This window comes from Rhipicephalus microplus, chromosome 2 (genome assembly GCF_043290135.1).
Source record: "Rhipicephalus microplus isolate Deutch F79 chromosome 2, USDA_Rmic, whole genome shotgun sequence".
Taxonomy (NCBI): Eukaryota; Metazoa; Arthropoda; class Arachnida; order Ixodida; family Ixodidae; genus Rhipicephalus; species Rhipicephalus microplus.
In genome coordinates, this window is record NC_134701.1 from 198,887,670 (window position 1) to 198,959,758 (window position 72,089).

The following is a 72,089-nucleotide window of genomic DNA, read 5'->3' on the forward strand; positions in this document are numbered from 1 at the left end:
GTCGCGTATGTCATTAAACTATTCTCGCCAGACAGTGGCATATACCCACGGGCGGGTATGTGTCGCTGGTATGCGGGTATGTGGCACAGGTGGTGGACACTTAGTATCTACCCAGGAACGAGGAGAACATACAAGGGCAATTTTAACGCGCGAGCATTAAGAAATACCAGGCATCGGTAGCACCAGCCCGACGAATGCAAAGAATAAATGTCTGGGTCTTAGCTGGAATCGAACCCAAGCATTTTGCTAGGCAACGAAGCATTCTACCACAGAGCTACGCTAGGTCTCAGAACTACTTTTCAAATAGACATAATTTTCGTGAAACGTCAACAGTGATTTTCGTGAAACGTCAACATTTATACATTTATTTAGCGTCATTTCATGACGCATCGCTCAATAAAAGAAATTGCAACACGGTCACCTTCCCGTTGCATGCTTCGCATAACGTCGATTCTTAAGTACGTGGGATCTGCCTCATTTTTTTTAGTTTCCTGGCTATAGCCAGTACTTTATCCGTGAAATGGTCAGGATGCACAACCCGCTAAAATAATTAGGATCGGCACACTACCCACTTTCCGTTGCGTAAAGATAAGGGAATCAATTCTCTTGAAAAAAGACGACAGGAATTGGGCATATCGGGTGAACAAAAAAAAGAGAGAGGGTAGGGGATGATTAAAGGGCCACTTGCTAGCCTACATGCACCACCTCTCTCTCTTTTTCCTTCTCCCTCAAGCGCGCGCAAAGACCCTATCTGCGAAGACGTCGCTTTCGCTCCACGTATCAGCTTACCGTCGCTTTCCCCCCTTCCCTGTTTTCTTGGTGTCCGCCCCCCGGCGTCGCTACTTCCGTTTCCGTTCCCCCCCCCCCCCCCCCCCCCCCCGCGCTCTGCGCCATCGGGGCGTGCCGCACGCACTCGCACGCGGATAAGCTGCAGGGCCGCGGAACGCGCGGGAAGCATCCTGCGCCGGGGCGCGCTGTTGCAAGTCGCCCGTGCGGTGTGTTTACCTAGCGCGCCGGCTGCTCCCGCCACCACGTTATATACCGCGGAGCTCTCGCCTCGCTCAGCCGTGCTGCTGGAATTCGAGAGTCAGCTGCGTGCTCCTATCAAGAAGTTTTAGCCGTGCCGTTGTCCAGATGGGAGGAGACGCGGCGCCCGGAGGCACTTTGTCCCCGAGTACCATTCCCCGGTGATGTACTGCGTTTGTCAGAGCGCGAGCCGATGTGAATGTTGGCGAAGGAACGGGCACCCTGTTTTTCCTAAATGACCCAGGCGAACCCAGCACTAATCTACTCATCGAACCATCATCATCCATACGTCTGTCCCGGCACGACCTCCCTCCCATGGTTGTGTAAAAGGGAAGATTTGTTTCATCGTACTTGAAGTGTGTCCACGACGTGTTGTGAGACCCGGGCAGCAGAGACTGGACCGATAGCGCCTGCAGTGAATTGGACAAAAGTGCCGCAAGAGGATATTCATCGTGCTGCTACTTCGCAGAAAATTTCGATTGCTGCCGTTTTCCAGACCATCGAAGCGAGCGTTTCAGTTAGACCGATTTGGATATGCACTCGCGGCAGCGTCTCCATTCAGTGCTGTTCACGTGGAAGACCAGGTATTTAGACTTTCAAATCGGTGTCTGGTCCATTTGGATAAACGAGGACCTTAAGTAGACTGGCAGGATCGACTCGATATATTTGGGATGCTGGAGTCACAAGCGGCAGCTAACCCCCATCACCAGCGAAATACATCTGAATGTTCAAATGCGCGACAAGCGACTTCAACGCCAACTTTTCCGTAAGAAGAGTGATCTCCAAACTGATTCCGGATGGTTTCGGTAAAGGACAGAGTACTGAGTGTTGCACGACCACTTTCACGCACCTGGAGTATCTCGGGGTGAATCCGTCTTGTGTGTTTGCTTATTCATCAGCTGAAGACTTGTTTGTGTCCATCCTCACCAAAAGCTTACCAAGAGTTTATTGCACACACAGCGGCGAACTCCTGAACACGTGCTACCGAGAACGAACGCCGGCTCACAGAACGTGCTAAACGATATACAAATCTTTTGCACAGTCTCGATGAAACTTCGGATGTGACTGCCATTGTTAACATATTCTCGTCTTTGCATTTTTGCGCTGGGCACCTGTTGCTGTGGGCGTTATGTACGCCACACGTAATTCGACGCAGTCACTCTGTTGAACTAAACGAGTACACCGAAGAGGAGCGTCACAGTGATACGTGTCATCTGCGATATACGGGATTACGCCTGGATATCTCGCTTATCTGCAGGCTCTGACCGGAAGGCCTCCTCCAGTGGCGGACATCGGAATGTGAAATACGCAAGCGGATCTGGAGCACGGCTTTGTGCACTACACCGGCGGAAATGGCTGAGAAACCCCGTTAAACGAGGTAAGCTTGTTTTAGTGCTGATAGCGCTCGCGTGTGGGAGTTATCGTGTGGCTATCTTTCCCGCCTGTCTTCACCTTAACCACACCTCTGTACTTTTCCCTTCTGTTCTTTTGTTTTTCACGCCATCTTCCATGTACACTGCCGTTGAGCTGACCTCTGCGCGATACAATTATGCAACGGTGCACATTTTTTTATCTCTATAAAGTATCTCGCTAGAAGCAAGGGAAATGTTACATGAGTGGGCAGGAAAGGCACATAGTTACCTAACCACGGAGATGCAAACAAGACCGGCTGCCTGATTTTAAGCATCAGGCACCTAATTCACAGAACTTTATCTTCCTAAGCGCTATTCGTTGCCGGGCCGGCCTCGCTAATAATATGTCCAGCACATGGATAGGCAGAAACTTTTTTCAGCTTGGCTCTCACAACTAGTGCGCCAATACTCCCGGCGTCGCACCCAATAACTCGGATGGAAAAACGAACGAGACCGAAAAGAGAGACACAAATAGATAGAAATAAGGGAAGTAACAACATGAAAATATAGAGAGACATGGAAAGAAAGACAGACGGGGGAAAACCGTCAAAAAAGATATAAAAATACAAAGAGCAAAACATGTATCGAGAAATATAGAGAAAAAAAGAACAATAGGGAAAAAAACTGATAGAGAGAAAGACAATAGAAAAAAGACAGAAAGAGTGAGAAAAAATTATGGCGAGGAGAAAGAAAGAAATGAACGAAAAAAAAAATAGAATAAACGTATAGAAATTTTTAAAAAATAAGAGGAAGAAGAACAAAGGTGAATAGAAACATGAAAGGCCACCCAGATCTGATATGATTGGCAACAGCCACACCACCATTGTGAAGCCGCATTATTTCTTTGAAACTCATGGCATTTTTTAACGAACTTCAGCGACTTTGAGCGTATCTATCTATCTATCTATCTATCTATCTATCTATCTATCTATCTATCTATCTATCTATCTATCTATCTATCTATCTATCTATCTATCTATCTATCTATCTATCTGTCTATCTATCTGTCTGTCTGTCTGTCTGTCTGTCTGTCTGTCTGTCTGTCTGTCTGTCTGTCTGTCTGTCTGTCTGTCTGTCTGTCTGTCTGTCTGTCTGTCTGTCTATCTATCTATCTATCTATCTATCTATCTATCTATCTATCTATCTATCTATCTATCTATCTATCTATCTATCTATCTATCTATCTATCTATCTATCTATCTATATAGCCGCTTACATTTGGGTGCTCTCATGATCACCCCCTTAGCTTGGCATGAACCAAAATTGGCATGGGAGGGTAAGATGGTTCGACGAATATGACGCGCTGGTCAAGGCATGAATAATGTCACAATCCCGTCGCGTTCGTCGTCAAACACTTACCGCCATACCATGGCACATGCCTACGGGCGGTTATGTGCCTCTGGTATGGGGGAATGTGTCACAGGTGATTGACACTTAGTATCTATCCAGGAACGACGAGAACACATATGGGCATTTTTAACACGTGAGCATTAAGCAATATCCCACATCGGTAGCGTCAACCAAACAAAGGCATAAAATAAATGTCAGTGTTAAGAAAAACCTCACATAGGACCCCCCGACGAATGCAAATAATAAATATCAAGGTCCCAGAAGGAAGCATTCTGTGTGGCAGTACAAACATTTTATCACCAGGTTTCGGAGCTACTTTTCAAACAGACGCTAATCTTCGTAAAACGTCAATAGTGGTTCCAGTGCTCCCCACCCATAATTGATATGTGGAGTTTAACGTCCCAAAAGCACCATATGATTATGAAAGACGCCGTAGTGGAGGACTCCGGAAATTCCGACCACCTGAGGTTCTTTAATGTGCACCCAAATCTGAGCACACGGGCCTACAACATTTACGCGTCGATCGTAAATGCAGCTGCCGCAGCCGGCATTCGATCCCGCGACCTGCGGGTCAGCAGCCGAGTACCTTAGCCACTAGACCATCGCGGCGGGGCGTGCTACCTACCCAATTTTATATGCATTACATATGTACGTCTTTGATACAGCCGTCACGACGGGTTAACGTCAATTGTGATTAGGTGCCATGCGGTGAAGTTGATTTATGCAGAAGTGTCCAGGGCCAGCATCGTCGCGACCATCAGCGCTTCATATCAGCTTTTGCTGTTGCTAATACACATGTTCTAGTTGACATCATTGCGCAAGTGTTAACAACTGGTTATGTAAACGTCTGCATCTCTTCAACATATGTCTGTGCGTGCAACATTTGTACATATATTTAGCATCATTTCATGACGTGCGCTCATTAAAAAATGCAACACGGTCACCTTCCCTCCGCATGCTTCGCATAACGTTCATTCCCAGGTGCATGGGATCTGCCGAATTTCTTCAGCACAAAGCCTCTTTGTCAATAGCAGCCCACCTTTGAACAGACGATCAGTGCGAGCAAATGAAATCAATATCTAGTCCTTTATTTAACCCACAAGTGCGCTACCCTCAGCTGCATATTCAACATACTGGTCGCTCCCGTCACGCTTCAGGCGGAGACGAGGTAGTATAGTTGCACGTACGTGCTAGGACATGTCTGTTATGCACGCTTACGACACGACAGCCGAGTCAAAAGTAAAGTGTGCTTCGCCACGCTGTTTTCGGTGACTAGCCCGATTAACTACGCTCTAACTACATGCACACGTCACGACGCGTAAGCGCGAAACGTCTCGACTCGGCGACGCGCCTACTCCACATGTAAACAGAGAACGCGTTGTAACGCGTGCGTTTGGGTCCCTAGCTTCTTTCCACGTTTCTCCCATTTCCCTTCCCCGCAGGCACTGCGCCGTGCTCCCTACCGGGCTGCAGAAATTGGGTGCCTTTTTCCTCTTCTAACCACTACCACCACCACCAGGTCCCTAGTTGGACAAACTGCATAGCAGTAAAGCCAGCTTTACAATAACGAAAAGCACGCGAGAACAGCACGTTCGCACTGAGCGATTTTTTACACAATGTTTTGAACGTGGTTTTTGCTAAAGGGAAAGATTTATGTTGAACTAACCCCCGAAGTAGACATCGAGGCTTCGACATTTTTTTTTTTATGTCCCATTTCTATGAAGGAAAATCTGGCTATAAGGTTAACGCACCTAGCCTCTTACCAACAGTGACGATGGCAACGGTGTTCACCGAACCGAATTTGTGATCTTATAAATGCTATCTCTCAATAGGACTCAGGTATGTAACAGCTGCACCTTACCGGTACTTACCCACGGAGCAAAAACCTGGAGGCTTACAAAGAGGGTTCAGTGTAAGTTGAGGACGACGCAGCAAATTAATGGAAATGAAAATTATAGGTGCAACCTGAAAAGACAGGAAGAGAGCAGAGTGGGTCAGGGAACAAACCGGGGTTAAGGATATATTATTGTTCAAATCAAGAAGAAAATAGGCATGGGCCGGCCACGTAGCACGTAGGCAGGATAATTGTTGGTCATTTTGCTGAATTGGTTCCAAGAGAAGGCAAGCGAGTGAAGGAGGGACAGAAATTTATAGGTGGGCAGATGAGATTAGGAAGTTTGCGGGTATAAAATGGCAGCAACAAGCACAGGACCGGGTTAACTGGCGGGACATGGGAGAGGCCTTTGTCCTGCAGTGGGCGTAGTCAGGATTATTATTATTATTATTATTATTATTATTATTATTATTATTATTATTATTATTATTATTATTATTATTATTATTATTATTATTATTATTGTGATGATGAAATACCAGTAATAAGCAGCGGCGGAGTAGGAGGCAGACTTCGCTTCGTCACACGTTTACTGTACCGCTTGCCTTGCCTGAAACTGCGACTTCTTTTGGCAGCATCGAGCTGGTGAAGTACACATAAGTTCTGCGTGCTGACTCAACCAGGATTACCTACCTGCCCTTGTTTAAACTCTGAAGCGAGCCTCACAGGCATCCCTTCATCACACGATCCGTGCCCTCGACTCATTCAAGGTTTTTTCATGCAAATTTCTCGCAAATTATTAGACGTCCGAACCTGTACACCGCTTTGAGTACCGTTCTTGACATCTTCGTAAGGACGACGCTGCTGCGTATGACGATACTTATTTTGATCAAAACTGCCCCGGTGCACTTGCGCCTATAAACCGGGTATGTATACCCTCAAATCACTTGCTAAAAATGTTCGATATAACAAACTGTACGTAATAATAATATCCGGTGTTGTTTTTTCTTTTCATGTCAAAACAACGACATTATGAAGCACGCTGTATAGTGGAACACTTTGAAACTTTGCACCGTCTGAGCGTTCGTTACCGTGCTCTGATATCGCACAGTACGCGGGTTCACACGGGCGGTGCTGGTGAAGAGCGTTCAGCAAAAAGAGGTGTGGGACCTCTTTAGATGTCCCTACAGACTATTAGTCTATAGGCACCCGGCAATGCAGTTTACGAGATCTGATGGTAGCGCCAATACACACAGCATAGCGAGTAGGCGCAGCAAAACCGAGTCTTCCAATGCGTAGCCTAGCGAGTAGACGCAGCAAAACCAAACTTGTACGTGCGTATCATTTTTTTAATTGTAAGCAAGGGGGTCATTACTGATTATGTAAGCGCCCAGGAAGCGTTCTTTGAAAACGCGCCAAAAAATTGCACTGACACTTCGGCGTGTCACTGCGTTCAGTGAGCGTTCCATTCTCTTAGTATCCCTGGCGGTTGGTACCAACAATGCTGAGGCTGCCCAAACAGCTTCGTCACGCCCTCTAGTCCACTGTCGGGTGCCTATTCCATTGGTTGAAGGCGCCGCCGCACCTCTCTGTACCAAGGCCTTTTGCGCATGATGTTCTGAACAACCGACCTGGACCGCCCCCAACCCTCTCATGCATAGGGTTTGGGTGCACGAGAAACAAGGGCTGCATTGTTTTGACAGGTCCACAGCGGGGCGAAAGAGATATCGAATGAGTTTCGTCGACACGAGGTTTTTTTTACAGCGCGCGCATAAATCTAAGCAAAGGCGTGCGTAGGGTTTCCCTTCATGGGAGGAGGCTGAAGTTTGTCGCATGCGCCCCCCTCCCTACTGAGTCTATGTATGGGGCAGACTTTGTGTCCCCCCCCCCCTTATAGGTGCCTAGAGAGGGGAGGGGGGCGCCCCCCTCCCTGCCACTCTCGTGCGCATGCATGCCTATGAATATAGGTGCACGGGTGTTCTCACATTTCGCCGGTGTCAAAATGCGGCAGCCATTGCTGGGAATGGAAACCACGCACTCGAGCTAAGCATAGCGACACCTTAGTTGCTACCCTGCAACGGTGGATACTGAAACATGAAAGAGCCGATAAGGGGAGAGCGGCGTGACGTCGCACGCAATACCGCCTGTGTATATATACACGTCCAACGTCCGCTGGAAATGGAATCACGTTTCGTTTACGCTACACCGTCAACGCGCAAAACGTACAGAAGCCCACTGCGGCAGGATGCGAAGTCGTTTACGTGCGCAGTTCCCCGACATAAACGAATATGAACGCGAACATCGTCTTTATACATTCAGGATGTGGGTGCTTCTGTGCGTCACTTGCGTATAGAGAAGCGACGCAAGCCACGTCCATGTGTTCGCAGACAAACTAGCAAACAAAAGCTCGTAGCTATATTAACGTGAGCCAGAAAACAAAACAAAACAAGATGAACTTGTATAGCAGCCACAACATATATGCACACAGCAAATCTATCTAAATGCAAATGTAAAACGTCGCGTCGCATTTACACTGCAACGTTCCTCCTCTCTCCCTCCATTTTCTCTCTCTCTCTCACCTTTAGCGTCTTGACGAAACAATGGATACGCGTAGTCTGAACAGCAATCGCAAAACTAAATACGCGTTTCGTCATAAAGGTTTGGGAATTCATAAATAAAAGCTACCCCCTTCCACATTTTCCTTTCCTTTTTTTTTTTGTTCTTTTACGCAACGCCAAGACACTCCGACATTAAACTTGCAGGACGAAAACCTGTTTATACAAATTCAGCAGGCAAGCGTCGGCATCGTGTAAACCAGCAAACATTTCTGGCGGTGATTGATTGATTGATTGATATGTGAGGTTTAACGTCCCAAAACCACCATATGATTATGAGAGACGCCGTAGTGGAGGGCTCCAGAAATTTCCACCACCTGGGGTTTTTTAACGTGCACCCAAGTCTGAGCACACGGGCCTACGACGTTTCCGCCACCATCGGAAATGCAGCCGCCGCAGCCGGGATTCGATCCCGCGACCTGCGGGGTCATTTCTGGTGGCGTAAGCTGTTCCTCCCGCAAGTGATTGCTGCGTCCGTACTTTTTTGTCTAACGTTCTCCTTCGACTACGTTCCATTCACTCTTCGTTCGCTCGTGTTCCTTTATGCAACTCTGTTTAGGGTGGGATGTTCGCTTTCATAAACTTCACTCTCAGAGTGAAAAATTCAGCCAATCTTATCCGAGGACCGGTAGCGTTAATTACTGGCGACGTAATTTCGTTTTACTTCGATGAGATGACCTTGACTCGTTGTTGGCTCAGACGACATTCGCTATTGCCTGTAAAACATCGCAGTGAATGCTGTTGTCAACCACCACAGTGATCTAGCGGTTATGCTGCTTTACATGCCTAGCGCTTGTGGAATTCGTTCCCAGCCGTGCCGGCCGCATTTTCTATGGAGGCAAAAAGCTGGAGGCCCATGTGCTTCGATTTAGGCGCACACAAGAACGCCCCTGGTGGTCGAAATTTCCGTAACCCTGCAATATGGCGCCATTCATAATCGTATCGTTATTTTGGTACGCACATATAACAACAGCCCAAAAATTATTATAATGTCGTGCTATCGCACTAAATGCAAAGCACTTCAACTCGCCCTTGTAGTTGCGTGCAGCAAACTGGTTGATCCTCTCAAAACGTGCCCAAAATAAGCTGCACGGCTGGCATGAAAGAGTCGCTTGACTAAAATTTTACCCGATGCAGGTGCCAATGACCCCGGTTTACGCAGTCCACTGCATGTATATCCGTCATTTCTTCCTTCGATAACAACACAAACTTCTTGAGCCCTTTACCCTGCAGACTGAGCACGACTCCGTGAGGTCAAGATGATGTAGCACTTGGACGCCAAAAGCTCCTGTATTGTTTAACTTTCTCAGACTCAGTATTGTTTCTAATCGTGTGATACTGTTATCATTATTTACTTTTATTATCACTATGCAGAAAGGCGCTGTAGAGCAGTCGCCACATTTCAGGCGACGAAAAGCGCTTGCTCTACTAATCGCTCCCTCCAGTGTCAGAGTAACGTAAAAAGAAAGAAAAGGAAATGAACTTGTGGCACTACAGCGCCAGAGTCGTGACTAGAGGGGTGTCTGCATGCGCGCACTGTGCACGCGACGGCTGTGAAAAGTACGCCGATTCCGTAAACGGGACTCACGGCCAGCTGTTCATCACGGGCGCTACGTGATGTCGGGTACTGTGTTATTGTTTATTTTTGTTTTATTCGGGGATACTGCTTCGTTAACTAGCAGTGAAGTGATGCCGCAGTGAATACGACACCTAGATGCGCTGCAAAAGGTACCCTCAGTACTTAGGTATCAGCATGTCCCAGGGGAGAGGTGATTCTTAAGAGAGAAAGGAAGAGAAAAGTGAGCCCCGTAACTGTCTGCTTCAGTGAGCGACACCTCAACAGTAGCTCACAAGGGATGGGGGTGAGGAGGGATAAAAGGGGTAGGAGTAAAGGTGTAGAAAAGAGGAAGAGACGTGAGGTGGTAAGCCATAAGGAGCGACAACAAACTGAGGGGATAAGAGAGACAGGAAAGATGGAAACACGGTCACAGGAGTCCGAGCACGGGGCACCACTTGCGAGAGCTCTTGTCGGCGTCAGTAGATGGCGTAGAGCAAGCCCAGTCGGTCAGAGCTGCACTGTCGTTGAAGGTCATCGGCGTCAGGGGATGACGTAGGGCGAGCCCAGTCGGCCAGAACTACGCTGACGCCGGAGATCGCGAGGGCACAACCGGTCGGCACGGAATCCAGCAAGCGAGTCCAGGGGGACATGGGTGGTGTTTATGGTTCTGTCAGCGGCGTAGTATTATGCCGTGACGAGTGTTTTTGATGTCTGGTTCTCAGCTGTGCTCGTAGCCACGCATACACGATGTCGACTAATCAATCGATAAATTGCTTGATCAGTCGACCGAAACATTTATCTAGCGCTCGTATCTTTTCTAACGGCTATACTTGATATTGAAAACGCACGCTAACACAGGAAAACGAGGACATCCTATCGTTCCCCCCCCCCTTTTTTTTTGTAGATGGAATACCACAGCAGATATGCAAGACTAAATAAAGCCCAAACTTTTGTTCTTCTTACCTGTTCTTACGGACGGATCCTTTCATTTTATTTAGAGAACAATTGCGCAGCTTGCAGAATAGTGGGGCAAGGCTAGAAACTTCCCTGATGCATTTTTCTTTCCCTCCGTTTTTTTCTGTGGTGTTCCTGTTTCTTTCTATTTCTTCCTTCCTCTCACTATGCGTCACCTTGTCTTTCTTTTTTCTTTATTCTCTCTCTCTCTCTCTCTCTCTATTTCTTGCTTCCTCTTTCTTCTAATGCTCTGTTTCTTTGTTTATGCTTATGAATTGCTATCCATTTTTCCCACCTTTGTTCCGCGTCTGTTTCTTTATGTCACTGTCTCGTTGTTTCTCTGTCTTCGTACATATTTCTTTCGTCCATTTTCTCTCTATTTCGTTCTTTGTTTTTCTTTCTATCTATTTCTAACTGATTGATAGATACGTGGGGTCTAACGTCCCAAAATAACCATATGATTATGAGAGACGCCGTATAGTGGAGGAGTACGGAAATTTCGACCACCGGGGGTTCTTTAACGCGCACCCAAATCTGAGAACGCGGGCCTACAGAATTTTCGCCCTTATCGAAAATGCAGCCGCCGCAGCCGGGATTCGATCCCGCGACCTGCGGGTCAGCAGCCGAGTACCTTAGCCACTAGGCCACCGCGGCGGGGCCTCTCTTTCTTACTCTCTCACTTTCTGTTTACTGGTTCTCTTGCCCACTCTAATTATTGAATACCACGCCGGACAAATCGACGCAGTGGGAGAGCAATCCCCCATGAACACGCAGCGAATAACTACGAAACGGAAGCGGATGAAGGCCACCCCCGTCACGTGCGACTCTTCATTGGGGAATGATATATCCGAGGTATGTTCTTAATACCATGGTGATAAGGGTTGCAGCGCAAGCACGAAGGTGCTAGAAGAAACGTGAACCGAAAGACGAGGCAAGGAAAGCAAAGAGGACAACCCTTATTACCGTGGAATTTAACCAACTAGCCGAAATAGCCGTTCTTCTTCAATGTATGTTCTTAAGTTTTCCGTTGCCTCTACACCGCACAACACTCATTGAGGAACCAGCAGTATAATCTAGCAGCGAGTGTTTCCGTAGTGTATACGCCGGCCGACTCAACTCATTCTTTGGGAAATCATAAGCCCCTTCGCCGCCTCTGGGTATTCCTCCTTCTCCATGGTCTACCAATTACGCGGCGGCGAAGCCATTGGTTTATCGCCGAGAGGGGTAAGGACATCCACACACTGGCGATAACGGCAACCGTTTCCTTATCAGCCCGCATTGTCTGTCACGCACTCCCTCGATCGTTGCTGCCGGTCCGTCCGCTTCGTAGAGGCGGCGAGGCGATGACTGTATCCGCACGACTGCGGTGAGCCCCCGGATACGTACAGGGACGCGCAGATGCTGGCGTCGCAACGTAGCACCTTTCGCGGCATGCGGTGCGAAAGCGCAGGAGAGCGCTTAGGGCTCGCATTATAGGCTGCAGTGTCGACCAACGGGCAAGCATGACACGACGCAACGGTAAGCTTCGTGTGTCCTTGTCGTTTTAATACGTGGTGGACCCGGTTATTTGCCCGCTCAGCCGGGATAACGCTAAGCCACTTGCGCCGAGCGTTATGTATATATGTTCGTTGCGCTAACAGCGTTAAGTGTTGTTGAAGCTATGGCATACCACCTCCGGTTAATATGAGCTGCTCGTACTATAAGCTGTTAGCGATTGTATGTGGCGTGGCTGTTGAACTGGATGCTTGCGTCATCACCGGTGACCGCACAAAATGTCAGCCAATAGCAAACCACTTTTCGCGTGCGGCCTAGATTAAAATTGGGCGCTTTTAATGAGATACGCACTGACTTTAATACAGCTGTACTGTTTTTTTAATAGTATTAGTGTGCCGAGGACATGACGACGCGCGAATCACGAGTTGCTCATGGTTTATACACTTGTTTTGTAACTTTACTGTACTAATGTCCATATCTACAATTCCCCTGAGAACCTATTGCTTGCGCGTGTCTTGGCTGTTACTTAGCAGCTATATAGTGCCGCCAATTGCAATGAGACCAAGCCATGGTCTTTCCCGCCTATTTATTCGCAACATGCAGGGCAGGGGTGTCATTCAATACACTAGGAAAAAAGAAAAACGAACAAACACATTATTTTGTGCTTGTGTGCTAGGAGTTGGATCAACGCGAAGCAGTCGGCAAACGTACAAATTACAAGCATGAAGGAGCGATCAGCCGCAGTTCACTCAACTTCGTGGTATCGCAATCGTCACATTGAAGCCGCGTACGGCTTCACGACGCTGTCCCCTCAAGTGCTTGATGATCTCGCTGCAGCGGCGACAAGAGCAACAAAGACGTACCTTTCCTGTTGCTACAAATATATACTCTTCTGAAAACTGCTTATTTGTGCACGGAATTTCAGCGGGACATCCGTATAGTACGTAATGGGTGGCGTTTATTTGCAGAAAATTAATAGACGCACAAAGCGTGGACCCTGCGAGAAACCTGGCATTGTGTTGCTATAACACGTTTTTACGCTAAGATAAGAAGGAGATATTAAAAGGCCTTTCGATCCAACGTCTTCAAAACATGTCTAGTCGCTGGGCTGTAAAATAAATTATATATATATATATATATATATATATATATATATATATATATATATATATATATATATATATATATATATATATATATATATATATATATATATATATATATATATATATATATATATATATATATATATATATATATATATAAAGCCACTTCGTTTTTTTAATAAATTGAACTCAGAAATTCGCACCAGCGAAAGCGGGCTATCGGCACGCGTCACGAACATGTAGTCTTGTCACAGCACAACGTTGTTTGGCTACAAATGTGGCTCCATCCTAACGCTTACAGTTTCAATTATTGTTTATATTTTCTTTTCGTTTTCCTATTTCGTTTCCACAGACTTGCATATATACGTATTTAACAGCAAACCAACAAATACGTCACTCAAATCACGTAACCAAACTCGGTGACGGTAGAATGACAGCTGTGAAAGTCCCTTGTATAGTTCCAGCGGCAGAAACTGCTCGGTGGTTCATCGAAATGAAATGGAAATGCTAACCCGAGCAACGGGGGAGAGTCAAAATGAACAGCCGTTTAACTTCAGCGCAGAGGGGATGCACTAGCGACCTGGCGATTTCCGTTCGTTGACAGTTATACACAGTATCACTGTGCAGACTTGGCACCAATGGCTACACAGGCGGCGCTGGTTAACATACTAAAGTTTACGTTCACAGAAATAACCGATAAAGCGGACGGTAGGACGACCACCGGCACAGCTCAATCAGTGCATTATACAAATGTTGCAGGTTCGGTACCTGCATGAGGCAAGCAATTGTTTCGTCAGCTTCAATTTTGGTATACAACTATATCACAATTACTATGCCAAAGTTAAATAAATAATGTTCGAAATGCTCTCCTTGCTCCTTGCTTAGTTGCTTTCTTTTGTGTGTTGGTTTTATTAGGCTGCTGGGACCTGTGACGAACAGAAAAATGAAGGCATGTTTTTTACTATATATATATATATATATATATATATAAAGGGAGAGAGAGAGAGAGGAGGGAGAGAAGAGAGTAAAAAACATGACACCTTTATTAAAGAGACCAAGCTTAAATAATTTTAAACGATCACAGTGAAAGACAGCACAGTCAGACAGTTCGGGTCCAATGTGAAGTTCGCGTGTCTCCAGTCTAGATCTAATGGGTGCAGCGACCTGTCCTTATCTTGGGCTCCGATCACAGCGGGCGTGACGGCCGCGGTGTTGTTGAAGGCGTTGATGTATACGCTCGCTCTTCATTGTTCACCCGGAAACTTTGGGGTGTTCTTGCCTTTGCACGTCAACCGCTACATACTTGGCGAACGTGTGCCACTAATCTCGTTCTATCGCTTTCCCTTTCAACATCCGCATTACACCCAACACTCATCTCCGTGCTACCCTTTTATAACTGGGCTTTAGACCCGTCTGTAAATAAGGCCACTAATCGTCGAGCCTCTGACTACGTATGACCTTACGCCCAGACTATACGACCTTAGTAGCCCCGCGGCGGTGGTCTAGTGGCTAAGGTACTCTCGGCTGCTGACCCGCAGGTCGCGGGACCGAATCCCGGCTGCGGCGGCTGCATTTTTTATGGAGTCGAAAATGCTGTAGGTCGTTTGCTCAGATTTGGGTGCACGTTAAAGAACCCCAGGTGGTCAAAATTTCCTCCACTATACGGCATCTCTCATGATCATATGGTGATTTTGGGACGTTAATCCCCACATATCAATCATTATATGAGCTTAGTATCTACAGCCAGCAAGGAAACGCAGACGTTACCACATTTTTTGTGTGTTTTAATCTAATGGCTTTTGTAATCCAATTATAGGAATGTACCGATCAAGCACACGCCTTCACGCTCAGTTTGCGTCAGTGTACCTCGGACATTGTCTAGTTGTCATTAAAGTGATGAGACACTTGCTTCGAATTTGAAAACATCTTTTACAGATAACGTAGTTTCGTATTCTAAGATATTGCACACGTACTGTATTGTAAACGCGTATTACTTTCCCAGTTCAGCATGTTTTTAAGTTTGGATATCATTAGCTGTAAATATATAGTAAATTATATCGAATATGACGGGGTTTGCGCAGGTGATTTAATTACTTTCATTTTTTTTCGTATTTCTTTCTTCTCAACGATTGGTGTGGCGTTTTTTCCTTGTTATCATAAGCCTACGAGTTGCGAGTGATATCATATCAAAGTAAGACCGCCTAAGAAACGCTTGAAAAGCTTCATATCTGCGTGGTTCACTGAAACCGATATATACACCCACTTTCTTCACATTACATTTCGATCTAATAACTTCCCCTATACTTTCCTTGGTATTATTGTCTGTTAGATGTCTATAATTCTATAATATTGTCAAAACACGGAAAAACGAGCCCTTAAAAATACACTCCTTTCCCTATATATATATATATATATATATATATATATATATATATATATATATATGTATATATATATATATGTGTATGTATGTATGTGTGTGCGTGTGCGTGTGCGCGCGCGTGTGTGTGTGTGTGTGTGTGTGTGTGTGTGTGTGTGTGTGTGTGTGTGTGTGTGTGTGTGTGTGTGTGTGTGTGTGTGTGTGTGTGTGTGTGTGTGTGTGTGTGTGTGTGTGTGTGTGTGTGTGTGTGTGTGTGTGTGTGTGTGTGTGTGTGTGTGTGTGTGTGTGTGTGTGTGTGTGTGTGTGTGTGTGTGTGTGTGTGTGTGTGTGTGTGTGTGTGTGTGTGTGTGTGTGTGTGTGTGTGTGTGTGTGTGTGTGTGTGTGTGTGTGTGTGTGTGTGTGTGTGTGTGTGTGTGTGTGTGTGACGCTATGATGAATGGGAGACGTGGCCTGGCTCATACCCCATGTTTATTCTGTTCTGACTTCTTCTTCATCGGCTTCTACCAACAATCGCTTCATACGTCATACGATTCCCCCTCCCCCCGAAAGAAGACATGGATTACGAACAAGAAAAAGCAAACAAGGAGAGGATAAAAAGTCACAAACGTCAAAATTCAGAATTGGTCCTATGCTCCGGGGTAGTTCCGTAAACTTTCAATGACTTCAGGGGAGAGTGCAGCAGTCCGGTTAACACAGGAGTTCTGGTGGGCGAGGCTGGTGGTTGCGTCCTGGATAACACAAAAATGCTTTGGACGTGGAGATAGGGGTAATCACAGCTGGTATTCTTGTGAAGAACGAATGAGGCTTGAACATCTTGCAGAATCGACAGTTCCGATATTGTAGGCATCGAATTCCTCGTCGTGGGTGATACACAGGCCATGCAGGCAGTTTGCGTTCGCGTTGATCGAGCTTGATTGGGCGCTGCCTGTGTTCCTGCCGAGTACAAGGGGTGCTTTTGTGGCTTTTGGAAAACTTTCCATAGCGATGTCGCAGATGTTTTGATCGAAGGCCCATTTTTGATCTCCGGTGGAGAATGTATCCACGACGATGGGCCTTTTCGCTATGTTTTTTGAGCCTTAAGAGTGGTTTACATGAAGTTTTCTTTCGTCGTTGACAGTGTTGAAGCGTACGTTGACGTTGTAGTTTCTTGCTTTCGTCGACTTGCTTGGGGTGTGACATTGATCGTGGTGTGCCAGGATTCTTAGCGATTCCTTTGTAGGCTTCTACGACGCCAACCAATGCAGCTGTTTTTGGTGCAAGACAATGAGGGGGGTTTCGCGCACTTGAATCTTCTGTATTCATAAACTGCTCATTGTTGGTGGTTGCCTGAAGAGTACTTGTGTCATCCGAAGTAGCACCTGGGCTTTTGTTTTCATCATTGGCAGTGAGGTTGTATACTAGATTCACGTCGCTTTGATCTTTTGATTGATGAATACCAGACACTTCTGCAAAAGACTTTTCTTCACAAGATGCTGATTGTGAATGCTTCTGTCTTTGTTGAGCTGCTGAGCTGAATACTTTGACCGAATAAGATTTCTGTGAACATTCGTTGTCTGGTTTGGTTTCGCGCGGATTTACTAACTCATCATGCGTAAATGCGTAAATGCGACGTTCTTATGAGGTGCTTCCTCAGGTTTATGAGTAATGTTGATGACAGGCGATACCAAGTTAGTTTGCAAGGTACGCATGCCGCACGAAGTATTAAATGCACCTGGGTCATAAATAGTGGATTCAAATCTTTTATGCAGCGAAGAGTTAAGCATTGGCGATATTTGCGCTGATGAGGAACCAGGTGGAAGGTTGTGAAAACGATCGCGTGGTCTTTCCGTTAGCACGTGGCTAGCTTCACCTGACGGGAATTGTAAATCCATGATCCCTGGTCGAATGCGTGAAGGCTGCTTATGACTGCGATGACGGAGTTCGAATGCATTGAGAGTGCGTGTTTTAATCGAATCTTCATTATAGTCTTGAAACCAGATGATCATTTCTTCTTTTATCTTTAGCCAAGACTCGTCGTTGTCGAATATGTGGGTGAGGTAAAATTTAAATGCCTCACCGGTGACGTAGTCGCTGAAGTTCGTAACCATCTCCCGTTCCGACCATGATGCAGCGGCAGCGTGGAGCTCGAACAGGTTGAACCAGTCCTGTACAGGTCCATCGTCCGCTGCTCCGGTGTACTTGGGAATGGGAAGGTCAGTCGATGGTGCTGTCACGATGCTGGTCATGGTGTATGCACTTGTGTGGTTCCCATTAAGTCACTGCGTCTGACTGAGGTGTTCGATGATGATGGCCGGTTGATGAAGTGGCTACCAGGTCTTCATCCTGCCGACTCGTGTGACGCTATGATGAATGAGAGACGTGGCCTGGTTGTTGTTGTTGTTGTTTTCCTGTGCAAATGGCTCGTACCCAAAGAAGGGGATTGGCCGATTATAAGGTGAATTTGCCCTAAACTTTCAGCACTGCGTCATTCCTACAATTTTTTTTGTAACTTAATTTTGATTTGAAATACCGATATCAAGTTTGCAGAAAAAAAAATAAGAAAAATAGTGAGACAGCAATTTAGCAAGAAAATCGTTTAGTCGCAGTGATGTATTCTTGAACGGCGAATAAAACATCCCTGTGGCTGAAACCCAGTGTAGAGGCTCCAAATGAAAGAAGATCAGGTTGTGATAGTTGCAAGCCCAGTCTTTGAAGAGGTCTGGTTCATACCCCATGTTTATTCTGTTCTGACTTCTTCTTCATCGGCTTCTACCAACAATCGCTTCATACGTCATATATATATATATATATATATATATATATATATATATATATATATATATATATAGAGAGAGAGAGAGAGAGAGAGAGAGAGAGAGAGCTTTTGGTACAAAGTCAAAGGTAAGAGGTACGTTGTAAAAGGTCATGCTCATCTGGGTTTTCAGCACCTCGCGACATCGCCACTAGTATGACGTACACAGAGGCCCCCTGTGACGTTCCACAAGTGAAGCGAGTATTGTCGACGTTGCAGAACATTCACGGGACTAACACGAAACCACGACTGGCACCTAACGAGGGCTATTGTTCCTCGCGCCCATCTCGCTCTCTTGTCGGGCAGCTCTAACAGTGGTTTTTGGTTGCTTACGCCAGGAATGCTTCTTTTTTATTTCATGAGGGGGGATACGCTGAAGATAACCACATCGTTTCGTTCACGTGGGTTCCCCGATTTGAAGTCCGCGTGTTCAGCGCCACCGAAACGCGCGTGGTCTCGGCGTTTTGAAGTGACCCTAAAATTGGCCCCAACTAGTGACGGTACCTATAATTATACAATACCTTAGAGGACATACGATTCAATTCTGATCTTACCAGACACAAGATTTCAAATTAGAGGGAAGAAGACACAAGCAAACAACTCGCTGTCCGGGGTCCTTTAACGTTCCCTGTCACTTAGGGAGGCGCTGAAAACCACGATCTGACTATTGTTCCATCCTCTTAGTTTATAACTGCAGCGTAGTCATGGTAACACTTCAAAGTTTCTTTTTTTTTTGAGTGATTCGTGATCTGTGAGAATATTGAAGTGCTGTGTGGTACATCCTGTCTATGTTCTCTTGTTTGTACACGCCACTGAAGTGATTTCATTACACCAGACAGTTGTACTCACCTGAAATGTTGTTACCAGTTTCCAATAACCTTCCCTGTCTCAAAGTTGCCGTTAGAAAATGGTTCCCCAAAAGATCAACAATGTACAGTGATGAATAACGACCGAGCCGCGAGACTATTTTGCATAGAAGTGTCGGGAGATTACGAGAAAGAAGTATACTGTAGGGCAGACTGTGCAATGTGGCAGATCAGACGAACATTTTTTCATTGGTGGGTAAACAGTAGTGCAGTTGAAAGCGGCATGGGATCAGGAACAGGAATGAACATGATATTATAGGCAATTCGCAGTCTGTACATGAATTGAGGAACTGGCGTAGCACTAAGTAAATTGGAGGTCCGATATTTCGGTAACTTGTATACTATTACATATTTAGACGGGAGTGCAAATACGTCTTTTCTTAACAATGCGAGAACGACAAGAAGAAAAGAGAAACTTCCATGACGCGTTCCTATCCTCTAGATTTCTGTGTCCTCGTCTTCTCTGCGCTCTTAAGGCAAATGTGTAACCAACAATTTTCGGGACAGTTCTTATACCATGCACTCGACAAGCAGTATAGTATAATAAAGTAGCCAGCGCAAATACTGCGCCCTATAGCTTGTATTTTGCGATGGTTTTAGGTATAGGAGCAGGATGATAACGCCGAGTGACGTTAGGTAATAGATTGAAGCTCTGATGCGGACAAATGGACGCCGCCTAAGTCATTTGTTTGCACTGGAATCAGGCGACCCGTACACATAAGCGGTAATAGAGTTGTGCACCTGTACGGCAAGACAAAATTTCGAGAAAAAAAAATTAAGAAAAACTCCAGGGAAGACGTAAACACTGCGCAGCCTTCTTTAACCTGCCGCAACAATAATGACGACGACGCTGTTGCCACGAAAAAGTTGAATCTAACCATTTAACTCATCGTATTGGATAACGGAAGGAAGTTCTCGAAGTCTCGTTTCTTTAATTAATACCGCCTTAATTAAAATGAGCAAGTAAGGAGGTTTTTGCTTGTTTGACACCACCCTCAAAACTAGCGAATATTTCATCTTTCTGTTTACTTTCCTTAAACTAATCGAATAGCTATGCCAACAAGGTCGACGTTGAAAAATGATAGGGTGGGAACGTTCAGAGCCTGTTATCGAACAAGCACATTAAACAACCACAAAAAACAAAACGAGAAAGAAAAACACTACACACGGAAACACCAGTCCAACGCAGGGACGCAGTCTCACTGTACTGGAAGGTGTCAGCTTGTATGGACGCTCTCTGAGACGGGCGAATGCTGTGTCATACTCCTATTGTATAATAATCGTGTGCCGAAAGATTTGGCTGGACAGTTTAACAAGGTTGAAAATGTGTTATGCCACGGCCGCGAGCCGTGGCATAACGTGCTTGGTATACACATTACGGTATAAACACATCATGCGTAGCATATAGTAACACATTAGGTACAGTAACACATTATGGCATAGTAAACTGCATAGCCGCGGAGCGGCCGTTCTTATGCTTAGCGGCTGTGCAGCGCAGTAAATCATAATTTTACTTTAACGCACCTTCGATCCGTTCAATAACATTTCTTTTTTGAAGCTTGACTAGGTTATTGTTGTGCGAGTCACCCTGCTCTGTGAACCAGAGAGCAACTTTCCCGCCTTTCCGTCGTCGCCTCTCGCCCATTAACGCCCGTCGGCACTAGCCCGAATGCTCGGGCCATAAACTGGCTTTATGGCGTCTTCCGGAGCTCTCGGAATGTCTCCACACGAGCGGGCCATGATACCACACGTCATGAGCTCAGGATATATGATTAAAAACAGTGAAAGAAAAGCGTGGATCGAAGCAAGTATAGAAGGCGCTCGCGGCCACGGCATGTATGCTGCTGCGTATAGTCGTGCCCGTGCCTCGCAGCATCATCTCAAGCAGCTCACAGCGAACGAGTCTACCGTACATACTTAAACGCAGTATTTCGTGTACCACGACGGAGTATCACGTGCTTGAAGGCCACGTCATTTCTGCTCATCACCTCATCACGAAGTTTTAGCAAAACGAGTGCTTTTTTTTTTATTAATACCCGGGCTTTTACGAGCCAGAACCATCATATGTGCAGCCGAGCACCGTATAACCGCTATACACCACCACGACTTATAGCGAGTGATGAAATATATGAAAGGCTTGCAGCACTGCACAAGTGGGACAGCGTGGCACAAGGTACTGCAGTGGGTACCAAGTTAATGTAGAATTGTGAGACACGGTGTTGTAGAACGATCAGCATACACATGGAACCACTTAGAATAGATGAATCTCGGGCTGTGCCGTTTTGACAAAAAATAATGTACAGTACTGTCAACTGTTAAAGGGAACACTCCAATGATCGCCTGCCATATTGGGGCCCCATAACTAGAAGCAGACCTATGAACATTGTCCGTGTTCGGCACCAGTCTATCAAAAGGGGTCAATCACCAGTAGCCTTATTCAAATCTAAGACACTATGTTATGCAAATCTAAGACACTATATATATTTCGCCATAGAGAGAAATCTGGACATGGTGCAGACGAAAGTATCTGCTTTAACTGTGAACCTGTGTGTACGTTTGTTTAGAACATACATGCCGGAATTACTGCATATGACATAGGTGGCCTACAATTGAATGAAGCTTCGCTGCAAATACGAATCCGTGTGCACTCATGGAACCATTTTTGCGCTCGTTTCTTGTGCGCAGCTCGCCGGCGGTTCAAAGTGACGCCGAGGTTTCGCGCCATCATGAGCCTAATCCCGGAAGTTCCGGCCACTCCTTCGCACCGCTTCCGGTTCATTCCGGGCCGACTCATCCGGAAGCGGCCGAACCACCACAGCCGGAAGCTGCTCGAGAAGCTCGAGAAGCTCGTTGTGCAGGTGAGTTAGCACAGCAAATCGATCACTGTGGTTATTGGGAAGCAGGAAACTATAATGAAATCCAGCTTCAATCACTGAATCTGTAATCATTTGGGGAGGCAGCGTTTCCCGAGCTATGAGGTGGCTCCGTGGTTATGGCTGTAAAATGTTCGAGAAAATTGATCAGAACACAGGGAGTATGTATTCCTGGAAACGAAGTGATAAATGAAATTTAATCCTTTGGGTTTAATGAACACAGCTTAATAAGACACGGTCAAGTAGCACTTTTAAGGTGTGTGATAGAGATGCCCAGAAGTTTCAAGTAAGCGTGAGGCTTTGAACAATCTTTTTTTATATCTTTTATTTTTGCAGCACTGGTTGTTTTGATAAGCTGAATAATATGTATGAGTGGTTAAAGACACGGCGGCAGAAATATATTAATATGAAAAAAAATAATAATAACGTGTTCCACTTCCCTGGGACCTAAGCAGGGACACAACCAGAGAGAGGAGTTGGCGGATTTAATCCTTTTTTCGTATTTCTTCAATTTGCCAGCGTATACACAAATGCACACAAACAAACGCATGCACGAAAATACAAACAGCATGGATTAACTTCCTACGCCTACGAAGAAAAAAAAAACGCTGCGCTTCTGAACCTAACTGTGGGAGTTCCCGCATTTTAGCTTTCCTTGGAGAATATTACTTCTCATGAAAAAGCCCCCTTGTGTCCTTGGAGGTATACTTGCTGTGGCACATCTTATTTCTCTTTTTATCCTTTGTTCTTCAAGTTTGTTGCTACCAAACGCACTGACAGTGAGCCAACTGGTCCACAGAAATACGACTGTAGAATATTCATGGAAGGGAGCCTATTTGTTTACTGTACAATGATTTATGTTAATATATATGCTATTGTATACGCTGATCAAGGAAAGTGTAAATTTGAGGGCTCGTTTTTTGTTTGTTAGATACAATAATAATGAAAACTAACAGACACAATTGTCTCTTAGTTATTATTATTAATATTCTGAGGTGATTTTAATTATGGTGCCTTTGTTTTCCAACAAAGGCACCATAATTTGTTTGTTTTCCAACAAACATTTTTTGTACACGTACATCATAGAAGTGTTCAGTTGTTCAGGCGTTGTGAAGTTGAAGTACACTGAATATGTATCCGCATTATCCTCAACATCTGGGGAATTCGGGATGGCATAACGCGCTCCCATAGCAGAGAACATATCGCTCTAAAACGCCTGCCTTCTTCCTTTCGTTTTCTTCCTTCCTCTTTCGCTTTATTACTTATTTCAAACCAAGGACTCATTACCAAACGCATCTCACTTCCTACTTTCATTGAGTTGAGTTAAATAAACTGTGTTGCTCCAGTGTTTTTTTCTCTTATGACTTGTTAGTAAACCATGTTCGTATTCTTCCCAGGTGGAGCCAGACGACAGCCCGTACGCCGGTCTTCTTATCAGCCCGACGTTACAGAACAACTCCGACGAAACATTCGACGTGAAGCTCAAGATATTCGCCGAGGATCTTCACAAGCCGGTGTCGTTCACGTGTCCCGCCGCTACTCGAGTCGGCTACCTGGTCGACAGCCTGAAACCTTTTCTGGGAGACTCTAAAGGCTCGTTCGTCTTCAAGGTGACGGGCCTGGACGAGTACCTCTCCAACGAAACCGTTCTTAGCGACTACGAGTACATCTGCGCCTGTCGCCGACTCGGCAAAACAGCGTGGCTTACTTTGGTCAGCCTAGATGCCGTGCAGCGACCGTGGACGCTTGTGACTTGCGACGAGTGCGACTTGGACGTCGGTGGTGGCGGCGCCGAGTCCGGAAACTTAATCGGCTACGAAGACGTCAAGGAACAAGTAATCAATTTCGAGAACTCTGCAGAAAGATTGATCGCGGAAGCCGAGAAGTCGTCGACGTCCGCAGCGGGGAACGGGGAAGGGGGCCTCCTGGCGTCTGCTGATGAAGTCAGGAGGTCCGTGATAGATCTGTGTGTGCTGCTGGGAGAGACGGAAACTGATGAAGTGCATAGGTCAACCATGGACTTGGTAAAATTCTTACGCGAAATTGTGTATGACAACAGAGACGCAGCGGACGCCACGAAGAAGGCCTTCTTGGTCGGCCGCTTCGTCGAGGACATCGGAATGGCGTTGGTGAGATTTCTGGACATGCACTCGGAGAGGCGCCTCGTCGAGTTCGCGGTGGATTACCTCGATGATCGGTTGTACCGAAGGGCAAGCCATGATTACGTTGCCGATAGCAACGAGCTCTTCGGACCGCGGATTGAGATGGCGACGCAGCTTCAAAAATGGTGGCTCCAAGAGTACGAGACTTTCACGGTAGATTGTGCGCTCACGTACGGCGAACGCCTTCTCAGCCACAAGGCGACGCGCAAGGTATGTGTGACCCAAAAGTTATTCCAGTGCATCAACTTCGACGAGCGGGTAGTCTTCAAGAACGCGGCGATACGTTCACTGCCCCGCGAGACGAAACTGTACATGACTCTAATAGGCCACCGAGAAGGCGTGGACCAGGTGCTCGGATGGACCGCGTTGAACGTCTTCGCGGACAGGGAACACTTCAACGGCGGCGAGTTTCTTTTGGGTCTGTGGTCGGCCGATACAGTGTCGCCGCGCGGACCAGCCTGTGCCAGTGAGAGGGACAAAGGTTACCTGCACGTCAGCTTGCCTTACGTAAGAAATCATGCCGCGCTTTCAAAATCAATTTCGCGTGAGCCTCAGGAAGCAATAAAGAAACCCTTCCAGAGTCTCAGTGCGAGCATACAAAGGACTCTGCTCGACCTGACGGTGAATGACGTGTCTCAGTCTCTGCCCCAGACCGTTCGCGACATGGTATGGCACTACCGTCATTACCTGTGCGACTTTCCGAGCCTGCTTCCGCACTTACTGCGGCACCCTGCCTGCTGGAACGCCGCCAACATCGACGAGACGTACATGCTGGTGCGAGCTTGGTGTCCACTTAGCCCAGAGGAGGCGCTCACGCTTCTCTCCGCAACATTCCCTGACAGCCTGGTTCGCAAGTACGCCGTACGATCCCTGCAAAGCGTCGGCAGTGACGAGCTGTCCCTCTACTTGGCTCAGTTGGTCGAATCCCTGAGATTCCAAACCTGGGACGATTCGTTCTTGGCTGTCTTCTTGCTACAAAGGGCACGACAGAGTGTTCGGCTCGCGCACCAGCTTTTCTGGTGGCTCACGGGGATGATAAACGAGCCACTGATGCGGCACAGGGCGCTGGTCATGCGCAAGGCGCTGTTTTTTATCGCCGGAGAGAAGGTGTCGGCCAGCTTACTAACGCAAGTCATAATCGACGACATGCTCGCAGAGGCAGCTCACAATATCAAAGATGCCACTGACAGCCAGAAGCAGGAAGTGATGCGCCGAGACCTAACCAAGTTAAACGAATCCTTGAAGACCCTCAAATTGCGGCTACCTCTAGATCCCGCAATAAGCGTCGAGTCCATCGACATTGACACATGTTGCATATTTCCCTCAAAGACCTTGCCCTTCAAGCTCGTCTTCAGGTCGTCCGAAGAAGCAGCAGAAAAGATTGAGGTCATCTACAAGGCGGGTGACGACCTGCGCCAGGACATGCTCATACTCAGCGTCATCCGGCTCATGGACAAACTGTGGCTGGAGAGCGGCATGGACTTGAAGATGCTCACTTTCAAGTGCATCGCGACGGGCGAAAATTGTGGTTTCGTAGAAGCCGTTCGCGACGTTTCCACGCTCCGGGCCATCCAGATGGCGCACTCTGGCGTCACGGGGGCCTTCAACAACCGCACCATTACTGACTGGTTCTGGAAGCACAACCAGTCTCGCGCCCAGTACCAGGCGGCGGTGGACAACTTTATCAAGTCTTGCGCTGGTTGCTGCGTGGCCACGTACGTTCTCGGTGTCGGTGACAGGCATAACGACAACATCCTCCTATCAACCACGGGTCACATGCTGCACATCGACTTCTCCAAAGTTCTGGGGCGTGCCGAGACACTGGGAGGAATCAAGAGGGACCGAGCTCCGGTCGCGCTCACGCCGGACATGGTGTACGTCATACGCCGGAACGCGGGCGAGGCACACTTCGTGCGCCTCTGCTGCGACGCCTACAACGTGATCCGTCGAAACTCGAACCTCCTGCTGGCGCTCTTCAGCATCATGAAGTACTCGGGAATGGTCGACGTCGACCGCAACGCGCTCGCCTACCTGCACCAATCCATGTCGCTCGACGCGACCGACGAACAGGCGGCGAGGCACTTCGAGAAGCGGATACGCGAGAGCGTCATGACCATAGCGACCAGCTTCAACTTCTTCATCCACAACCTGGCAGTGCTCGGGGCGCCCACGAAGGGTGAGTGCACGCTGAAGTTGTCCTTCAACCCGCGCGACTTCAGCGTCGCCGCCGAAGGGCGCATAGTGAAGCTTCGCGTCGAAGGGATTCGACTCCGCTACCATCCCGAGCGATATTACGTGTACGTGGTGGCGGTGGCGCGCGAGTTCCCGCCGACGCAGTCGGTGGTGCGCACGTACAAGCAGTTCCTCGAACTGTACAGCAAGATGTGCAAGAAGTTTCCCGAGTGCGACTTCTGCCCGCTGTCCAGGGGCACGGTGTTCAGCTCCGAGAGCGACGAGTCACTGGCCCTGCGGCGCAAGCGCTACATTCAGGAATTCCTCGACTCGGTCATGGCGCTGCCGGACGAAGTGGCCCACTACAGGCTCATGTACAGCTTCTTCCACCCGCTTCCACGCGACCTGGAACTGAGGGGCAAGGTGCCCATCACGATAGCCATGTGAACGATGTGCGCGCATGCATGCGTAAAGGCCATGCCTTTTCGGCCAGACTGCGGCGTTCTGGACCCAGAACGTGCTATAGTATGCGACACGTATGTGTGCAAGCGCAAATGTCCTTGGCAATCTTGTATATGTACAGTACGAAACTGAGTTCGCAGTTCAGAGAGTATGTACAATGTAAAGCTGCAGAATGTGGACCTATAGTCAAGAGACGCTTCGGATGTGCAAGGCACGAGACAGCTGTGTGTACTAAAACGTAGGTTCACGCTAAACAGGTCAATTGTTGCAGGTCAACTGGTCAATCGTCAACCGGTTGTTCTTGACATCCACGCTGCTACTCGCTAAAAATGTTATGCTGTCATGTATATATTGTTCAACAAGGTGCTAAATGACAGTATTCAGCGATAGGACAGGACATAAGGAAAAACTGTGTACATAGTTGTTTACTCTAGTCGGGTCTTGTTCATCGTGAAAACGAAATTATATTAGACAAAATATTTACCAACTCTACGTAGGCATGACACGAACTGACGGATACAGTCCGTACACATTACTTCGCTGAAAGGCAAATTCTCTTCAAACGTTGCAAACATTCGTGGTAATATACACATATAGATCTGATTTGTGCGAGAGGCGTATTACGCCGTCTGTTGACGAAAAACGAGTTGTTGGAGAAATCGTTGTCTTTCGGCGGACGTAAAGTGAGCCCAAATACGTCGGGAATGACCGCCATCGTAAATGAAGAGGTGCTGTTAAAAGGGTTGGTATGTGGACCCTTTGGTGTAAATTCATTATCAAAACTTGACCGTGCAAACGAACTGGACACACACACACACACACACACACACACACACACACACACACACACACACACACACACACACACACACACACACACACACACACACACACACACACACACACACACACACACACACACACACACACACACACACACACACACACACACACACACACACACACACACACACACACAGAGAGAGAGAGAGAGAGAGAGAGAGACAGAGTTGGACATAAAAACTTCGTTATAGCTTGCTTGGTGAAATGATCCAAAGCGGTGAGAACGACGTCAATAGCATATATTGCGCGTGCCCCGCCGCGGTGGTCTAGTGGCTAAGGTACTCGGCTGCTGATCCGCAGGTCGCGGGATCAAATCCCGGCTGCGGTGGATGCATTTTCGATGGAGGCGGAAATGCTGTAGGCCCGTGTGCTCAGATTTGGGTGCACGTTAAAGAACCCTAGGTGGTCGAAATTTCCAGGGCCCTCCACTACGGCGTCTCTCATAATCATATGGTGGTTTTGGGACGTTAAACGCCACATATCAATCAAAGCATATATTGCGCTTACGTAATGTACAGCCGCGACAGAAAATAATTACCACAATGACCACAGCAGCCAAGTCGTGACTAGCACTAAAATGCGGTCTTTGCGATATATAGTCATCACTTTGGCGGTCACACCCGCTTTAACAGGTATAAATCGTGGTGCCTGCTGCTCTGTTCTTGTCATTCCTGGGAACAAGACGACCGATGTCATGCGATCTTCCCGCTGCGGTATTGGCTACTTGTGTCATCTTCTTTTTTTTTCTATCGCAACTACACTGATAGAAGTATGCCTGTGGCATACGTAACATAGCTCCTTTATAAGGCCAGGGCAAATTCACGGTCATTTCCTGACACTGCAGAAACGTAATTTGGGCTCGTAAAAAGCAACAAAAACACCTTAAGTAAAAAAATTTCGAGAAAGTATTACAGCGCAGAAGTTATGGTCGAGGCATGTCTTGTGCCGTGGATAAAGAATTATTATCATAATTAACGTGCATGCGTTCATATTACCGCGCAAACACTCAGTACAATTACGTTAGACTCCTAATCGGTGCTCACCACCCGTTTGTTACGTTGCTTAGTTAGTAAATCAGTGTGGGGGGCAGCAGGATTTGCCTAATTTATGTGGAGCATACGTACTAAAGGAAATTTGCAGCATATCTGTTACGATCGAAATCTGCTTGCAGGCAAGAAAGACAGAGATAGAAAGACAAACTAAAAAGATAAAGATCAAAAAGAGAGATTAAGCGTAGTTTTTCATAATAAGCGGGGAGTGGGGGGGGGGGGGGGGTGAGCAAACGAGTGAGCGAGTAAAAGCCTTGCCAAGTCAGCAGCAGCTATAGATGTCAGCTCTTCTGTGACCCAGCCTTGAACGACTTGTAAACTGCGCCAATTTTTCACTCAGTCACGACGCACGACTTATCATTAGCGAAGCCAGCTAACCAAATGGGAAATGCTTTATGAATTCGGCCCGCGAGCTAGCACCATTAGTGAAGTCCATGCGCGGCGTATTTACTCCAGGGCATCGCTTCTGCAACACCACTGTTGCGACCGACAAAGACACAAACGTAAAAAAAAAAAAAAACGCCATCCCCGACAACGTAAAGGGACACGACGTGCTTTAAAACACAGTATTAAGCTCACCGGAGACTAAATGAATTACAAGTGGACGTCTGTTCTAACCACATCAGTGAGCGCGGTACAAAGCGGCGTGTCGATTCGCCGTGCGGCGTTGAAACGCTGACGCCCACAACCACGGGAAGGCGAGTTAGAGACCTCGGGTTGGAGGTCACATCAGTTGGCCAAGCGGCGCCGAACTATGGGCTCCATTGTGTAGAAAGTGATGCAATCGCCGTTGCGCGGCGCACCGTCCCCACGTCGTGAGAAGTCGGCAACGTGCGGCGGGGGCTTGTGTGACAGCCAATGGTATCGGACATTGTGGAATTGACGATAGCTACAGCGCTAGAAGAGAACTACTACATAGAGAACAGAACGACGCTTTTTGTCGTCGTTCTTTTCTCGCGCTATAACTATCGTCATGTCATTCGAACTAGCCCAAACTGCCACACTTTTGAGTTACATGTGGAATTGAGATGAGAAGATTGCTCTCTGGATGCACGACGTGTCTTTTTTTTTATCATCGAACAATGAAAAAACAGGCTAGACTTCGTTGTTATATGCACGACGATGGACAAATGCGAAATATTTTTGTTCCTGATGTAAATTCGATGTATATTATATTGCTCTTAACTAACTATGATGTAATTTTTTCTCGCTTCTATAGTGTCTCTCATTGTAACATATAAATGACTACAATGCCAACAACGAAAAAATTACATATCTATACCAACCACAAACACCACATGTCATTAAACTTTGTTGACATTGGTTTCCTGTTCATCAGCTGTGTGTTTTTGTCTCTTATTTTAAATACGCTGCAGGCTTGAAAAAAATACAAGCTTGCGTACAAGCATCTATGAGGTTTAGTTTATTCATTGGTATTAAAGGAGCAACCCTAAGATATACCAAGTCAGTGTAAAGAGATCTCGGGCACAAGTCAAGAGCAGTGCGGCTCTTAGCCGTCAAAGAACACCTCTTCAGCGAACTCAGCAACTTCAGCGAGTTGTTAGTTGAGTGCTCGTGCTGTGTGCCTCCTCCTTGCTTTGTTTCTGTGTTTACCCCCGCGCTCTCAGTTCGCTGAACCATCATAAATTACCAACTAGCCCACCTTTCCATCCTATTGCAACACCTCTTCAGCCAATCGTGTCGCTGCGTCAGCATGACGTTGCTACGGCTGCTCCTTTCCAGCAAGAGCGTTTGCTAGCGCTAGCTACTGTATAATAATTTCCCCGAGCGTTCGCTTACCGGCGGCAGTGGTTTACTATAAGGTTATGGTTTACCCAAAGAGATTATTTACCAATGCGCAATGCCTCTGCAATAGCGTCATATTACTCTGTATCCGTGGTATCAAACTCACCTCAGCCAGCGGTCCGCACTCATGCAATTTAGTCCCGCAACGCTCGGAACACAAAAGCACGGGGGGGGGGGGGAGGGGTGTTTGTACCACTCGCCACAAAACGTTACGGTTTGAAAGCAAACCTTTTCCGTATTTCATAAACGGGTCAGTTCTAAAGGCGATTTGGCGCGCATAGTTCACACGTGTCGATGCCGATCGTAATAATGACTAAAATCTGTGCACCGATTCTGAAACGTAGTACTGTTTCACGGTAAAGTTTCAACGCATGCAAGGCGAACGCATGAAGTGCCTCACTTCATCACGAGCATACTTTTTTTGTTTAATGTGGGTGAGGACAGTCATGTGCGGGCCGCCCCGGGTTTGCGACCACTGCTCTATATGGTATACAGCATCCCTAAACTCTGCATTTCACGCATCCCCCATTGAAAACGCACCATTCGACAGGCCGCTTTCTTTTTCTTTTTTTCACGGCCGTGGTTTGATGAGCGTTTGTTAGCCAGTGGTATAGCCTATACCTATTTTTTTCTGTAAGTACAACGGAAACCATCAAGACCGTTTTATCGCGGACATTGAAGCAAAACCAGTGGTTCACAGCATGAGTTTAATTTCAGTGGGGAGCGCAATAAAGATAGACGAGGTGAAGAACAGAACAATAACTTCGATTTGTTAAGTTTTTATTGCACTCACTATTGAAATTTAAAGCATGTTCTACAGACAGAGCCAATCGTTCACTCTTCTGGGTACGCAGGACTTGTTTTCAGCATACTAGCTACCTTGCCACATCAAGAGAAATAGTGGGAAAAAAGCCAAATTTATTGCCTTTGTAGTAAATACACTAACCAAGATAAAATACATAACTGCGACCACCACCTGTTCTTTTCGGAATACATATAAACAGCCGAAAAAAAAACGCCGTTTGCCACAGCATTATTTTCGTATATCACACCACTGCCAGTGCATACAGTCCAAAAGGTTCTTTTGTGGCATAGTTTATAGTTTATTCCTTCACATCTTACGGTGAAAAAAATAAAATTATCAAGATGTTGCGGTTTTAAGCATGTCATGAGCTGTTGCATCACGTACACTGCCGTTAAAGTTTCCTGCATTGCTTGATGTATCCGAAGGGGCACCCATATGCTACGGGAATCTACCCAGCACAACATCTGCTTTCAGACTTCTACCCAGGGGTGGGTGCAACCACTCGGGCGGAGAGGGGGGGGGGGGGGTCGCTTGAAGTAAAACAAGAGAGAGTGGGTCCTGCCTTTCTTGTTTATTTTTTGTAGTTACTGCTATCACAAGAACCCCATCCCATGCTGTAAATTTGTCTCGTTCATATGTCCTAACAGGTGATAGAGGTGGACGACAGGCACCAAAGGGTAGGGAGTGGAGGTGCTCACAAAGGCTTTGGGAGGTCTATGGATCACTTCTACTGCCTCCTTCATTCTGTATCCGGCGGCGATCCTATTTGTGGAGCAAATTCGGGGTTTCTTTGTGGACTTCTACACTATGAACATAGCTGTGCAGCTTATCCTTTTTTTTTTAATGTTGTAGGCCCGTGTGCTCAGATTTGGGTGCACGTTAAAGAACCCCAGGTGGTCGAAATTTCCGGAGCCCTCCACTACGGCGTCTCTCATAATCATATAGTGGTTTTGGGACGTTAAACCCCACATATCAATCATATCAATCAATCAGCTTATCCTTTTTTATTTATTTAATTACACTCTTACCCACAGCGTCATTCACGCGTCGCAGAGGAAGGGGGGGGGGGGTGAGGGTATTTCTCTTGTTTTCAAACATCGTTCAATATCACCTATAACATTCTTTCAGGGCTTCTTGTAGGTTCCCGCAGTGCATTTTATGCATTGTTTTTTGGTGGTTTTTGTTAGATATTATAATTGAACATACGTCCCTAACGATGTTGTACCGGTAGAAGTAGCATTTCTTGTTACATCTGTACGATCACCTAGACAAATACCGGAATCAGAAGCTAATGACCGCTAGATCTCCCTAGCATTTAGTGGTGTTCGCTGATGTGTGGCCCTACTGATGTGACCACTTCTGAAACCTCATTGGACATGATGCTGGCGTACAACTTATGCCAAACCGTCCTGCTTTCTACGCGTGTAACGCGCCCTAAATCAACCTCAATCTAAGTCCTAGTTATGTGCTCCCCTGGAGTTGGAGAGTGCACAAACTGGTGTTGGAGAGCGCAAAAAGACCTTAACTTGGTCAATTTTACATGTGTTTCTTCATTCAAACATTATACTCCATTTAGAAGTCACCCTTTTTTTCTTTTGACGATGACAACGTCTACACATTATGAACTAAGTTTAAAAGATGCTGCCAGAACTGCATTGACACCCTTGTGTCAGATAAAATGAAAAAGATAGGTCGAGTTAAACGATGGATAACGAGAGAAACTATTCCAACTCAAACGCAAAATAAAGCGTTATAGAAAACAAAAATGTGATATGACTGTTATATCTGATTTAGCTTTCGATCTAAAGCTAAAACTACAAGAATCGAGAGAACGCTACTTTACTGTTAAACTTGGTAGCTTTGTGATGGGAAATCCTGCAAAATTTTGGCAGTGCTTGTCCCATAAAGAATCTCACAAAATAAATAAAATTTCTGTGAACGGATGCGTTCTTACAAATAAAAAAATAGATGAGTTATTCAACATGTTTTTTTTTTTCAAATTGTTTTTACGAAGCCATACTCTTCGATAACACAGTCGCTTTCCGAAGAATAGCCCCTTTTCGAAATTGCGAAGTAAGCTTTCCTGATATGCAGCTTGCACAACTAATAGCGGCTAGTCAATCACTGCAAATAGCCTGTTCAAGCGCGGTTTGCTTGCGCAATGACGTGGAAAATGTAGAGTCGGCTCTGTTTATATAAACACTCCTAATTAACAAGTCCCAGCACGTTCAACTAGGACTGCTTGGAGCACGACAGGTGCCGCCATTCCTTTGGCAAATATGCAGTGCAGAGAAGCACACTTGCGAATTCCGAAAAGGGGACGTTCATTTCGCGATAACGAAAATAATAACACCGTTAGTATATCCGCTGAAGGCGTGACTGAGTTTCTCCTGCGCTTATACGTTGAGAAGTCGACAGGACCGGATAACATTCCAGACGCGTTTCGCAAAAGATATATACAGTACAATTCACTCCTCTTTCAAGAATAATTTTTCAGAAGTCTATCGATAAGGTCACGTTACTCAACGACTGGCGCGTCGCAGAAGTAACTCCTGTTATTCAAAGGGATCACCCATCACAGACAGATAACTACCGTCCTATCTTAACGACTTCTTGTCCGTGTAAGATGGTTGAGCATATATTCTCAAAATGCATAAGTGATTTTTTCAGCACAAAATCATGTAATAACTGATGCACAGCAAGGCTTCCGGCATGAGTACTCCACTTCCAAAAATGCTGCAGGCCCGCATGGTCAAATTTGGTAGTTGAAATTTCCGAAGCCCTCCACTATACGGCGTCTCCCATAATCATATGGTGCATAGCTGGTCGAGATAAACAGCGCAAAAAACGAAGACAGAGTAAAGGAAGGACAGAAAACGAGCGCTGCTGTTAACTTGCCCGGTTTTCAATATTAATCATATGGTGGTTCTGGGAAGTTTAACACCACGTATCAATAAATAAATCCACAATAACTCAATTATTTCCAATAGTTTTTGAAATTACCAAGGTCAGATTGATTTATTACTTTTAGACTTTTTCGAGGCGTTTGACAGAGTAGTGCGCTTAAAGTTAATATTAAAAGTGAGAGCAATTGGATTACCCTCGCGAATTATTCACTGGGTTAATACACACCTTTCCAATCGAAAACAGTACATAAACATTGACGGATCCAGTTCGCGATTTTTATATGTGCACTCAGGAGCTCCGCAGGGGTCCGTCCTATAGGCCCACTCGTCCTAAACATCAATGATATTCAATACGAGGTGGGCGTGTCTGTGTGCTTGAAATTATTCGCCGATGACTGCGTCGTTTTTACGCCTATAAATTGTGTACATGACCAAATCACCTTAAATAGCTGATTAAATGAATTGGCAGAATGATGTAACAGATGGTAAATGGTAATTACCTTCAGAAAACTGTGCACATGAGCATTACTAACAAATTCAACAAACTTTCTTTTACCTAGAGTATAAAAAATAACCCCCTTGAAGAAGTTCGGACATGCAAATACTTAAAATTCACATTAACTTCCAGTCTTCACTGGTCAACCCATATAAATGACATGTGCTCTAATGCCCGGAAAAATTAGACCTCCTGAAACACCATCTGGGTGGACCCCCCCCCCCTTTCTCTTAGATTTATTACGTACAAAATAATGGTTAAAACCTCTTTGGAATACGGCAGTGCTGTTTCGGATCCTCATACCCAAGTCAACATTGAAAAACTCAAAGAAATTCAAAAGGTTAGCTGTCATCTAAGTTCACAAACGTAGCCTTGATCCACCGTGAGATATGATGTATACAGATGGCCAAGTTAGAGCCACTATCTGAAAAAAAAAACAGACAGGTTCAAATTTCTAATCTTCGGTTCATTTTTTTATTTTTTGGTAAATTCGGAATAAACTCTGACGATTACTTTCAGAATCACATTGGTCGAGCCTCAAGTCACAAGCACAGCCACCGCATGAAACCTGTACTCACAATAACTAATATATATTGATACAAAACAGCCGCTGAACACGGCTGCATGAAAGAGGAGGACGAAGTGGGTTTTTTCCGTTGCATGCTGGTCTGACGCCATCTTGCTCGTCGGGTTCTCTGCGCTGTAAACAGCTCATTAAACAAGTTACTCGTAACATTATTGGTGGAGGTGGACGACCCCCGTACCTCGATGGAGACGCGCAGCGGTCGCACCATCGGCGACCTTTCGACTGCTTCGACTGCTGGTACTTCCTCTATACGCCGCCCTCATCAGTCCAAGCCACCACCTACGTCACACTACCGCACCTCTGGGATCCCGGCACTTTCTCCGGTGATGGTACGATCGATCTCGACACTTGGCTGAAGCGGTACGAGCGCGTCAGTGCTACTCACCGATGGGATCCCACGCTCATGCTCGCCAACGTGCTTTTCTACCTGGACGGCACTCCCCGAACATGGTTTGAAAGCCACGAAGCCGTAATAACGAGCTGGGATCTCTTCAAAGAAAAGGTACGTGACCTGTTTGGCGATTCGTCTGGTCGTCAGCTCGCTGCGAAGAAGACTCTTGCCACACGGGCCCAGTCTTCTACCGAATCGTACGTCTCTTACATTCTTGACGTCTTGGCCCTTTGTTCCAAGGCCGACCAGTTCATGTCAAAAGACGAAAAGGTTAACCACGTCTTGAAAGGCATTGCTGACGATGCTTTCAACCTGCTGGTTTTTAACAACGTCTCGAGCATCGACACAATCCTTAAAGAATGCCGACGTCTCGAACAAGCTAAAGCCCGCCGCGTAGCCCAAAGCATCGTGCGCCTTCCGAACACAGCGGCCACTTCTTCGTGTGACGACGCCTTCCACCAGGCCCCTCGATGTGACAACCTTACACGCATCATTCGTCGAGAGGTCGAGGCAGCACAACCGGTAGCCACGCCATTACCGACGCCTGCGCCTTCCCCGACCACGATCTCTTTAATACAAGCGGTCGTTCGTCAAGAGCTATCGAATGTCGGCCTACATCCTGTTCCTACCGTATACTCTGCTGAGCCTTCTTATCGTACCCTTTCTGCACCTCGCATACAACGCAATCCGTCCGAATGGCGTACTCTTGATGGCAGGCCCATATGTTTTAACTGTCGACGCGTTGGTCATATCGCTCGTCACTGCCGCAGCCGCTGGGCTCCACCGTCCCATTATGCACCTCAGTATCACACCACTTCTGCTCGTCAGGCGTCCCCACCACTTTCTCCATCAACGCCGACCACATTTTCCGCTCCTACAGCACCTCTGAGCAGACCTTGCTACGACCTGTCACCGTCCCCTGCTCGTCGTCAGTCCCGGTCGCCCCCACAACACCGTGCTGCCTCCCCGACCTATTCGCAGCATCTCCGACCAGAAAACTAGGCCGTGCAGCTTCTGGAGGTGGAGCTGCGCTGACGACCTTCGTAAGAAATCCTCGATTAACATTAACAACGAACCGGAACCTTTTGGACGTTACTGTCGACAATGTTCGTGTCAGTGCATTGATAGATACTGGCGCGCATGTGTCCATTATGAGTGCTAATCTTCGCCGCCGACTTAGAAAAGTTGTCACGCCCGCCCTCAACCGAGCTGTACGAGTCGCCGATGAGGAACTGCCGCAATTCTTGGCATGTGCTCTGCGCGAGTGTCTATTGGGGAGAGAAGCACTGTCGTTCTTTTCGCCGTTATCGAACATTGCCCTCATGAACTCATATTCGGTATGAATTTTCTAGCCACGCACTCTGCCCTCATATACTGTTCAGCTGGCTCTCTCCATCTCGATTTACCCCTCTTTTCAGACCCGACCAGCCCACCGCAAACCAGCCTCTGCTGCATTGATTTCACGCGCCTCCCTCCTAACTCTGTTACACATGTCGCTTTATCCTCCACGCCGCCAGTACCTGATGGTGATTACATGGTGGCCCCGATTTCTGCAGTGATGCTTACGCATGGGGTTGCTGTGCCGCACATGATTCTGACGATTAAGAGAAACCGCACCTTCCTTCCACTGGTCAAATTTTCACTCACCACCCAAGTTCTGCCACAAGGTATCTCCCTGGCCAAAATTACTGCTCTCCAAGATGAACATGTCGAGCCCTTCAGAGTTGACGATTGCTGCAGCTGAGTCAGTGTTTCCACTCAATCACGTTCTTGGGGCACCGACATCGAGCGAATGGTGTCATCGGACCACACGTCTGAGCAAGCTGCAGCGCTTTGCCACGTTCTTGAGGGCTATCGTAGCATTTTCGACTTTGCCAGCAACTCTTTGGGCCAAACGACCATTGTCACCCATCGCATAAATACTGGCCATGCAGCTCCCATTCACCGACGCCCATACCGTGTGTCGGCGTCGGAGCGTGCAATATTACAACATGAAGTCGGCAAAATGCTTGCGAAAAACATTATCGAGCCTTCATGCAGCCCCTGGGCTTCTCCAGTCGTCCTTGTTAAAAAGAAAGATGGAACATGGCGCTTTTGTGTCGATTACCGTCACCTTAACAAAATTACCAAAAAAGACGTTTATCCTTTACCTCGCATCGACGACGACCTCGACTGCCTGTACGGTGCCACTTATTTTTCAGCTATTGACCTTCGATCAGGGTACTGGCAGATAGCCATCGACGAGATGGACCGCGAGAAGACCGCATTTATCACTCGTGATGGACTTTATCAGTTTAAGGTGATGCCCTTTGGACTCTGCAATGCACCAGCCACATTTGAAAGAATGATGGACTCATTGCTCCAAGGGCTGAAATGGTCCACCTGCTTGTGTTACCTTGACGATGTTATGGTCTCTTCGCCCACATTCGACTCGCATCTCGATCGTTTGTTAGCTATTCTGGACGTTTTTCGTTGAGCCGGACTCCAGCTTAACGCCTCCAAGTGCCACTTCGCTCGTCGTCAAATTTCTTTTCTCGGTCACCTAGTCGATGCCCAAGGTGTGCGTCTAGACCCAGAGAAAACTCGCGCAGTCACGAACTTTCCCGTTCCGAAGACCACAAAGGATGTCCGCAGTTTTGTGGGGTTGTGCTCATATTTCAGACGCTTTGTTAAGGACTTTGCGACCATTGCACGCCCACTTACAGACCTCTTGAAGAAAGACGCCTCGTTTACCTGGGGCCATGACCAAGCGTCATCGTTTTCGCAACTTACGACATTGCTTACAACGCCACCAATCTTGGCTCACTTTGATCCATTAGCCCCAACCGAGGTTCACACGGACGCCAGTGGACACGGCATAGGAGCTGTGCTATTGCAGCAATAAAGCGGACACGACCGTGTTATAGCCTACGCAAGTCGACTGCTATCTCCAGCCGAGCGCAACTATTCCATCACGGAGCGCGAGTGCCTCGCCCTTGTATGGGCAGTCGCCAAGTTTCGCCCATACTTGTACGGGCGCTCATTCCGTGTTGTCACGGATCATCACGCGCTCTGTTGGCTAGCCTCCCTGAAGGACCCCACGGGACGTCTCGCTCGTTGGGCTCTACGCCTTCAAGAGTACACGTTCTCTGTAATGTACAAAACAGGGCGATTACATCAGGATGCGGATTGTTTATCCCGCTACCCTGTTGACGAAGCAACCGATACTGACGCTATCACGGACGTTTTTTCCGTGTCGCAGCTGTTACACATTGGCGAAGAGCAACGTCGGGATGCTTCTTTACGAGCCATCATTGACAAACTGGAGTCAACGCCTCGCGACCCGTCCCTACGAATGTTTTTGGTGAAAGACGGGATCCTATATCACCGCAACCTTTATTCCTTCGGACCAGATTTACTTCCTGTCATCCCAGCGCACCTGCGTTCCACTGTCCTGCATCAACTTCATGACGCTCCCATGACGGGCCATTTGGGCGTTTCTCGCACATACGATCGGGTACGACGTCGGTTTTTTTGGCCTGGACTTGCCCGCTCGGTTCGACGCTATGTCGCCGCTTGTGAGCCCTGTCAGCGTCGCAAAACGCCGTCTGCCCTCCCAGCCGGCTACCTTCAGCCGATCGACGTTCCCAACGAGCCTTTCTTTCGAGTTGGTCTCGACCTGTTGGGCCCTTTTCCACTCTCCACAGCCGGAAATAAATGGATTGCTGTTGCCACGGACTACGCGACGCGGTACGCAATCACACGAGCACTCCCGACCAGCTGCGCTACTGACGTTGCGGACTTTCTGCTGTACGACATAATATTGGTGCACGGTGCTCCTCGTCAACTTATCACCGGCCGTGGTCGCACGTTCTTATCAGCTGTCGTTCATGAAATCCTGAGGTCTTGCCATACCAAGCACAAATTTACTACTTCGTACCATCCCCAGTCAAATGGCCTCACGGAGCGCCTTAACAGGACCCTAACCGATATGCTTGCCAAATACGTAGCGCCAGACCACCATGATTGGGACATTCATTTGCCGTATGTGACGTTCGCCTACAACTCATCTCGTCACAACACTGCCGGATATTCGCCCTTCTATCTACTGTATGGCTGGGACCCAACTCTACCTTTAGACACGTTACTACCTGCGGCCACTGAATATGCTGGTGAAGCCATTGCCCGCGCCGACCACGCGCGCCAAGTCGCCCGTAACCATCTACAGGCTTCACAGGCGCGCCAACAACAGCTTTACAATTCTCACCATAGGGACGTGCACTTTTCTCCGGGTTCTCTCGTGCTCCTCTGGTCACCTACTCGGCGTGTGGGACCTACTCGGCGTGTGGGACTGTCGGAAAAACTGTTGTCGCCCTACACTGGACCATTCCGTATCGTTCGCCAAGTGACAGACGTCACGTACGAGATTGTTCCAACCGATCCAACAAAGTCATCGTCAGCCCCGAGCGACACCGTTCACGTGGCTCGGCTAAAGCCCTATTACCCCCCTTCGACATCATCTGCGTAAATTTAGCACCGGGACGGTGCTTCTACCGCCGGGGGTTATGATACAAAACAGCCGCTAAACACGGCTGCATGAAAGAGGAGGACGAAGTGGGTTTTTTCCGTTGGATGCTGGTCTGACGCCATCTTGCTCGTCTGGTTCTCTGCGCTGTAAATAGCTCATTAAACAAGTTACTCGTAACCTTATAAACATTCGTTCTTCCCGCAAACAATCACTGAGTGGAATTCATTGACATGTTCTTCACCCTTGCAAAAGTATTGATGCACAAAAAAGTATTGATATTTTCTGTGTTTTTGTGTGTCTGTTTATGTAAATACTCTTCTATTTGAGCTACTGTCTGCAGTATTGTACAAAATAAAATAAATTAATATAAAAGCGCAGACGGCAGCGGGGGTGGTGGATTCACGCGGTTGGCCCGGCTTTTCGAGAACGAGCTATATCAGGGCACGCCGACTGGCTGCTGCTCTGCTAATTCTAATCTTTTCGACAATATCAAAGGGCCAGTAACAATTTATGTCACAGCAAAAGCAGGGGAAACTCCCTATACCTCTCATGTATTCGCTCTCGGCCGCAGCAGCGCCACTTTTACCATTGGTGGTTGTCGGGCATCTTACTGGAGATTTTTCTTACTCACGTCACTGGTGACGTCACATATCAGAAGGAAAGGATGAAAAATCAAGAGGAGGAGGGTTGCCGCGGAAGCCCTCCTTTCCCCCTTCGCATGCAAGCGGAATGCGTTCGTGCCTTCTTTCAGGCCCGCTGGCCGCTTGAGCGATGATACGCCCATTCGTAGAATTGCGTTAATCTTTTTTTAGATGCGGAGCATCTTATACTCGCGCCTTGTAGTGCGCCGTCCGCACCGCTTCTCGAACATTGGACAGCTGACGCGCGCGCATGCGCCGTCGCCCACTCTTCCACCATCTGTGCATCCCTTCCTCCTCTACACACCGCGCGCGCTTCACTCCTCCACCATCTGTGCACCCTTCCTCCTCTACACACCGCGTTCGACATCTACAATTCTCCTGATTCTCCAGTGGACGCGCATGTGGCGTCGCGCTTCGAGAACATTCAACAGCTGACAGTGCATGCGCCGTCGTGCTGTATATATACTCAAGGTCGGCGCTCGCTCGCTCAGTTGCCGCTCGTCGGTTGGTTTGTACGGCGCGTCGACGTCTAAGGTCGCGGTGAAATGAATTCCAACGAATCCACAAACACAATGATCGACGTCCCTTCGACCAGCGCCGCCCTTTCGCATACGTGTGTACGTGTTCACTCATTTAACACCCCCTCCTACAACCACGTTAACCAATTTAGCCATCGACCCAAGTAAGTCGCAATTTAACACCCCATTTCACAACCACGTTAACCAATTTAGCCATCGACCCAAGTAAGTCGCACTTTAACACCCCGTTAACCAATTATATGCTCCGCATCCTCCTCAGTGTTCCCCCGAGGGAAGCTGCGGGCAATTTTTTTTTTCAAATTTTGGTCGTGTTTACTGAAGAGGCGAAAATTAAGCTGAGCGATCGGCACAAATAAAATGAACTTTTTTTGTAGCACGTTTTGCGTAAAAAAACAGACATACGCGTGGTGTGAAAGTGTCAATGTATAAAAGCAGCTTTAACTTACAACTGACATACGGACACATAATAAGCAAACGTTGAACACAGGATATCCGAACCAATGCGAAAAGTGTACACCGTCACGAGTATGACACGTCGTATTTGACTCAAACACGTTTGTTATGACGACGCGCATACTTTCCTTACATAACTTGAGTACCAAACGAGACTGAAGTTCAGAGGCATGATGAGGCTTGAAGCGATCAGACGTTTTTTCGAGAAAGAACGCCGCTGGAAATAGTGTTTCGGCAAGGTGACCTGTCTTTGTCAGGGCGACAGCGTTGCCCTAACAAAGAAAAGTTCACTTGTCAAACCGTTCACCTGTCAAATCGACATTCTCTTTAATAATTTTTAGAAGTATTTAGTCCATCACGTGTACTTAAGTGACACTATTAGAAGTAGTTGTTGTTGTTGTTCTCCTATTGTTAGTGGCGCATACCCACTGTGGGGGATTGGCCAAGAATCGAGTGGTTTTAAAATTTACTGTTCAGATTTGGAATGATGGAGGTTTAACAGAAAGATTACCGATAGCCTAGGGAAGTGTGGTACTTAATGTAATGCATACAAATATTTACATAAACGATTTCATTCTTAGAATAGAGCAATAATCTGATTTTATACGTATATAATTATGTGGACATGTTAGGATAATGAAACTGGTTAATTAGTCAACTTATTAGTTTCAACAATATAGTCCCGGACGGCCGCGCATACTGTCGCACTAGAGAAACCAGAAACGGAAGCTCCAGAAAACAAAATGACAGGCAGAGATAAGTCCATACCAATACCACGTAAAGGTATTTCTAATAGGGTTTTTCGTAATGTGTTAAAGCGCCTGCAGGTCAAAAAGAAATGGTCTATTGTTTCCAGTTCATCACAGAATGCACACAGTGGCGAAGGTGCCTGAGCAGACCTGTGTTGATAGAAATTTAGATTGGGTACCCGGCAACGCAGCCTTGTGATAGCTACTTCTTGTTTTCGAGTACGGCAAAAGTCTCTTCGCCAGGGATATAATAAATGGCGATATTCTGTAGAGTTTGTTAGTGCTGAACCTTTAAAGATTTGCATAAGAGTAAAGACTCAAAAATTTTCAAACCGCTCCTACAATATCTACATGAGCAGGAAGCAACCTATAATTACTTGACATCACTTGAACTACACGCCGAAAGTAAAAGTAACTAAAACTACATAGCCGAGCCAGCTCAAATTCAAGCTTTTCAATAAACGTATCTTCCCGACAGGAGCTTGGCTGCCGTCTTAATTAATTAGTCAAGCGACACTGCACTGCAATCTGTCCAGTCAGGCTTGCAAAGAACTGGGTTTAATCATATGTACTCATGCAAAATCCATACCTGCTCAAATTATGGGTCAAAATTCTTGTGCTCACCCGTTGCCCTTTAGGAAACACTGAAGAACCTTCGCGGAACAGGAAATTGCCAGGTCAGCACACCGCATAGTCGTGGAAAACACGTGTTGCCCAAGTAAGCCATCTTCGACGAATGCACGGTTGACTTGTCCGGCGTAGCTCACTGCGGCTTCCGTTCTGCGCCCGCCACAACTTGCTGCCTTTAACTTTCCCGTAGATGACACGCCAACCGAGCGAGATAACTGAGCGCGATCCAACTTCTAATACCGCTGAGCGAGGGGCGAGAAGGAGCGGAGGCAAGCGCTACGAACGCAAGTCAATCACTTCCCGCGCTTCGCCCGATTTAAAATTCACAAAATAAGGAATAAGAAAAGACATAAAAACGGGAAGTATTTTACAGAAGTACCGAACTTTTTTAATTAGAAAAAACTCGTGAAAGCCAATAAATGCGAACATTCACGTCAACCTTTCATCAACCGCTACGAGCGTGCATGTTCTTTGAAAACGAAACTTGTGACGAGTTTCCGGGGCCTGGCGAAAACTGAATGTATGACGTCTAAAACGACAATATTGTCAACATAAGAGCCCTACTTACCAAAAAATTAAGGTAAATCCATGAGAACGCATGCGGCACGAGTAGAACATTCGCAAAATAATCCCTAAGACGTCGGAGTTACTGCCCACAAGTAATCATTAATAAGCGAACCAGCTGCACTATTAAATAAAGAACCTTCCGTGTATCAAAGAACGTAATGAAATGCTGCTTGTTTGTGTTCAATTCAGAGAAAACAGAACTGCCGGACGTTATTATGGAAAACGTCGTGAGTAATTGAAAAGTTCGATTTTCGCCTGGTTAAACCTAGTGTTACTAAAGTTTTTCCTTCCTCTGAGGTTACTAAATATGCTCCATATGGGGGCAGAGCTGCGCATAGGTCCGCCATTATGTTCAACGACTGTGCAGTAAAGCCACTCGTCGCGCGCGCAGGAGAAAAAATACGGCGTGATTTTCCGGCGTGGGTGGCGTGCCGCAGACTTATTCGCGCGCGCTGAGCAAGATAGCACTGTTGCAGTGAGCTAGGCGGTATATTGCTACAGGTTGCAAAAAAGCTAGAGGCCCGTGTGCTCAGATTTGGGTGCACGTTAAAGAACCCCAGGTGGTCGAAATTTCCGGAGCCCTCCACAACGGCGTTTCTCATTATAATGTGGTGGTTTTGAGAAGTTGAACTTAACAAATATTTAAATGAGGTGAAAATGATTGAAAAGGTAACTCATTTGAAATAACGTTGCTGCGCGGCTTTTACATCAAACGTACGATGCACGATGTTTCTGCCATGACAATTTTGTGATTGCCCGGTTCATTTTCATCCCGCTAGATGGCACCACTTATCCGGTCTACCGGGGGCTAACACGTTTGCGGCTTCGATGTTCTGGCTATTCTAGCTTTGGTAATTCGGCTGAAACAATGTAATTGCTAACGGTTTTCGGACTTCTGCTTATTTTGACTGGATGTCTTGAGTCTCCGCAGTGCGGATATCGCGAGTTTCTACGAACGAAGGTGGATTTGCGAAATAGCGCCGCAAACGTAAAGCCTTACTAACGAGGAGTTTACGTTACGTGAGGGTCTACGTTCTGTAAAGGCCCGCATATGCGCAGATTATATCCGGTAACGTAAAGAGGCATACGTACAAGCTAAAAACTTCTAATGGCGGTAACGATGAGACTAAAGTCGGCGCGGGCAGAGAACGCGCGGGTGCCGCGCCATCGTGCACGTAAAATTGGCTTCGCCACGTGAAGTTGAACACTTGACGTCACTTTGCCCCACGTGACTGAGCTCGCCGAACAGTGGCGAAAGCAGCGGAAGGAAAAGTTATGCGGAACTTGACATATACAGTAAGTCAGTTCAACTGGACAGGTCGTGCCATCTAGCGTGGCCCAGTTGAACCAAGCACACTTTCCATCGCGGAGGCCATGGCTAAAATTGTTCAATGACCATTGTTGCTGCTGTGGTTATCACTACTTTCGCGCTGCTGGTGATAGAGTTAATAAGTATAACTCTATGCTGCTGCTACTAGTGTCAGCATTCGCGCAGTAAAGCCGGGCAACGTTGTGCATGGTAAAACTGACGCGAAAGTTAACCCTTAAGGGCAATTTGAAGTGTGATGAGTTCTGTCGTGAAACACGGGTAGTTTGCGATTACGCCGTTGAGAATCACGAAGAACCACCACCACCTTGTACGCCACTCAGAATTTGCGACCAGATCTTTACAGCACGTGGTTTAGGCATACGTTTCTGGATTGTTTATACGCTAGTGCTGCCACAGTACGGCACAGCCTCCTGTGTAACGCACGGACGTTCCGCTGCGGTCTCGGACAGTTTTTTGGACGACTTCCGCCGCGTGAACTTCGCATAGGCGGTGAAGCGAGCGGGTTTCTGGTGGGTTGCACGCCTTCGCCTGTTTCAAAGCCAAGAAAGCGATTGCTATTTTGCGTCGGCGAGCGACGCGCAAAAGCGGTACACTCGGATCAAATGGTGAACTTCGCGCCAAACTCACTACCTCACAGAGGCCACGGACGCTCACTTGCAACTGTGTATTCCTTGAGAAAACAAGTTATTATAAACCATTTATAAACCAACTTCTCGTCGATACACGCGCAACAAGATCGGCCCTTCGCTTAGTCACGCTATCAAACACATGCTCTCTAGATTACGTGTTTGACCGTTACAGGTTGAGTGACGTTTCGCTAACATAATTCTGTTTCTTTATCCTCTATAGACCTTGGGAGGCCTATCACATAAAGAAACTTTGTATTGATTGTGTTAGCAAAACGTCACTCAGCCTATATCAGTCAACACGTTAGCTAGAGAGCACGTGTCCGATAGCGTGATTAAGTAAGCGAAGGACCAATCATGTTGCGCATGTATCGACGAGAAGTGGGTTTATAAATAGCCTGTTTCCTCAAGGAACAAAAAACAGTTGTAAGTGAGCATCCGGGGTCTCTATGTGTTTTCTTCCTCTGTGTGGTTGTGAGTTTCGCGCGAAGTTGACTATTTAATACAGACATGCACCAACCAGCACGACAGCGAATTTAACTAGAGCGGTACACCCGTGCAACGAAGCAGCGTCTGTGCGTCGCTGTGGCGCTCGATCGCCGCGGCCACCGATGCTCAATCACTCGCATGTGAAACATGCTTAAAATATTATACAACTGTGTTATCTACGTCGCGATTTCCGTTGAGGTATGGTATGGTAGAGTTGAACAGGTTATCCTAGTTTCAGCTTTACATCTCCAGAACTGTACCACATTTTGTCATGAAAGTCCTGCCTGCTTATTAAGAGAGCTAGTGACCTTCAGCATACCAAATTTTCCCCCTGTAGTTTTTCTTAAGTGGTTCTGGTGGAGCACCAAATTCAGTGGACCTTTTCGCAAAAACCAAAAACGGATGACTGCCATGTTTGGCACACTTATGATATTGGTATTGATCCAAACCTATAAAAACTGACAATTCTATTTATCTCGTAAAAAAAAAAAATTCTCCCTTGTCACGTGCCACGAGTAATACTTCCCAGTTGATTTTTTATTTTTTTTCATAATTGTATCTAACAGTTTTGCAGTGTTTACGGTTCAGGCTATTTGAAAGGAATTTTGGTACAATCTGAGAGAACTTAAGCGCATCGAATTGCATAGATTTACAAGAACGGTTAATCAAGCTTAAAAAACTTCTGATCGTGAGAAAATCTCACCTTTATACGCAAGGTCGGCACGGAACGTGCTTACAACGTGCAGCAATAATTCCGCTATGAATGCATTTCGGCGAGACATTTTGTGGTAAGAAGGTACGAGAATCGTAGGAAGTTTGTATATTCAACCATATTTATCATTAAAAAATGCATGAGCGCAGAAACAATGTTGGAAAAGAGTCGGCATATCCGTCAGGAGGCACGGTTTGCGTCACCATTTAAAAGGACTTGCAGCACTCCAACGCATTCTCTAATGCACGGTTTTGCTGCTCAGGGCGTGTACTTTTTTAGTAACGAAATTAAGAAGTACATTTGTTGGTCTATTTACCCTACTTCACCCTCCTGTGGCGTGACAATGCTCACAGTGAAGCGGCCTATTAGAGGCCACGACAAGGCAAGCAATGCTCAAAACAAGGTTAAAAATATGAACGGTGATCTAAAATAATAATACGATTAACATATATACCCCCATATTTACTATAATTCTAACAGTAGTTAGCACATACGCTCCTTATCTATGTACTTTTTTCATTGAAATAGAAATTCCTATATTCTTAGTGGCGAACCGGAACTTCCGCTGGTGCACCGTTTAGGCTACAGAAACACTCTGCGTCGCTGCATCTTATAGAACTGAACGGAATTCGCTGCAGACAAGGTGTACCTCAACTGCCGTGACAAACAGGAAGTCTATAAGACGAAGCAGTCGCCCACATGTCTTGATCTATAACTCTGTTACGCTCGTGCAGGGGACACCCTTCATGCTTACCTCCAACATTGGCACCATCGACGCTTTGGTAAAGGGAACAGAGGGAACTCTACGAACAGGAATCACTGAGTGCGCACGCTGTCCACTTCAAGTTTTACAGTAGTACAACATGACGCTTTTACAGTCTGTATCCCGTTGCGCTGGCTATTTTGTGTATTATCTCCGTGCGCCTCACTTGAGTTTCAGGCACGATATCTAACAGAGTGTGCAATCAAATCGCGATAACGATACAACGAACATATATTACGATTGTGGAGGAGACGTTAGTTATAGCGTGAGAACAGAAAGACGACAAAGAGACAATAAGGAGACGAGCACTCGTCTCCCTGTCGTCTCATTGTCGTTGTTCTGTTCTTGCGCTATAACTATCGTCATGTCATAACAACTAGCCCAACTGACTCACTTCTATGTGAAGGAGATTTGCCTCTATGAAGCAGCATCGCCAATGTTACGCTATCCCTCGGCTCGTGCTTCCGATTGCTGCTGTACATCTAGACAGTTCTTCGCACTGCCTCGCCGCTGACTACTGTAATATCCTAAAAGAACCAATAAACCTTTTCACATCACCTTCATACATTCAACTCCAATTACTACAAGTTCAGTTGCTTGCAATGCAAACCCCGGCATATCCAAACCGAAATGAGAGTTGGTTACTAGAAGAAACAATTTACTCCTTACCTACAAATCAGCAGCCCTGCAAAAGCAGTGCCTCAACACACAAGCTGCCGTTCTGCTGCGACACATAGGGCATATTGAACAATAAGTGACAAGACATGCTCTTGTTTGAATTATTTCAACATATAAACTTTTATTCTTTTAATTGTCCACAATTCTGTGCAAGCTGCGAAAGAGAACACAACACAAGCAGAAAGATTTAAAAAGCACAGCGGGAAAATAAATCTGTACAAGTGTTCTTGTGTAAAACTTGGGAAAAACTGCGGCTCCACGCCAATCTGCACCTTCACAGTTTACACATTGCGTGTATGCATCACAAACAAATTTCTCGCAACTTATTGTCATGGATCACCGCTTTGACAGAAGAATAGGTCTTGCACGAGCACAATCAAACTTAACTCAAGATTGCACGTATGCTGCAACACGATATTGAACCATTTGGCAAAGTGAAGCCTAAGATGACATAAATTACACACTTCACAATGCAAATCTGTGAAGTATAGGATATTAAACAGAAACTAAACAAGTGCCTCTCAAAAGAATGTCAGAAAAATATTTGGCAGAAAATGTTAAAAAAAAAATTAAATCGATGGTAACCACAGCTCGTTCCAACTGCTACAGAAATGTAGTTCACTCATTTGTTTTCAATGTCAAAATAAAAACTTTATACATTCCTTTGGCAGTGATGTAACTGAAAAAGCATGGTGGTGATACAGTGCACAATGGCGCATCTTTTGTGATACAGTTACACAAAATGAGAAAGCTTTTTGCCGATTTGCAGTGCCACACAATTCAATATCCTTTCTGCTGGTGTATCGAACAGGCTTATGATTGGTACAACACACTTTGGATGATGCTAAAGGTGCCTGGCCTAACTCCTTCACTATTATCCTTACATTAGCCCTTAAGTGACTGGCAATTAATGGGCATTGAAAGGGGTGTGAATGAAATTTAAAAAAGTTAGTTGATGCTGTTGAAAGTGAGTAAGCCTGTAAATAAGGGCAAACCTCTATCATGGGTGTATCTATGAAGCACATAATTGCACATGGGAAACACTCACAAATATGGCTTAATGATGCCAACCAATTATATATATAAGGAAGCAATTCTGAAGAACTTATGCAAGCTATTAGCACTCGTCTCAGAGCTCAGCCTCACGAGTGTGCCTTTATTTTTTTTGTTAGCTTCTAGGAAGTTTAGAAAAACCAGAATAATGATAATTAAACATGTATAGCCACAAAACAATGATAATTTTAATAAGCACTATAACGCTGAATTGCGAGCAATTTTCGAATACGGAACACGGCACGTGAGGACGGGATCTTGCTCATGAACGTGCCTACACAGCTTTCTGCAAGGCCGCTATTACCTTGCCAGAACTTAAATTGTTCCACATATTGGGTGCATCGTGTAATGCTTTGCTAAAAAAAAAAATTTCATCTACAAATAGCAACAAACTTTTCCTGTAATCATGGTTGTCGGCAGAATTTCCTTTTGTGGAGTGCAAACCAGTGTTGCATCTCGTCTGAGAAAGGGCATGCACTGGTGAGGGATGAGGGGGGCGAGTGCAGCTTTTGCACCCCCCTGCCGACGCCCATGCCTCTGATCATGCCAGGAAGAAACCAGTGCTGAAAAAATAAAGCAGGTAGCGAGCAAATTTCCTCACATTGTACACACCACAGCACTGTTTGGCAGGAGCACTCGAGTGGTGTACAGCTCTTCAGCAGACAATGATCATGTCCTAAAGTGGATGAAATGCTCTAGGCAAGGTTGATGCCAAACGCTACTGCAGTAGCACGATGGGCCAAGTATGACAAAAATGCGGCAGTAATTCAATCTTGGTGACACACTGGTTGATGTCGGATGCCGGATCCACTCTGCAATTCATTGTTCTATACAAGACTTGTTCATCCATAGTGAAAAATGAAGGCACGCTGTTAGCCAGCTCTTGAATCCAAAGTAAGAAAATTCTGGCTATAATAAACTTCCTAAGAGGAAAGTCAATCTTCAACTAAACTATTTTCCTCAAGGGTTTAACAGCAAGTAGGCCAGGTGAGAATAGTTACATGTGACCACATGTGAAGTGCTGACTTAAAGCGTGTAAAATGTGTTTGTGGCAATTAAAAACTGTGTTAGACAATGTACTTGGGGGCAGAAACTCCAACAATGAAGCAAACCAAGATGATGCAAATAGAGCTTCCTCAATACCGGAAGCTGCGCCCAGTTTCTTCAGTCCAATGCCCGTAAAAAAAAAAAAGTGGCGCGTCGTCATCCACTACACATTTCATCACAGCTTTGACGCCCTTTTCAAGACTGTAGCAAGATGGCATTTGCTCCTCTCTTTCGAACACTGATTTCTTTACTGTATTTGAAGCCTTTTAGACCCCATGACTAAAACGAAGGACCATGTAAGGATTGTTAGGCAATTGGTTTTGTAGCCAGTGCATACCACAAGGTATAGAGAAGCCCACCGTTAGAGGAAACACCTAATCAATACATAATTAGATTGATTTTAAACATGAGTAACTTATAAAATAACATATTAATCATAAAAAATAAATCTGGGGGCTTTTGTGTTATACTAAACATGCTACCGTTAGTGAAACACTAACGATGTGTACCTCCTAACAGCGGACAAACTTGTATCCGTGAATCTACGCATACAATATCGGGCGAACAAAGTGGACGCAAGACGCTCCCACATCAAACCGGTGCTCCACTGCACTGAGCTGCTTGGACAAAATGGACCCTAAAAGAAAGCGAAAATGGCATCTTCAAGGGAGAGAAAAGCAAGGTATGGTCTGATGGTGGCAGACGTGTGTTTTTTAAGAAGATGAATAGTGATGACAGAAGTACTAGGGCAACTAGTGAGGGCAAATGACGCAGTTCGTGGGAAAGCTCTGAAAAACAACACGCACACACACAACCACTCTCAATGAATACGACTCAGCTCTTCAATGATTTTCACAAGGTCATCCACGCTAGTGTCCCTCTTCATGCCACTGCCATCGTCCATCTGCGGGAAGAAAAACAGCTCTCATTATGTTTTCACAAGGAGATATCTATTGCAGCTATGCGAAATTCTGAAGCACTTGTGCAGACAGAGCAGAAGCCAGGAAGATGACTCGTACTGCAGCAACATTTGGTATTGAGCCTTTTCATTGACATGGTTTCTGACACGACTGGCTGGAACTGCTTAAGGGAGTATAAAATTGCAAGCCAACCCCCCCCCCCCCCCCTTTAGAAAAAAAACAAAAGGTTTTGATTCCAACATCAAAAAAAAAACTTAATATACACTGAGGAGCAAAACTAGGTATGTACCGGCGAGCACCTAGCAGTGCTCAAATTTATTTAAAAATAGTGCCAATAAGAGCATCTCCAGACGAATACAAGGGTTTATTTTTTTGCATTTTCATTGGTCTAGACTAGAAAATTTTTTCACTAATGGCTACACTTTTGTAGTGTAGTCATTGGGTTGATGATGAGACCAATTTTCATACGCATTTTGAAAAAGAAAAGTGCAATTTTCTCATAATCAGTGTTTTGAAAATTTTCTCAATTTGATGCGCCAGTTTTGAAAAACTATTTAACTGATTGCTGAAATTTGTTTTAAAGATTGTACTTATACCCTTTACAAATAGTCTGAGCCTAAAACGTTAAAAACTTGTGGGAGTTGTAAACAAAAAAAAATAATAATTTAAAAGTTACTCTGGTGGCACATGACAAGTGAGCCCCATATTTTTTTGAGAAAAATGCAGCCCACTCTTTTAGCAAGGAATTAATACCACTACTATGTGGAATTAGCGTGCAAAATTTCACAGTCATACACACTTCTTGTTTCTGAGAAAAAAAAGCACTGTTTTACACTCCAGCCTAAAATTAGGTACTCAATTACAAAAAAGTAAGAAAAGCTACAAACAAAAATTGCACAAAGGCCAATAGCTTTCTTATTGATCAAGCACAATTTAACAATAAAATATCGACAGTCCCCGATACACAATGCTGACACCAAAACGACCTGTTTGCCCTGCCAAAACCTTTAAACCTGACCAAAACTAGAGAAACAGTTAGAAAGACTTGTGTGACCTTGAAGAATTGCAACCCATTTCCTGACAATGCTGTTTGCAACACACTTCATGTTTAAACTAGCATTGTGATCAACAATATCAGGTGTCCACAAGAGTAGTGACATGTACTACTTCTAAAACAATATTCTAATGAGCTGTACATACTTGGAGGCATGCAGTAGACCAGAAGCAGCCAAGCACCAGATATGCGCAAGGGACGGTGTAACAAAACTCTCCAGCACTAGCGGAACTTTCCTCATTCCTACATACAGACTCACCTGGATTCCCTGAACAACCTCCTGCATCTTGTCTCTACTGAGGTCGAGAAAGCTCTCGATGAGGTCGCCATCTATGAAACCTGTTGCTTGCTCAGTCTTCCTCTCCGTTGAGAACGAGCGCCAAGTGCACAGGAAACAGTCAAGGAAATTCCCCTCAACAGCATGAAAACAATTATTCACAAGAACGAAAATTACCCCAACAACCTTGATATAGTGAACTACTTTCCTGGCATTAAAGCTCTTTGATAGAAATCTGCCTATCTAAATCCTGCAAATCAAAGTGGCACAATGTGAAAGTTCACGTCAGTGTTTAGCAGCAATAGGACTAAGACAAAACCGCTAATTGAATGCAAGTTAACATTCCAAATCTATTTGAAAAACCCTTGTAGTTAGATTAGTTAATAATAATAGCCCTGTACAAATAGCAAATTTTAAGTGAGGCTAATAGAAATTTGGTCGAATCATTTCAAATTGGATTTGTAACAGTTATCAATAAAAATGAACGTACTATTTGTCAACACCAAACTAACCTGCACAATTTTTTTTTTCTTTGCAATAAAAGGAGGACGTGCAAATGCCATCCTTCTGGTTCAAAGAAATTAGAGGAAACTTTGAATAGTAGCACAACTTGACTTTCAGTATAATCCAAGTGATAACCTGTAAAAAAAATATGTTATATTCTAAAATTTACCATACTTAAAGTACATATATAAGCCAGCTTAACAAGCTTTCAAACATAAAAAAAGAAATTGCTGAGGGGTGATTAGATGAGATAAATTGATGAGGGTGTAATTCACTCCGAAATAAAAGAACAAGCAACAAAAACCAATGAAGAGTATCAATCTTACCCTCCGTTTACACATTCCACTTTTGTTTATTGAAAAGAGTAGCGCGGAATATCTGAAGCTTCGCGTTTTCGATCGTCCTTCTGCATGCATGCTAAGCGCACAAACCAGTACTGCAAACTCAAACCAGTCAGTGCATAACGTCAAGCAGAAAAAGTAAGCATGTTGTTGACAAAAACAAACAAACAGACCCTGCAGAAGCCTTAACGAAACCCGAGTGAGAGATGGCGAGGTACTGCACAAATAACTGCGACATGTTTACAGTGCTAGAGCAGGCATTGAATTACGCAAACCTCAACACTTACTCAGTGACACACTCGCAACTTGCTTAGCCGCAGTGTCGGCCGCAGTTCTCACTTTGTGAGAACTGCGTGCAAATGTCGGCCGCAGTTTCTCACTTTCGAATCTGTGCAACCGTGTCAATTGTTGCAACTCGTTGCACTTAATGGGCGGTATCTTGAAAACCTCTCAGGAGTCACTAGCCTTGTTCTGGCATCAGAAGGTGTAATAGCTGCCGATGACAACGAACAGCAACGTCATTCTTGAGTCAGAAGTATTTCACAGCGCAACGCGCACTGAAGGACAAGTGTGCATCCATAAAACGGACGCGTTGCACACTACCGAGCTGAATCGCCAGCCGTGCTGGCAGTAGCAAGCGACTGTAAATAAACAAACGATGCGAGCTACCGAAGCCTTGCCCCGTTTCCACCGCGCCGCTTCGCTTTTCACTTTTTTTTTCTCTCTCTCTCTTTTCTTGCTTTTGTTCAGCAAGCTATGACTAACCTCCTGTCACTAGGAGGCAGTAAGCCACAAAGCGTGCCTCTTCGCTTCTCGCATTTTTTTTTTTGCTCGGCGAGATGCGAAATTCGACACTGCTGGCGCCGTTTAGTAGCGCACCACCCAACTCTCGATACTCTCTTCAGCTTTTAGAACGGGCGGGATGCGCTACTGGGGTTGCCCTGCAATGGTTGCAGATACGAACTCATCTACGCTAACTTATCTTGTCTCGGCATTGCTTGTTTCATAAAAGCTTATCAATGAAAACATTATGATAATTCTGCATGAAACATGCCATCCAGATGACAAACTTTTTATTGTAACCTGTATGCGGCAGATAACGTATAGTTATACAGTCGAGCCCGCTTATAACGAACTTGAGCATGACGTGGCATCCGTTCGCTGTATCCCGAAGTTCGTAGTAAATGAAACACAGCTTTTAAAAAAGTTGTGAATGAAAACGCAAGCTTCTTTGTCCCAAAAAGTCAGTGATGCGCGTGTTTCGAATAGCAGAAGCGATAAGGGCGGTCTTGAGTTCATTTAAAACAACAGGGTGCTCGTTCGCCGAGGCCCGTGGCATAAGCTTCATGAGGCACTGGCTCCAAAGTCTCGTCGTTCTCGCAATCCGATTCCTCCAAATCACTTTCACCACGTACTTCATTCACAATGCCCCGATATGTGCACGGCTTCACAGTGTCGGCCTCATCGTCGGCCGTAATTAAACCACCGCAACAGATGTCCCACCCGCTCTCCTAGGTCGGAGTCGACGACGCGCTGCCACAAATTGCCGCCGCAGTTCGGAAGCTTCAGGCTCGGCATCGGGCCCGACGTCGACGAAGTCGGCCTCTTGAAAACAGTTTCGTGCGCATGTAGGCCGTCACCGCCGCCCAAAAAATAATCACCATCTTCATGCTCAGCTGAATACCGGGATGCCCGAAGTGGCAAGTTGGCTGCCAGGTGGTCAACAGCTATGAGCAAGCGCTCCATAACGTGGCACCTAACGTGCGGATTACGCTCAAGCCAAGCGGTCACACTTTCAACGTTTTGTTGAGCGGCAAGAAAAAGCGTGCTAGTCCACCATGACCACACACGCACACCAAGAGCGAGCAAGACGCGCACATGCGACACACATGCCAGAACGCGTCGCGGAGTGGTGGAGACGGGCGAAGGGGTTGTGATCAGGAGAGGAGAGCAGACTTGCGAAAGAAGGGCAAGGAGTTGCGATAACGAGGGAAGAGGATGTGCGGGAGGGCGACCTTGAAAACCAAAACACACGGGAAGGAGGCACACGAGTATGTGGAGGTGCTAGCACCCCCTGTAAAGTTGTTTGTGCCGCATGGCGCACATGTCTCGCATGAAAGCCGTTTTTCGGGTGTGACACCCGCCAGACGATAGATGGCATTATGTTAGCGTTGAGTACCACTATTGGTAGAGGGGTAGCCCCGGCGGTGACCCCTGGCAGAAGGCAGGCCTTGGTGGCGGGCGAGAGTTGAGCGAGCCTCTCCTGCGCGTGGCGGTTGCTATGAACGGTTGTCTCAAGCGTGGGTCTCCTCGGCGCGGGGCACCGCGGGCCTGCGCGCCGGGTAGGCCCACGTGGTAAGTCAAGCATTGGCGACGCCGTCTTCGGTGTGTTATAGTGTGTGTCGTGTTATTAGGCAATGAAGTCTAGCGTGTTAATTACGATTGATGTATCATACGGCGGACGATATCATCATTGTAAATTAGTTAAATAAATGTATGTTGTGTTTGTTTGCCCCGACTACGTCTACTGTGTCCGTTCACTCCAAGAGCGTGGCGTGGCGCGCTCTCGCCATTTCAAGACCCCACAAGTAGCTTGCTTAAAAGGTCCGCGAAACTCGCACGTAGAAAGACTTGGAGTGCCTTCGCGCGCAGAAGTCAAAGCATGGCCGCCTGGATTGGTGCGCACGGCGGTGTTAGAAGAATCAGCGCCCGTGGTCAAAAATCGTTTTGTTGTGCCGGCGAGTTTGCGTAGCCTCACGAACTTCGATATTTCGCGATTCATTCCGCACAATTTAACCGCCGATTTCGCGCTTCCACACGCTTGCGGAAGGCATACTGAGTTGAGGGCGAAGTGAGCGAGAACAAGTCCTAAACACGAAAAAATCGCAAGTTATCAGAGTTGGTGGGGTAGCGTACACGCATGCACTAGACGCCAAATATCGGTTACAGTCGGTGGCCGACGATGTTGGTAAATGGTCTGGTCACTCCAGGCCGGCGACACCAATGACAGTGCTAGCGATCAAAAACAGGGTAGATGGCAGACCGGTCTTCGAAAGATCGGTGTCAATGTGAAAACACGGGCCCCGTCTGGCGATGCGGGGTGCTCAGAGTAGTGGGGGGACAAAGGCCGTAGGGGTGTGTAACAAAAAGCAGTCGGGGCATGGAGGAAGGAAACGGCTTTCTTTTCTCCATGGGTTAGGGAGAGCGGCAACTAGAGGGTCACGGAAGCAGGGTCGGCGTTTAACAATAAGAATGTATTGGCACTTCGCCGATGCCTAGTCGGTGGTCGAAATTGGTTTCCCTGGAAGTCGGCAGACCGCTGACTCCGTTCGCTGTAACCGATCAGCGGCGCTCGGATACGTTTGTTGTAAGTGCAATTTCGTGCCATTGAACCAATGTACAGTAGAATCTCGATAATACGAATCTCGCGGGGTCACAAAAAATATTCGTAATAGCCGAAATTCGTATCATCAGAACACACACAAAACTAGATAAATTAGCACCGAGTCGGAGGCAAACTCATTTTTGACACTCGAAAAAAAAATTATTTTTTGGAGAAAAAATCTCTGATGTCTTTCTGCTTTTTTTTTTCCAAGTCACTCAGCAGACTTTCCTGAAATCTGTAAAAACGCGTGCACGTGTCATCACTGATTCCTTCAGCAGCCATAGCACGCCTGAGGACATCGAGCGCGAGCAGTTTCAGCCGCCGGTGGTAGTCCTTCGCCGTCGCACTCGTCCATTTTCTCGTCATCGTCGCTGGAATCGGCAACCTCACACGTGGCCTCGTTGACAATATCTTCCACCGTGCGTGCACCACAAGTGGCAAGATTGTCATCCGCCGTGCAAAAGTCGTCAGCGGAACTCCCAGCATCAAGGCATTCCCAATCCTCAATGGGCTCCTCCGACTCTGAAAGGGCCTGTGGCACCTCTTCGGGAATCCTAAAGAAGCCGCATTTACCAAAACAACTCGCAATGGTAGTCGGTGTTACTCTATCCCAAGCCATTGAGATAAAATGAATGGGGTCCAAAAGGCTTATTTGCAGGCCACCTTCGTCTGTCCTGTCTATTTTGGCAAGGATGCGGTGCACAAGAAGGCTCTTGAAATGATCCTTAACGTTTTTTTATAATGCCAGCATCAACTGGTTGCAAGTGCGTCGCCGTGTTTGCGGGCAAAAAAACCAGCTTGACGTTTTGAAGAGTCACTTGCTTCGGGAGCGCAGCGCACTGGTCAAGAATCGGAACAATCTTCCAATTTTTGCAGGCCATTCTCCTGTCAAGGAGAGACAAAAATTTTTCGAACAGGACCGCCGTCATCCACGCTTTTTTTTGCGCGATAGGCGCATGGCAAATGGTTCTCGCGCTTGAAACACCGAGGCTTCGGAAATTTTCCAACTATGGTCAACTTCAGTTTTTCCGACCGGTCAGCGTTACAGCACAGAAGAACCGTTATTCTTTCTTTGCTTCTTTAGCCTCCTTGGCACACTTCACCTTTTAAGCAAAGGCTCTTCTTGGGTTGAAGATTAAAAAACAGGCCTGCCTCATCTGCATTAAAAACATCACGAGGCTCAATACCCCGAGGTAAGAGACTCCAGCTTCGCGAGCCAGTCGCTAACAACGGTCTCGTCAGCCTTCTTGGCTTCCCCGCAGACGTTTTTGTACATGAGACCGTGTCTCGTCTTGAAACGGTGCAGCCACCCACCTGAGGCCTGGAATCCGTCAGTGTGCAGAGCAAATGCGATCTCGTCGGCTTTTTCACGCAAAACTTAGCCGTCAATGTTCACACCGGCTACAGTAACTTCCTTAAACCAGATCAATAAAAAATTCTTCAAGTTTCACGTCTGGGCTGTCTTCGCTTGCTTCGCGTTGACGCTGAACGAAAGCACATTTTTCATTATTGTGTCCCACTGTCCAACAATTGTGCTCAATGTCGACGTAGCGAGGCCTAGCTCCTTAGCCAACTCCGTGCGTTTTCTTTTCGAATCCTCATCGACCTTTCGAAGAATGTCCAGTTTCTCCTTAAAGGAGAGAGCCTTCCGCTTGCGAGACATGGCTTGCTGCGATTCCGCAAAAAGGCACAACAAAACAAATGCGTGTGCTCGACTGGGCAAGACTGTTGACAGCCTCCGCATTGCAGTAACCACGTGTCCGCACCAGAGAGCACCCACCACCAAGCAAAACAAAGATTGGATTGGATTTGTGTCTCCACTATCGCCAGCGCCATCTGGAGCCTTCAAGAGAAAGCAAAAGGCGCACTCCGGCGTTCAAGATCGCGCAGACCTGCGAGTCTGTCGCCCGCCGCTCACAGGTGGCGCCGACAACTTGCCAAACCGGAGGCGCAGCACGCATTTCAGCGAGTGCGTGCACGCTGCTTGCTTCCGCGGCCGTCGGTGGGGTGGCGTTTATTCGTATCAAACAACTCTGGTAAAAAATCAGTACGTAACAACAATACTCTAGCACATAGTAAATTAATGAGCCTCGGCCGAGGTCACAGAAAAATTCATATCAACCCAAATTTCGTATCAGCCGTGATCGTATTATCGAGATTCTACTGTATATTTTGATGGTCACGCGGATATTGTTCGTTTTAAGCGAAAGTTCGTTTTAAGTGGGGCCGTTATATGTGGGCTCGACTGTATTTGGTTTTTTCCTCCATTGACCCCATGCATAAAATGAGATTGCTAAGTCGACCCATCGTTATAACCAGTATATCGTTATATGTGGTATCACTAAATGTCGACTGCACTGTATTCATCAGCCTTGGCAAAGCTAAAAAGCAAATATTATACCTTGATTGTCACCTTGAATGCAGCTGAAATTAGGATACCTATTTACAGCTAACACAGGAAGCTTAAGTATGCAAAAGGATATAAAGCATGGTCAATCTTTCCCACACTCTTGATCACTTTTGTAAGCTTTTCTTGAACCTCAGAAAGGAAGGTGTAGAAGTCTGCAGGCAACTGAGACACAAGACCTGCAGTCGAAAAAGAAGATGCAGCGACATTTCAAATAAGCTTGTTAGCCACAGGTCGACGTCTTGTCTTTTCCAACATTAAAACAGCCCAAGCCTGCTTCAAAAAGGGAAAATATCCGAGACGTCAAACTAATCTGATCACGTCTAATTAAATATGCGGCAAAGCAAGGGACACTCATTTGCTAAACACCAACAGTAAGTAGATTGACTTATGTTATTTTGAGTCTCAAGGCCGCTTTTGGCTGTAAGGAATGCTGTAATAGGATAAACTTAAAAAAAACAGAAGCCTTTTCAACTGTTCCACAAAAATTCACAGAACCAGCATTTGAGATTTGCTCCAGTCAGACCAGAGTATGAGAGTGATTTACACACGACTGCATAAAAGTGTATAGTGCACATGCGCGAAATGATCATGCAAGCAGCAGAACGTAAAATGTATCCCTCGCTCTACTTAGGAAGTCAAATGAGTGGAGCGTGAAGGTGCGTCCACTTGGTTTTGGCGTTGTTTAGCAGCCAGTCTGGCTGAGTTTCTGCAAGACTCGCTCGTCAAAAATGCAAAATCTCTGCAGTTCCCTGCACTCGCGGGACGCTACGTATGCACTAGGCCGAGTGTAAGTGATGTGCAGCCAAAAGTACCTGTTATAAAAGACCTTTGTAATTTTCAAAATAACGAGTTAATTTTTGCATCTCCAATTAGCTTCCCAATATTGTCGAAATGCTCTTGCCTCTATGGGCTTCCACTTATTATAGTATGGTGTGCCATAAAGCAGATTTTAAGAAAGAAACAGAAAAAATTACACCATCTCTCGCTAAAGGAAACCATGTGTAGATGCAAAGTGGCGGGCGCAAACGCTTACACTGGCAATAATCGTGGCGTTGCGCAGGAGAAAAACCTGGTGAGGCGCAAAGCACGCAGTGATAGACTGGTGTTTCCTGCTGGAACATGCCAATCTCTGCTAACGGGCAATGAGAGACAGAAGACTCCGATTTGACACAGAGACCGGCAGCCCAATTTTACCTAGTTAACGCACTTGCTGCAAATTTTTATTGTTCAAAAACGCACAGGATAAATCTTTCACTGGCACTACCTTGGAGGTGAAGATCCAGTGCCCTTATATCCTATTTACTCGCATAATCGTCGCACTTCTTTTGCCGGAAAACTGATACAAAATTGGCGGGTGCGAGAATTACGCGGGGAGAGCTTTCCACGAAAACGTACAAAGCAAAAAAGAAAAGTAAGTGGCCGCAAATTGGGATTCTCACACCAGCAACTTACAGCAAGCTTTAAGAAGTACTAATTAGAACTTACCGCAACAATAAAAGCCGAGGTTCAACACAAGGCAAGATTTATTTCAGACACAAAAAGTGGAAGCAAATAGTCGGGAATTAGAATACCATACGCGAAGCTTGTGGGCGTTGTGAGCGTAGCGGTAGTGGTCGGCGCTTAACAGGAGCCCTCAAAAGGTAAACGTAGGACGTCAGTATTGGGCTGATGGCTATTTAACAGAATCGTCCGCAGTTTCCTTTTGAAGAAATAAAGTTTACCATCAATCCCAGTTTTAGGCCCACAGCAGGCCCAACGCGTCTTGGTGGCTTTCAGATGCCGTCAGCAGTAGCGAACACAAAACTCGTAGACTCTGAAGGGCCTACTGGCGGCCCTGTTGCCGTCGTTTAGTGCATGATCTATCACTTAATTGCAATTTGAAGCAGCCATGTAACTTCAGTAGCACCCCATAACGTGCCAAGATTACCAACACAGCATACAAAACACGTCGCAACGCGCACTGGCCACTTCGGCTTGGCTTGGATTGGATTGAATCTGCGTGTAACAGTACACTTGATGCTTAAGAGATGGTGCCAAATGGCGTGCGCTATCATAATCAGTGGCTGGAACGAGCAAACGACATTATTGCGGCGGTTTGGGGGTGCGATAATTACTCGAGGAAAAAAAAAATTGCGTTTTCCTTGGGCGATGTGGGGGGTGTGAGAATTACACGAGTGCAAGGATTACGCGAGTAAATACGGTATACATGGTAGCCACTGAACGGTTGTGCAACACAAGCAGTCGGTTTTTTCAATCAAGAAACTCGCTAGTAGACGCTGCATGTGTCGGCGTTGCGAGGAGAGAGAGGGTGAAGCGTAGGAGAGGAGAGAAAGGGGAGGCACATGCGCAGTAAAAATGGAAATGCCACACTTCGGATTGAACTCTGCCATAAGATGTTTCGTCTCCAGGAAGATAAAGCAAAAGAATGAAAAGGAACTCACCAATAGCACCATGGATGGTGCCAAAAAGCACAGAGCCCTGCGTGGGTGAGGATGTCTCGCCAGGATGCTGCATTACGAGTGAGCCATGCCTGAAGACATTGACAAACTCTCCCAGGTGAAACTGCCCCACTTCCTGCAGGTGCTGCCGCTCTTCATCGGTCGTGGCCGCACTGTTGGAGAGCACGGTGAAGGCGAACACATACATGCATGTCAAACATTAAACGTACTCCTTTTCTTTATGTACATATACTAGTTACAGTAAACAGTGGAATATAAAAGATTAAGCCTTCTTTCCATAAAACCACAATAAAGTATTGACTACCATCTTATAAACCAGTCACAGGGAGTACGACAGAGCCTGGCGACTAAGCAAAACTAAAATCAAGCATCTCAATCGACATCACCATCATCACAGACATCTTTTCGTGTGCAGTGGAGACGTTCCATTTTGTACATTTGTCGTCGTCCTGTGAATCTGTATGCTCCATGCTGTTTTCTTTTTCAAATTTTATAAGTGGAAGCCTATCTGATGACAGTCGACCATGACAGATACTATTTACATGATTAAATGCACCTACAGTACGGAAAGCTTTCAAAATTGTTTGAATGTCTGCACTGCAACTGCACACAGCACCTTTTGAAAGTTTGTGGAATGCTACTTGGCAGTGTCTCTCCATAACACATGGAGGCATAACTCTTTTTTATCAGCTTGAAGAGCAGACCAAGATTTAGTGCAAAATTTTACATTAAACTTACTGCACTCAAACCTCATTACAACAGTCAAATCTGCCACAAAAATACTTCGTTATAGCTGGAAATTCACTATAAATGAATATTCACAACACTGTACCTATCATGAAACTATTATTTACTTACTTCGTTATAACCAATAATGCATTATATCAAAGTTTGTTATATTGCAATTTGAGTGCATCTTCTTTAACTGGCCGCAGCATGTGCAAAGGGATACAAAGTCATAGTTGTTAGTAGGTGTGCATTACTGTCTAATGTTTAGTTATGCAAAATCCTTCTTATTAACGAGTTTCCCTGCAGAAACCAGCAATATTAATTCCCAGCAAACACAGTCTAGACAAAAATCGCATCGTAGCTAGTGTGGCTATAAAATAAAAGCACTTCATAGTAATAATATCTTCAGCAAGCCGTCAAAGCAGCCAAAGAGATTGTGGGAAACGCACACTTTACAGAAAGGACAAGAGTCTTTCACTGTGCAGTAGCGCGAAAACTTGATGACCTTGAGTTGGTGGTTATGGAGCTGGGCCACTACACAAATGCCAAGCTGCGCTGCCCTTCACATTAATTAGCGGGGCATGAACACCCTACCTGTCCTTCTGGCAAACAAACAGGTTTGTCGTAGACTCTGCCCCGAGGAAAGTTTCATCATCTAGAATCTCCACAGAGGTCATCCAGTTGGTCTGGAAGTCTCTCGCAATCTGGAACAGAAGTTTAGCTTGCTCAATCCCAACTTACAGATTGCGATTCGTTCAAATCAGGGGTCATCCAATTTTACGCAGTAAGAATGCAGACATTTAAAAAAAAAATGAACAGCTTTGATTCAATGCAGTAGATACAATATGAAACGCACTCAGTAAATGGAGACAGAACTGCTGTTTAGTTGAAACGACTCACTGTCTGATATGTAGTTTCAAACATGAATTCTGCACCCCTGTTCACCTCTCAGCAAACAGAACTCCTGTTCAGGAGGCAGACTGGTCTTTGAGACCAAAAAGTGACAAAAAAATTCTTTTTGTAAAGTTTACATATTTGGTTTCTGGAAGTATTTTTCTATATCTCTGCAAATTTTCACACACCAGGAAGTAAAATTTTTTTGTAACATCATTCTAACTGTCCCGATTCTTGGTACTGTTACCATGCAGAAACTGGAACAAATGGGGAACCGATTTTGAGGAGTCTTTACAATTTGCCAGCACCTGTCTAAAGCTCTAGTACCAATTTATGAGTGCCTTTATAAGGATTGCAAAACATGCACACCATGATTGTTGCTTTTTAAAGAAACTGTGTTTTCAGTCTTTTCCATTTTTCTCAAAAAAGTAAATTTGCGACTATTCAATTTTGAGGCCTCAATATCTCTGCACCTAGGGCAGGTACAACAATAATTCTCTCTCCAGCGGAAACCTGTACGCATGTTGAATGCAAGTATGGGAGCAGAATTTAGAGCACATGCCTTTTTATTGAATTACTAATCAAAATTGTAACACAATTTCAACTGCTTTTGAAAATGGATAGCTCGTTTTGCTGTAAAATAACCGATAAAGTCCTAAAGTCTTCCATACTTTCACTCTACAGTCATTAGTCTATGTCGACATATCCTAAATATCACTTCTTTTTCATGGCGGCCTTAAACAATAGGCGGTGAACTTAAGTTATCTCAGGAACAAGGCGAGTTACAGGAATAATTTGAAATCAGCAGAAAAACTTCCATACTTTCACTCTATAGTCATTAGTCTATGTCGACATATCCTAAATATCACTTTTTTTCATGGCGGCCTTGAACAATAGGCGGTGAACTTAAGTTATGTCAGGAACAAGGTGAGTTACAGGAATAATTTGAAATCAGCAGAAAAAACTGCATAACTCTCTGCAGTTTAATCAAGATCGCTGAAGGAAAACAAAAAATGTCTAAGACCAGTCTGCCAACGTGTGGGAGACACATTGTTCAGTCCATTCAGGTTCCGTTTGATGAGAGTCCATGGTACATAAGCACAAACAAATCCTAAATGTTTGATGCTGTACATTCAGGTGCTGTCTGTCTGATAAAAATCAAGCCAACTTTTTAGGAGCTAGGTTGGCAAGCTTATTCACACCTTGTCTAGCAGCGGCAGCCGGCATGTACACCGGTGTTGCCAGTGTACTCTTATCCAGGTGCCGCTCAACCGGATAAGAGTACACTGGCTTATCCGGTTGCCGCTGCTCCGGTCGCATCTCCAGTGTTTCCAACAACGCTCACTAGATGGCACGTCCCCACCCAGGACGTTGGTTTTCAAAGGCCCGCATGCTCGCCTACTCTCGACTACATCCACTTTGCTTTCGTCGCTTTGTAGGCACGGCAGCACATGACAAGTTTCTACGATGAGTGTCGCGCACAAGTACCGATATCCTCCCCAGCTCCCTCACCTGCCTGCTCTCAACACTGTTGAACGCCTGATAGCTTCACGTCTACTGTTCATGAGCGTTAGGCATTCGACTCACGGAGCAGTATGACATAAAAGGGCAGGTGGTTATTGTCCCTATCGATGTGGCCAACAGTGTGCAGTGCCAGTCACAAAACGTGCCCAAGAATGCTGCCTTCGACGAACACATCATGCGCCAGCTTTCTACAGAAATGTAGACAGCTGGCGCAACAAGTCTTTCTACAGAAATGGTCTTGTCAAGAAAGGCTCTATGCACCTCCGAGCAAGCTCCTCGAACATAATCACTTTGTGGATATTACTGATCTTTCTACTCCTTTACATCCCTCCCTCCTCCCCCAGAAGTCCTGTTACCTGCCAAGGTGAGAGGAATATATTCAGAGATATAGCTCTGCTCTTCATGGTATGCGCCCAAAGAGCAACCTTCAAGCTCAGTTGAGGTCGGTGTCTGCGAAAGACCTTCAGTGAGACACTAGTGCGCTGCGTTTGAAAAAACAAACAGCAGCTCAATCAGAGTCTTTCGTGCTGCCCCTGCCAGAGCCACTGGATGCATTCAAGTTCACTGCAGTTTCGCACCTAATGCAAAATCTGTGTGGTGTGTTGTGTCGTGCTGTGATTGTGTTGTGCAACACGTTTGCTCCCTTGTCATGATGTGTAGACTTATCATTATAGCCAAAGCGAAGACATAAAATAAAGTTCAATCTTTGCTAACCTATGGTCTCATCCTTTTCCAATGCAAACTAAACCGATCTTTCAGTTGAAAAATTTGGTTTACCCGCATTAAACCAAGACAAAAATTTTCCTTGTGCTAGTTAAATTCACTTTCCATGCCAAGGTTCATATAGGCCAATACGGTGACTATAACTTGCTTATTGGAGGGAAACAGCATGAAAGACAAAAGATCAGGCACAGGACACATACCACGTTTCTCTCCAATATGTCATACCAACAAGCCAAAGCTACCACTTTAGCTATAACTTGCCCATCGACACACACAGTTGATTTCGTCTTGCATGCAGTTGCAAAAAACTGATGTTTACTATCTTGAATAATGACCGGTTCGTCAGTAAAAGCCAATTAACATATAGTATGAGTTTAAAATGCACACGTCTGAGAAAACACGAGCATTTTTGCTTTCTCGCGTCGTCATAGTGCAGCTGCTGCAAATTTAACCTACAACCCCGTGTACTCGATTAAGGCTACATAGCTTGCAGAGCAAACCAAGGCATGGCCGACAAGACAAAGCATCTGTTGTCCTACCTCCTCGAAGTTTCCCTCCAGGGGCTTGTACGCCAGCAAGGACATGGACCGCATGAGATCCCCAACGAGCACAAAGTCACCCTTGGCACGCAAGTAGAGTGCCAAAATGTTGTTGAAGTGACTGCACTCATTCCGCAGTTCTCTCTCCGCGTTCCATTCAAACAGGCGAACTGTGCTGTTGACAGCAGCCAGAAGCTTGCCGTTGAACTCCAGCATGGAGTAAGGTGCCCCTTTGATCTCCTGCTCCGCTACGTGTTCAAGCTTGCCTGGGCAGAAGCATCATCACAGTCACCGTGCTGGTCCAACAAAATACGTACTGCACCTCCACCCAATAGGCAGTGCCACGAGGATGAGGCGACGTAGTTGCACAAACAAAAGCACAGCAAATGTGCACATTTGTACATAGGCAGTGCACTGCACACTAATTTCTCACGACAATCAACGACATGCTGAAACTGGTACAGCATGTCAGGAAAGTGGCACCTGTTTTCGTTCAGTAGCAAAGCGTTGTACGAATGCACACAATACACATTGGCAAAGATAAATGGGTCACCTGCTCTGTCACCATGTTCCCTGTCATGGCTCTGAAATGCTCCTTGGTATCATCACCATATGCTATAACTTTCATTACCTATTACACAGTTGTGTGACAGCCAAAACTTTTCATGCACTTGAAGTTTTATGATGGCTCATGTAGTTCAATGTTCTCAATTCATATGGCATTATTTAGCAAAGAATAACAAGGGAAATAGATCAAGATCCCAGGTGTGTGAACCAATGAGGAAGAAAGTAGGCATGCATGTGCACAGAGAAGACCATCAGCACAGCCATAATGCAAATGATCATGACTTACCATCCACCCAGTGGAAGACTACTATGCGACCCTGCTTGGGGTCCGACTCGTCGGGAAGCACATTTGCCGTTCCAACAATGTAGTAGGTGTTGGGGTCATTCCCTAGCCGAGTTGACACGATGCTCATCGCATACTCTGTCTGCATGAACTGGTGGGCATGTAACACTGCAAGAAAGCACTGTTACTTGAACACATTGATAGTCAAACACTACTTTTTTTCTAGTTACAAGCTGTATGTAGCATTAGATGCTCCATTTGTCGTGTATAGTACACCAATGATTGGTTAATTTTAAAAGCTTACTAGCAACTTTTGTTCTTGCCCTGAGCAACACATATGAACTGAACTTAACGGCCTTTATGCCTTGTTGGCTCATGACTTATACCCCTGTCAGACAGCCAATCTAATATCATTTATGAATGACATCAAGTGAACTTGTTATTTTACCTGCCTGTTGTCTCACGACAAAAATATATATAACTTTAAAATGACCCCAGAGACCACAGCCCTCACGAGCTGAGACTTCGGGAGTACTAAAAATCTATAGACAACTTGAATGTACACGAATGTATACTTAAAAATATTTTCATCACATACAAGGAGTTTCAGGAATGCAAGTGCAGCTGTTTTATGCAATTTATGCAATTCACCACACATCCATGATGAAACAAAGACAAGCCAAGAGAAAATCGAAAACTACCATGACCGATGATATGACCAACGTTAAATATGACTAAGCGTGGGACACAACTGGCACTCCAGCCGCAGAAATAATATGGCGGCCCTTAATTCTTGTATTCCCCACAATGATCACTGAAACACGTGCAATCAACACCCACGACCAAGGTAACAGCGAAAACAGCACACATCAAACATGGCTGGCATCCATAATCTTTAGTGAAGAGCAGCTTTCTTTTAGAAACATTTGCGAGTCCTTTCACGTCAATAAACCATCAACTGGTTAATATACCGTAATTACTCGAATCTAACGCGCACCTTTTTTCCGGTTAATTGATTGATTGATTTGTGGGGTTTAACGTCCCAAAACCACCATATGATTATGAGAGACGCCGTAGTGGAGGGCTCCGGAAATTTTGACCACCTGGGGTTCTTTAACGTGCACCCAAATCTGAGCACACGGGCCTCGACATTTCCGCCTCCATCGGAAATGCAGCCGCCGCAGCCGGGATTTGAACCCGCGACCTGCGGGTCAGCAGCCGAGTACCTTAGCCACTAGACCACCGCGGCGGGGCATTTTTTTTTTTTTTTTTTTTTTTTTTTTTTTCCGGTTAAGCGAGTTCATGAATCGCATGCGCGTTAGAATCGAGTACGAACAAAAAAATTACGGCCAATCTATTGCCATCGGCAAATCTAAAATGGCCGCCCCCTACGTGCGTCGGGATGGCGCGTCGTCCATTTCTGCCTATGTGTTTCTCATGTGCGGCACTTCGTACGTGTGCTGAGGAGTTCGTCATCTAGTAGTGCATTAGCATCGACAGCGTGGAATGGCCGACTCCAAAAACTCGAGTGCACCACGATGCCGCTTATAAAAGAAAAGTCATCGCGTGTGCAGAAACGGACGGCAATCGGGCCGCATCGCGGTCATTCGGAGTTCCCGACAAGTGGGTGCGGGACCGGCGGAAACAAAAGCAGAAGATTTTCGACAGCAAAGCTTTACGCAAAGGCTTCAGTGGACCACAGCAGGGTCGGTTTCCGCAAATTAAAGAGCTGCTCGGCGAGTATGTGCTTTAGCAGCGAGCAGCACAGCGGCCCGTGACGGCAGAACTGCTCAAGTGCGGGCTATGCAATTAGTCTTAGAAAAAGGTCTAATGCGGAGCCAGTTTAAAGCGAGCAGGTGCTGGCTAACTAACTTTATGAAGAGGAAAGGCTTTTCCCTCCGAAGGGGAACATGCATATGCGAAAAGTTTTGCGGAGGAGTACGATGAAAAGCTTCACAGTTTTCAGAGGTTCGTCCTAAACTTGCGGCGCAACAACGACTACCTGCTTGGTCAAATCGGGAATGCCGATCAGACGCCTCTTTACTTCGACATGCCTGGCACCACAACCGTCGAGAAGAAGGGGGCGAAGCAAGTTCGCGTGCTGACATCGGTCCACGGTAAAACTACAGTGACGGCAATGCTCTGTTACACGTCAGAGGGGCACAAGCTTCGCCCGTACCTCATATTTAAATGGAAGACGCTCCCGAAAGGAGTCTTTTTTCGAGTGGTGTGATCATGCAGGCCAGCGAGAAAAAATGGTTGCGCGTTGCAATCGATGTCTTACGTTTTTTTTTTTTTCGCTGTGGAAATCGGGTGCGCGTTACAATCGAGGGCGCGGTAGAATCGAGTAAATACGGTATAGTAAAAAATAAGTTATTTACAAATGACAGAAGTTAAGACACACATGAGTCGATTGCCATCTCCTTGAAAGGTCTCTGGCATCGAGACTACACATTTGGTCCAAGATCGAATGTGAATTCAAACGAGAGAAAACGTCGTGTTCATCGAATGGCATTAGTTTCCACTTGTGATAGCAAATGTATGACACTACAGCAGACTGTAATTCGATGTACAGTTAAAACCTGGATATAACGAAATTGATAAATTCCTGGAAAAATTCGTTATAAAGAGGATTTCGAAATATGGAGGTGCTCGGTACGAAACTTGAGAAAATAAATGCACAAATCAAACAAACGGGGGACTGAAGGCATAGCTAACTTAAAACACTTATGTAGCAGTAAATAACTGCATCATTGCAATAGCAATTGTATGGACACACTCGGCGGATTTTTGCTGTCACTGCCATGTACCGTAACAAGTCTAAATTGATAACATGCCCCCGCGTATCGTAACATTTAGGAACGGGTAAAAGCACGTGAGCATTGCTGAAGCTCAAATCAAATGAGCCGGTTCATCTCTATCGCCTGGAAGGCAGATATTATCCTCAATGTGGTAGAACTGCCGTCGAATGCTCAAAGAGAAAGGAAACCACCAGTCTTGAACGAGCATGAAAAAACACGGGAAGGAGGGGATCGCTCGAGAAGCAACAATGTACGATTTTAAGGGCGGTCTGGCACGCGTGCTATCTCGGCAAGTATCAGCTGTGCACTTTAAATGCGAAGAGATTGTGTGAAAAGAGCACTTCTCCCTAGAGCAGGCACATTAGCTCGCTCCAGTGTTTTGTAGCAGTTCCGCGTTATCTGGTCCAAAAGAGTTGGCTGCCAGCCTTACTTCTTATAACATTACACTTTATTGCTATCGTGTTCATTGCATAACATTCAACCCGCCGTCCTGCAGTTGCCAGAACTTATCGGCTAATCGCCAAAACTACGGGCCTGCGCACTCGCGCAAGATGGAAGCGCATGGCGAGTCGACCTCCGAAGATCCGTTGTCACCTTGGTCTCTGAGGGTTTAAATCAGCACCTAATCTGACATCCCCTAGGTGGTCACGACACGGTTGTTCACATTGAATGAATGAATAAACCTTATTTAAAGTCCGGCAGTTTTCCCCGCGTGGGGCAGATTAAAAAAAAAAGGCAGGCGAGGGGATTAAAAAAAAGCAAAGTTGACCGTTATTGGGCACAACACCATGCACGCACAGTGAAGCCATGCATGCACACACGGCGTCAAAGGCGAAGAGCGAACAACACGGATACTGTGGGAAACTATTCGGTGAAGTGCCCTCCCTCCATATCCAGCGCGGCCCCACATATGCGACGCTAATTAAAAACGTGGCACTGCCAACGCAAAAGTAGTTTTTTGTTTGTTTTTTGGTTTGGAGAAGGAGGGCACATTATCACATGTGCCCACGGCGACAAGAACAATGGCAACACTGGCTCGTGGGGCGCAGGCCCACCTGTCCGCCTCGCGCTTCGTCAATGGCGGGCCACCCACGGAAGATGCATGCTCATGACAAAATGATAAAACCCAGGGCAAAATTCCTAGATTGTCCATGGGGAAAATTCATTATATCAAGGCTGTCTCCTGCTGTTACTTTGTTACATAGAGGTCGCTAATACATGCACTTATATAGAGCAACGACAGGGAAAAGAAAATCTTAGTTACCGTATTTACTCGATTCTACCGCGCCCTCGATAGTAACGCGCACTCGGTTTTCACGACGAAAAAAAAAAGAGTAAGACATCGATTGCAACGCGCATCCATTTTTCTCGTTGGCCCGCACGATCACACTACTCGGGAAAACGACTCCTTTCAGGAGCGTCTTCCGTTTAAATATGAGGTACGGGGGAAGCTTGTGCCTATCTGACGTGCAACGGAGCATTGCCGTCACTTGTTTTACCATGGCCCGATGTCAGCATGCGAACGTGCTTCGCCCCCTTCTTCTCGACGGTTGTGGTGCCAGGCATCTCGAAGTAAAGAGGCGTCTGATCGGCATTCCCGATTTGCCCAAGCAGGTAGCCGTTGTTGTGCTGCAAGTTTAGGACGAACCTCTGAAAACTGTGAAGCTTTTCTTTGTACTCCTCCGGCAAGTTTTGGCGCATGCCCGTTCGCTTTCGGAGGGAAAAGCCTTTCCTCTTCATAAAGTTAGTTAGCCAGCACCTGCTTGCTTTGAACTGGCTCCGCGTTAGCCCTTTTTCTAAAGCTAACTGCATAGCCCGCACTTAGAGCAGTTCTGTCGTCACGGGCCGCTGTGCCGCTCGCCGCTCAAGCACATACTCGGCGAGCAGCTCTTCAATTTGCGGAAACCGACGCTGCTGTGGTCCACTGAAGCCTTTGCATGAATCTTTGACAATCTTCT

General features: G+C 46.1%; 2 protein-coding genes across 3 annotated transcripts in view; one reads left to right on the plus strand and one right to left on the minus strand.

The window, feature by feature from the left end:
* Window positions 1-943: 943 nt before the first annotated feature.
* LOC119170496 (phosphatidylinositol 4-phosphate 3-kinase C2 domain-containing subunit beta-like) lies at window positions 944-30,285 on the plus strand. 2 transcript variants are annotated; one of them, XM_075887236.1, is made up of 3 exons: window positions 944-2,404; window positions 22,072-22,244; window positions 23,657-30,285. In XM_075887236.1, exons 2-3 carry the CDS (start codon window positions 22,113-22,115, stop codon window positions 27,038-27,040), a joined length of 3,516 nt encoding a protein of 1,171 aa, XP_075743351.1. In that variant the 5' UTR covers window positions 944-2,404; window positions 22,072-22,112; the 3' UTR covers window positions 27,041-30,285. The 2 variants fall into 2 exon arrangements, with proteins under 2 accessions (XP_075743351.1, XP_075743350.1); XM_075887235.1 differs by lacking the exon at window positions 944-2,404 and adding an exon at window positions 11,960-12,267.
* A 20,862-nt stretch (window positions 30,286-51,147) lies between these two features.
* pic (DNA damage-binding protein pic) overlaps window positions 51,148-72,089 on the minus strand; it is a 47,654-nt gene continuing 26,712 nt past the window's right edge. Inside the window, exons 16-22 of the mRNA XM_075887237.1 lie at window positions 67,334-67,498; window positions 66,481-66,746; window positions 63,395-63,504; window positions 62,054-62,223; window positions 59,686-59,788; window positions 52,955-53,078; window positions 51,148-51,625 (exon numbers count right to left, since the gene is read on the minus strand). Of these exons, the coding sequence (XP_075743352.1) occupies window positions 51,542-51,625; window positions 52,955-53,078; window positions 59,686-59,788; window positions 62,054-62,223; window positions 63,395-63,504; window positions 66,481-66,746; window positions 67,334-67,498 (1,022 nt within the window). The 3' untranslated portion in view covers window positions 51,148-51,541. The remainder of the gene's footprint in view (window positions 51,626-52,954; window positions 53,079-59,685; window positions 59,789-62,053; window positions 62,224-63,394; window positions 63,505-66,480; window positions 66,747-67,333; window positions 67,499-72,089) is intronic.

Excerpts from the sequence above, each read along its gene's own strand:
- LOC119170496 (XM_075887235.1), top strand. Across the intron at positions 22,245-23,656 it reads TCGAGAAGCTCGTTGTGCAG|GTGGAGCCAGACGACAGCCC; the intron begins GTGAGTTAGCAC and ends TATTCTTCCCAG.